This window comes from Taudactylus pleione, unplaced genomic scaffold, assembly GCF_031769625.1.
Source record: "Taudactylus pleione unplaced genomic scaffold, aTauple2 ptg000155l, whole genome shotgun sequence".
NCBI classification, from domain to species: Eukaryota; Metazoa; Chordata; class Amphibia; order Anura; family Myobatrachidae; genus Taudactylus; species Taudactylus pleione.
Genome location: NW_028284557.1, coordinates 11862143 through 11934231, shown reverse-complemented (window position 1 = coordinate 11934231; position 72089 = coordinate 11862143). Strand labels below are relative to the sequence as shown.

Genomic DNA, 72089 nt, shown 5'->3' with positions numbered 1-72089 from the left:
AAGAATTTTCTCATTTTTTTTTCCGTCATTTCATCTCTCTTAGGTTTTTTTTTGGCTCTGCCCCAAAGACCTTTTGATCTGGATTCTTATATATTATCTCTTGGTAAGTTCATTTGTTAAATTGTTTTGGAAATGTTCTTGTTTGTCTTTACGCAACTTTGGTTGGCCTTACACATGTAACCTTTGTTTTTCCAAATCCGAAATCTGTTTATTTTTTGTTTATTTACGCTGCGTTTTTGTAACTTGTCTTTGCGAACTAATTAGCGCATTTTTATTACTTTCAATTGTGACTTGTCTTTGCGAACTAATTAGCGCATTTTTATTACTTTCAATTGTGATTTGTCTTTGTGAACTAATTAGTGCATTTTTATTACTTTCAATTGTGACTTGTCTTTGCGAACTAATTAGCGCATTTTTATTACTTTCAATTGTGACTTGTCTTTGCGAACTAATTAGCGCATTTTTATTACTTTCAATTGTTACTTGTCTTTGCGAAATAATTAGCGCTTTGTGAAATGCTTATTCATCCTGTAAAATTGTTTGTGTTTTCTCTGGAGCATTTGTTGCTTACATTTGGCCTCAATTTGGCGTAGTGTGCGCAATGTCGTTTTGCTCTTTGCCCAAATGTGTGTTTCTCCCCTTTTATGTTTGGTCTTGCTTAAAATTTGGAATCAGAAATGGCCAGCATAAAATGATGTATATTTATGTTGTGATTAATTCCAGTTTGCACATATCATGACAATACCCCGGCATGTAAGCATCAATGGATGGTATCTTCAAGCTAAGTGAAATTTTTAATTTTTGGGGGGGTTAAAAAGCCTGACATTCAAATCTTGCCATTTCAGGTTGATCTGGGTCGGATTGTTCTGGCCATGCTCCCGGAAGCCGACCAACCTCAATCTCGTCCCAGGCGTAAGCATCGTAGGTGTGCAAGGCCCCAGATATTTCGAACACGTGTCACCCTTTTTGGAATGCCCGATGATGAGGTTTTAAGACGCTACCGTCTTCCTCCAAAAATCATCATAGACACTCTCTCATTAATAGAGAGTGATCTTGAGCGGCAAATTGACAGTCCTACAGCAATACCACCACTTACGCAATTTATGGCGGTGTTACATTTCTGTGCCTCAGGATCGTTTCAAACAATGGTGGGAATAGTGGCGGGCATATCACAATCCTCCTTTTCCCGTATCCTGAGGGCAGTGATGGAGGCCCTTTTCAAGCACCTCCATCATTTTATTCAAATGCCTTTGGATATGGGTGCCCTTAGTGTGGCCAAGGCCAATTTTTACCAAATAGCTGGCTTCCCACACATCATAGGGGTTGTGGATGGTACTCACATACCACTTCAGCCTCCAGCACTGCTGGAGGCAATATTTAGAAACCGGAAACACTATCACTCCCTCAATGTAATGGTGGTATGTGATGCCTCCCTCCAGATCCTGTCCCTGAATGCTAAGTTACCAGGAAGTGCACATGACTCCTTCGTCATCCGGCAATCAGGGATATGGCACAAATTAACCAACCTACAAGCTGGTGATGCGTGGCTTCTGGGTAAGTGGAGACCTTTAGTACATAACAATGTTAAGCTTCATACAGAGTGATCCTGATGTTGTCTATTCTTTTTCACAGGAGACAGTGGCTACCCTTGCACGCCCTGGCTGCTCACTCCTTATTTGGCTCCCACACCAGGGCCACAAAGTGAGTATAATTCCGCACTTACAGCCACCAGGCTGTAAAAAAGGCCGATTCAGATGCCTCCACCGCTCTGGTGGCGAGCTCATGTATTTGCCGGATATGGTTTTCGAAAATTGTGGTCCTGTGTGGGATATTTCACAACATCGCCATAAGGAGTGGTGTCCCAATGCAGCCAGAGGATGCCTTACCTGAGGATGGCCCCCCCGAGGTTGGTCGGAGGTCAGTATGTGGGGGGGCCATACGCGATGATGTGGTGGCCAGATTTTTTAGGTAATTACTGACAAAATAACAGTGTTTATACCTAATGTGGTAGGGTTTGTTTGAGAACATCTAATTATTTATTTTTATTTTCTCCATCTTCTGTTTTTTCACATAATCTTTGGCACTCCAACGATGACTACTTCCTGCTACCCTTAAAAAACCTGTATGTGGACATTTTGGGGATATATTATGGAACCCATATTGCAACGCCATATTTGTGGAATCATGTTGGCATGGTCATTCGTCAACCAGTTCTTGATTTGTTGTTTTTTTATTTGGTTTTGTTGGTATGTGTTGTATTTGTGATTATCACTGTGTGTTTTGTTTGTGAGTGACCACTTTGATTTTTCAGTTATGTTGTGAATAAATGTTTTGAGAGTGAAATTTTGGACCTTTTTTTGAACGTTACAAGCAAGTGTAACCAGGTTCACACACGTAACATTTGACTAAGGGGTAATCCAGTAGTGACGCCAGTTGAGCAAAAATGTAATATGTTTTCAGGGTCCAAACCAACACCCAAAGGAATCCTGTACAATCATTTTGCTTCGTAATATTGGCCTAAGCAGCTTGCACCCCAACTAGGAACCTGTAAAATGTAGTAATATCTAATTGTGACTACACCAAAAAAGGGAAATGAGATTGTTACTGTTAGGTGTTTCTTGTGGCTGTTTTACATCAAAATACAACACACAATCTTAGTGTCAAAAATTGGTAATCCTTACAGGAACAGTCTACTTATGTCAGGGTAAACAATCTCTGATTTTGAAAAAACGAATGAGCCAGAACGTTACTTAGAAAATAACACTTTATTTATAAATGGGCAAAAAACAAAAAAAACTAGTCCCTAAGGAGGACCGACATATGGTCAAGGACCACCAGCAGACCGATGATATTGTGGCGCATCCGGCCCACACAGGCGGTTAATTCGGCCCGACGCCTCTGTTCCTCTGTGGGTGAGAAAAGTGTCGAGATTAATACAACAATAATGAAACCACATTAAAAAACAAGGCAAAACCAAAACCCCCCCAAAAAACCAAAAAAACAGATTTACACCATTAAAACACATCAACCAAAAATGGTGTAGGCCAAAAATACAAGGCCAATGTACAAATTCCGACAGGTGTGATATGTGTATGTTGAAATCAGCAGTAACAGGTAAAGGCAATCTGCAAAATCCCCAAAAGTCTAGCAAAAAACCCCCAAAAAAGGAACGACACATGAAACAGTTTGTGTCGAAAAAAAAACCCAAAGAAAAACATACCGGAAGATAAAACGCCAGCTCCGGAAGGCCTTCCCTCGTCCTCCTCGGAGGTGCCTCCATTCCCCAACGATCGGGGCGGGGTAATTACCGATTCCGGGGAGGGGGTAATTCGAAGAGGGGTGGTTGGAGGAGAGGGGGAATTGGGACGGAGGGGAAGGAGCCCCGAAATTTCAGCCAGAGGGTCTTGGAAGGCTGGGGAGGAGTGGGGAATAGGGGAATTTGTGGTTGTGGAGTGTTGGCTGGGGGTTGGGGAGAGTGGCCGTGAGCGCCGTCTGGGCTGACGATGACGGTGTAGTCTTCGCTGGGCCCCTAAAAGATGTGAAACAAATTGTGGTTAGTTTCAACACAAATCAGCGAAAAACACCATTTTCTAATCCCCCCCCCCAAAAAAAGTTCCATGCAGATATGAGTACAATGAATAAATATGAACTACATGGAAAACATGGCCATGCAGATATGAGTACAATGAATAAATATGAACTACATGGAAAACATGGCCATGCAGATATGAGTACAATGAATAAATATGAAATACAGGGAAAATATGGCCATGCAGATATGAGTACAATGAATAAATATGAACTACATGGAAAACATGGCCATGCAGATATGAGTACAATGAATAAATATGAACTACATGGAAAACATGGCCATGCAGATATGAGTACAATGAATAAATATGAACTACATGGAAAACATGGCCATGCAGATATGAGTACAATGAATAAATATGAACTACAGGGAAAACATGGCCATGCAGATATGAGTACAATGAATAAATATGAACTACATGGAAAACATGGCCATGCAGATATGAGTACAATGAATAAATATGAAATACAGGGAAAACATGGCCATGCAGATATGAGTACAATGAATAAATATGAAATACAGGGAAAACATGCACACGCAGTTAGGGCCACAAAGACAAACATGAAAACCACAGTCCATAAAACTTACTTTCGGCGATCTGCATGCGAAAGCATGCCAGCAAGCGGGGCGTCCGCCGTTGCAGGTCCGACCACCTGCGCTCCAGCTGCCCGATCTGGCGGCGTGAGCCGAAGGAGCGCAGGCGGGCCCGTACCTCCGCATATACGGAACACTTTTCGCGGTTGGTGATGGGTGGAGGCTGGCTGGTGACCCGCCTATCCATGACCTCCGTTAGCACCAGCAGCTCGCGCCTGGTGAATGCGGAGGCTCTCATGATGGCAATGGTGTATTTGTTAAAAATCATTTTTAATAAAGTGGGCAAAAATTTTTTGATTGGCTAATGTATTTGGGTAATTAACAGGACCAATTCTATTGGTTAGTGTATGAGTCATGTGTTCGACAGGGCCAGAAATCTCTTGAGACTTATGATAGGCTTGATGCAGTGACATGCGTAAGCAAATTTAAATAAAGAAATGAACTCCAGGAAATATGCGGGTAGAAAAACAAATAGAACAATTATTTAATTGGGGCTAACATGTATTTTGACAATTAAAAGCGAATGTTTAAGCCGTACGTATTCTGCGGGTAAACACAAACACGGACATGAATAAAGTTTATTGCATTGTGTTAAAAAAAAACAAAAAAACAATTAAGCAAATTGATATATTGATTGCCATGATACGATTGAGGGAGGTAGGCAGAATAAACGAGCAGTTAATCGAAATCTGACAGTCCAACTTCCGGGTAGTACTTGTGCGTGCGTTCCCTTCAAGCCACTTCGGGGATGTACACTCGCTATTTGGCACGCTCGTTAGTTAGAGGAGGGGTCGCTTGAGTTTAGGGAGGATGTTTGGCTGCGTGCGAAAATACGAGCGAGTGCTTGAATTTAAATATTTTTTTACGTACGCCGAACGTACGAACGGCCACTTGCGTCCGGGTCTGAATGAGGGCCATTGTTGGCTCAGGTATAAGTGGCACATGTATGGTTTAAGCAACCTGACACCAATAGATGGAAAATTAGCCTTCAAAGTTTACCATACGTTAGTACAGAAGCAATAATCAAAATACACCTCAATATATTGCAAGTATCTAACATTGGTGTATATGTATCTATCTATCATCACTAGATGGCAAAGTTTCCTGCAATGTATACATTAAGTTGGTACAGACTTGATAAGCAAAGCAAGTATGTCACAATGGGCTCGATTTAGTTCCCAGAACTGAAATACATTGGGCACGATTCAATTCAACGCGAATTGAATAGCGCCGGGAAGGAGCTCCCGGAGCTATTCAATTCAACTCGCTGTTATTTTGGAGAATGCTCGTTCTCGCGCCTTAAACATGGTGCTTAGTTTCGAGACTGTACATTCTCCGACTTAACAGCCTGGCGCGATGCTGTTTCTGCTGCGCTAGGGGCAGAAAACGGCATTGCACCTGTAGTTTTGTCGGATTTCTGTTCGCACACCAGGAGGGGTGTGAGATGAAATCCTTAGTCTGGCTTAACAGCGCTCTATAACTTAATACCTCCGGGAGCTCCTTCCCGGCGCTATTCAATTTGCGTTGAATTGAATCGTGCCCAATGTATTTCAGTTCTGGGCCGTAGCTAGGGTAGTGCGGCCGGTGCCATCGCACAGGGCACCACAGGTCAGGGGGCGCTGTTTTGGCCTGTCAAATTTCTGTTTATTATCATTCTTGCTTGTAGCTTCCTCTTATTTCATCCCCAGCATCTCCTGGCCTCTCCTATCTCTTCTCTGGTCCTTCCCCATGAGGCCATGGCCCTTTTTTGGGTGCATTATGTCCCTTTGAAAAATGAGGGGGGCACCAATGCTCTTTCTGGCACAGGGCACCAAAAAGTCTAGTTACGGCTCTGTTTCAGTTACCTAACCACAAAGTTAGTCAGTGAGAATAAGGGCTAACAGTTGAATCTGTGGCCAGCATAAAGAAAGTCAGTACCTTGCAACAAGTATTATGTTACATGTATGGCAAGCACAAATGTCTGCACTGTAATTATTGGGAAGTGCAGGTGAAAACACATAAATAGTGTATCAGGAGAGTAATTAAATACCAAGTATTACCCGGTTAGTAAAGGCCGGTACACAGTAGACGATGTCTAGTGTGTACCGACCGCCTAAGCGATGGCACCTTGCACACTTGCCAATGCCGGCAATGACGGAACTATGGAAGGGACAATGCTACATTCGGCAGCATGGCCCTCGCTAATGATGTCACCCATCAGACCTGCATGCAGGTCCGACGGGCGATGACGCTTATGACGAAGTCAGTGAAATTGAGGGTACACACTAGACGATGTGCCCGATATATCGTCTGATCCCGCCGGATCAGACAACATATTATCTAGTGTGTAACCTGCATAAGACCTGTGTCTCAGAGGCAGTAAGTGGGTGTTTATAGCAACCGCCTCCGTAGGGTATAAACAAGAGACAAATAAAAGAGACAAGCTTGGGGAGGGAATGGGGAACAATGACACAAAGGTGGGGAGGGAAGAGGTGGTGGTGTCTCTTCACAGCACTAGCAGTGAGCACGATGTTGAGGTGACAGAAAAGGATATCATCTTATGGGCAGCGGGCAGTCTGAAGCTGCAGCACCGCTGATCTTCCCGTTACTGCCGCAGTACCACAGGCACTGGCTGAAATGGTGCAGCAGAGCTTGAGTTTGTCCCCTTAATGGGCAGCACCAGTTGGGTCTTAGGCTATTCTTCTAACACTAATGCGGCAGACAGGGGAAATAGGTCAGGCGGATACAGTTGTACACGGGTTGTAGAAAAACACAGGGATATACATCAAGCCAGCGGTAAGCACCTTAAAGTCATAGCACCACCTGCCAGGGTGGAAAAATACACATTGTAAGCTACATAAGACACTGTGGGTGTCTATTTACTAAGCCTTATATGGAGATCAAGTGAACAGAGATAAATTACCAACCAGCCAGCTCCTAACTGTTATTTTTCAAACAGCCTGTGACATAGCAGATAGGAAATGATTGTCTAGTACGTACTTTATCTCTGTTCACTTTATCTCCATCCAAGGGTTAATAAATAGACTCCTGTTTATATATGTATGTACATTGAGCTTCATTGTTCAGAAATAATATGTAGATGATAGAATAAGATATTACCTGAAACAGATATTAAATTGCTATTTTATTGTGTCCAATTGTGGATTAGGAATTGAGTTCTCACTATACACATTCCCCGTCACTCACAATCTGAAAGTCGACCAAACTTGGGGGCCAGAAAAAGAGCCGTAGACCATCGCACTTCCTCCTCAATGTTTGTCAGTTAGTGTTACAGCGATCTATGGGTCTACTTACTAAGCCTTGGATAGAGATAAAGTATGAGCCAACCAGCTCCTAACTGCCATTTTTCAAACACAGCCTGTGACATGGCAGTTAGAAGCTGATTAGCTGGTAGTTTATCGTCATTCACTTTATCTCCATCCAAGGCTTAGTAAATAGACCCCTTATTTATTAAGCAGTGGCTTGTAAAAGCCATCACTTCCCAGACCCAGAATTTACAGTAGCAAAACATTTGTGTGTTTTGCTATTAAAACCCCAAGCCACCCCCATCCCCCTTATTATTCGACACCAGCCAAGGCTTAGAGGCCTCTGGCAGGTTATGAATTGGGGGGACCCTACACTTTTTTTTTGCACATTTTCACTTTTTTTGCATTAAAGCCTGCAGAGATCCTATTGATCTGTGCAGCTACTTTTCTTCAAACTCGCCTGCCTCAGACAGGTACAGATGTGCCCAGCTAGTTTGTTGTTCAAGGTACGCCATTCAGGGCTCTGAGTCGTGCCATGGAACGTTACGTGATGGCTGGACTTGTGGCGTACTGTGGTATTCTTCAACTAAGGATACGCTACGGCATGTAATACAGCGCTTAACCGCTGAGTGGCTAGTGCTCCACTGTTGTAATTTGTACTGAATACCATACTGTTAAATTGGATGGATATCAAATTCACGCAGTGTACAGTATTTGCATGTTCGCACAACCAATATTTTTAATATCACATGCATACAGTATAAGCTCTTAGAACGGGATGCAAATCAGTATGCATACTGTACATAACTGTACAGTAGTGAAGTTGCCCGAGTTGTTATCACGGTATAACCGATACTGTAGATTAATGAGATGCACGCACAGCTTTCACGGAGATGGGATTAATTATTCTCTAATGGTGGGGTACTGTGTATATATGTACTAGTACTGTATAATATTTGGAAAGGAAGACAATTTTTTTTATTATTAAAAACAGCAGTGGGTGGGTGGAGTGCACAAGGATGAGACCGCTATGTGCGGTTCTTAATATAGCTGGCTTGTGGGCTAGTGGTTAGGTGATCGCTTTGCAAAAATGCTGGTTCCGGGTTCGAGCCCTGGAAAATAAAAAATTTTTTTTGGCACTGTTGGCTCTGGACACTATAGTGAAACTACTGTAGTAGTGTTGTTGTTTAAAATGCTGTTTAAAAGTAAGGCATTACAAACTGTGCATTTAAAAAGTGCTTTTTTTGCGTCAATGTCTGCGCTCTGGTAGCTGTCAGCTTCAAGGAGTTACAATGGGATTTCTGACGCATGCCCAGTGTATGGGTTACAATGTGATCTGTGGAGCATGCCGAGTGGAGGCAAGCCATGTAGCGCTATGCCATGGCGTATGGAAGATCATTGCACTGCGCATGCCCAGTTGTCTGTATTACTACTGTATGCGGTTGAATTTTCACACTTGCGCCACTCTCTGTGCTGTCCCAGATTCGGACACTACTGTATAGTCATTTCATGACTTCAGAAACTGCTAGTGAGCTCTGTTTGAGAGAATCTCTGTATTACAAATTGACTGTGCATTTAAAGCGCAAACTTGCATCAGTGTCGATGCTGTCCCAGACTTGTACACAATATTGATTTTATGAGTTCAGTAACTGGTAGTGGGCTCTGTTTGAGAGAGAGGTCTCTGTATTACAAACTGACTGTGCATTTAGAGCACAAACTTGCGTCAATGTCTGCACGGTTGGTGCTGTGGTGGCTGTCAGCCAGCTCCGAGGGGTTACAAATTGGATCTCTGGTGCATGCCCATTGGAGGGGTTGCAATGGGATTTCTGGCACATGCCCAGTGGAGCCGCTCCGTAGCTGTGGCGTAAGGAGGCTCATATAGTAGTAATGTGATGCCCAGTGTGTCGGGAGTCACACACAATGGAGCCACTCCATACACCAGTCGAGCTACAAGGAGGCTCACTACATGTACAGTACTGTAATTCACAGCTGTCACATCACATACACAACAGATGCAACTGCCTTGCTTACACTTCCTGTCCACCTGTTCGAGACCTTGATAATTATTTTTTAAAATGTTCACTACAGTAGTTCAGTATTGTTATCCAACCCTTACTAAATTCAATACATTATACTGTATATGTAGATGTGCCCAGCTACTATAGTTTGTTGCTCCATATGCCATGTAGCGCATTGCTAGTCACGTGCTACGCTGTGGCATATTGAGTCTCATAGCACTGCACATGCCCAGTTGTCTGTATTACTGTACATACTGTACTGACTGTACACACTTACACTGTGGTAATGTAAGTACAGTACTGTCGGCACTGTCCCGGACTTAGACATTATAGTGATTCCATGACTTTAGGAACTACTGTAGTATAGAGTTGAGGCGTGTGGGCTAGGGGGCTAATGCCTAGCCTCACTGCTTCTACCATCTGTTTGTCCCACGGGTTCGAGACCTTTAAAATATATATAAATATTTTTTTTAAATCTTCACTAATACATTATCCTCAAATTCTGACATTTCTATGCTACTTTATGCCACTGTGTGCTCAAGAAAGGGGTGTATGGTGCTCCAATACAGTACCCACATAGAGCACAAAGCTAGTCGCGCTACAGTATGGCATTTCGAGTTTATTTCTACTGCACATGCCCAGTGTGTCAGGAGTCACACACTGTATCCCAGACTACTGTATACTGTACTGTAGTGATTTCATGATTTTAGTGTATTTGACTATTTAAAAGTGGGGTCTCTATATTACAAACTGATTGTGCGTTTAAAGTGAAAACTTGGGATGTGGATGTCTGTATTACAGTACATACTGACTGTGCGTTTAAAATGCGTTTACTGCGTCTTTATCAGCACTAGCCCAAACTTGGACACTGCAGTCATTTCATGACTTCAGAAACTTGCAGTGAGTGGGCTCTATTTGAGAGAGAGAGGTGTCTCTGTATTACAAAGTGATTATGCATTTAGAGCGCAAAATTGCGTAGTCAATGCTGTTACATACTTGTACACTTTAGTGATTTCATGAGTTCAGTAACTGATAGTGGGCTCTGTTTGAGAGAGGGCTATGCATTACAAACTGACTGTGCGTTTAAAGTGCAAACTTGCATCAATGTCGATGCTGTCCCAGACTTGGACACTATAGTGATTTAATGAGTTCAGTAACTGGGATTGGGTTCTGTATGAGAGAGAGGTCTCTGCATTACAAACTGACTGTGCATTTAAAGTGCAAACTTGCATCAATGTCAGCATGGTTGGTGCTGTGGTGGCTGTCAGCCAGCTCTGAGGGGTTATAAATGGCATCTCTGGTGCATGCGGGTTGCAATGGGATTTCTGGTGCATGCCCAGTGGGTTGGGATTCACACACAGTGCATCAAGTACCTTCCCCCAAAGCAAACAATTGACTTTCATTACCATAATAAAGGACGCTCTGTTCGCCATTTACTGTAAGCAGTCAGCTCTGCCCTAGTGTCCTGAAAAGGCTACTAATGGTGACCATTGACAAGGACACCATCCCACATCTGCTAGGACAATTAGAGTGCTGCTATGAATGCATCTGTACTGCATATTAAAAACTGACTGTGCGGTTGAATTTGCATTCTTGTGCCACTCTCTGCGCTGTCCCAGACTTGGACAGCACAGAGATTTCATGACTTCAGAAACTGGTAGTGAGTGGGCTCTGTTTGAGAGAGAGGTCTCTGTATTACAAACTGATTGTGCGTTTAAAGCGCAAACTTGCATCAATGTCGATGCTGTCCCAGACTTGGACACTATAGTGATTTCATGAGTTCAGTAACTGGTAGTGGGCTCTGTATGAGAGAGAGGTCTCTGCATTACAAACTGAGCCGCTCAGTAGCTGTGGCGTAAGGACACTCATACAGCAGTAATGCGCATGTCCAGTGGGTCGGGAGTCTCACACAGTGCATCAGGTCTCTTCCCCCAAAGCAAGCAATAGCCTCTCATTACCATAATAAAAGACGCTCTGTTAATCCATTTTCTGCTGAATCATTCTTTATTTTCAAAAAGAAGATTTTTACAATGTTACATGTAAAATTCATTGGTCTGCTTGTTTGTTTATTTGTGTGTGTGTTTGTTTGTCTGGTTATGCATTTGGACACCCCTGCACCAATTGGGATGAACCCAAAGCAAGGTGGTTCAGTTGGATCCTGACCAGTTTTTAGGGGGGTTAGATCCCAGTCGGACCTCCCGTTGGTATAAGCTGGGCATAACTTTGACCTGGGGAGCCTGTTCTGAGCCTTCCGCTGGATAGATTTGGATGAAAACTTCACAAAGTGGTAACATTGGATCCCACAAGACATATTAGGGGGCTGAGGTCTCGGTCGGACCTCACGGCGGATGCGCCAGGCAGATTTTTGACCCAGGGAGCCTGTTCTGGGCCTTCAACTGGATGGATTTGGATGAAATCACATAATAAAATTTAATAATTTGAAGATTTAAACAAGGGCAACACAGGGTACTTCAGCTAAAATACAATAATGCAATAAGTAAGAATAGGCAAGCGACTACTCACTATCAAAACAGTAGAACAAAATAGTATACCACAATCATCAATCAGCATAAGTATATTGAACATATAAATGAAAAGAAAACAAAAGGTGAGAGTAGAAAAGGAATACATAGAAGAATGAGAGTAAAGGGAGGCTAATGAGGGAGTGGTATATCTGATGCAGGTAAGTGGCAGGTGGAAGGAGGCTTATGAACCTTAAGTCTCCCCCCAACCACTAGAGTTCTTTCCAGTTTGTCTCCGATCTGCTCTAGGGATTTTTGTAAAATGTTAGCATGGCCCTGGTTGAGTATTTACAGGTTTACGAAGGAGAATCTTTGATTAGCAATCATGGCCTTGACTAATAAACCCCTTCCATCACCAATAGGCACTTCATATACGTCAGAGAGACATAGACTTTTTGTAAACAAAATAGCCACCCTCCTAGCCTTGGCTTCAGTAAAGCTGTTAAAAAACCCTACCGAGAAATGGCAACAATGTAAAACTGGGTAAGCACCCTATTAATATGTAAAAATGCAAAAGGTACATTTAGACCCTTAACATTGTTAAAAAATATGGAGAGCTTAGACATAATCAGTACTCAAGAGAACACTTATCATTATCATGACCTCCAGCCAGCATTTCATATACTACTTTACAGATCTAATTAACTGCAATAAACATCGGCATTGGGAGGGAGAGGGAAAATTGGAGGGGGCGGTTGGAGAGAAGAACAGAAAAAAAAGAAGAGAAAATAGAACAAAGGTAACATAGACATGAATAGAACGCAAGCACAACAAGTGGTCTGGAAAATAACTAGAATGACATAACTCCATATGAAAAGCCATGGGAACCCCTAGTGGGTCCATGGACGATGTATGCAAGGAAGTAAGGAGTAAACGAGGGTACTAATGAACCTGACACCTAATAAACTTCTAAGCGAGTAAAGAATAAACATGAGACGAATGGTAAATGCTGAAACAGTCTAACCTTACAAATACATTGGCTAAACATAAACCAAGAAATAAACCTACGCATAAGGAAGGGACTATGGGGAGAAGAGAGAGAACTAACGGAACAACCAAACAGAAGGCAGTTGAAGAAAAAGGAAGTGAGGGCCCGATTCACTACCGATCGCAACTGCGATTGCAATAGCATTTACGAACCCAGTACAAATGCGATAGTATGCTAATCCATTGCGATCGCTATGCCATTGCAGCACAACATAATGATGCCCACTTTACCTTACACACATCCGTAATGTTTAGAAAGACTGTAAAACCATTGGTACAATTGAGTACCATCACAGCCTCACGCACACTTGCACAAGCTCTGACTTTGCTAACTTCATTGCACGCTATAAGTCCTCAAGCTGCGTACGGCATTGCAGTGGATAATTCATGCACACCCCTGTCCAAATGCACTGGCATGCCTGCGTTTCCACGACCATCCCCCGTCACCATCCACAAACAGCACTACCTGTCAATTACTCTGTAAAGGGCCTGTGTAGTCACTCCCGATCCCAGTGGCTGGTTCTTGCATGCGCACTGCGATGCATATGCATGCACAGTACACAACAATTGGCCGATTGTGTGCGTAATCGCAGTTGCGATTGGTAGTGAATCAGGCCCTGAGATTCAGCTGAGAAAGACACTAACGGGTAAATTTACTAAGAATCGAGTTTGGTTGAGTTCTTATTTTTCAACTCACTTTGCTTCACCAAAACTCGGGTGAGTTTTCCCTTTTAAAACTCGCAAATTTACTAAGAAAAGAGTTTAACTGAAATTGAGTTTTCCAATGGTGAAGCAGAGAGAGATTTCTTTCCCTATTTGCGAGTTTAGATGAGATTACTCACCCGAGATTGCAGTGTTTTCTCTCTGACAAACTCACCCCAGCAAGCAGCCTGCACATATCAGTGAGATATGTGAAGGCTGCTTGTGTGTTGTACCTCTAAAAAAATGGGTTAAATGTTTTAAAAAAAATTATGTAGGGTTCCCCCCAAAAGCCTAACCAGCCCTGGACTTGCCAGCCAGTCCTGGTTCCGAAAATTACGGGGAACAAAATGAGTAGGGTTCCACCGTAATTTATGAACCAGCACCAGGCTGCAGGACCAGTCCTGGTTTTAATGGAGGGAAAAAAAATTGCGTAGGGGCCCCCCATAAAGTTAAAACCAGCACTGGACCAAACCGACAGGGGTGTAATGCCACAGCCAGGAGACCCTTTCACCAGGGCTTTGTGGCCAAAGCAGTACAACCCTATACTCACTATACCCCTATACTCACCGCGTCCATCGCGCTGGTCTCCGTAGTATCCAGGGGGGTCTTTGCAAAAAAAACCGGACACCCGAACCATTTACTAAGGTTAGCTACAGTTAGCGGCCGCTGATTGGCTCCGGCTTCGGACAGTTCCCACGTGGGCTGGTCAGTGAGTCAGGAACCAGAGCCAATAAGCGTTCACTCTGTCTGCCTGCTCCTGACTCATTGATTAGTCGGGAGCTGGTTAGCACTGTATGTGGTCACACACATACAGCGCTAGGCCTTAGTAAATGGTTTGGGTGTCTGTTTTTTTTTTGCAAAGACCCCCCCTGGATGCTACGGAGACCAGTGCGATGGAGGAGGTGAGTATAGGATCTTTATTGCAGGTCTCGTTACAGATTTCTACATTGGACAAGGGGACGTGATCATCTGGCAGCAGGTATGTGTGAGTGGGTAGGTGTGTAATAAACATTTACTTGTCACGGTGTGTGTGTTGTGTCTTTATTTAACTATTTATTTTACAATGGAGGTACAGGTGCCGGACGCCTGCTGGCACTTGTGGTTCCACAACTGCAAAAAGGCAGGCATGCTGTCACCTGTAGACCCACTGTAAAATACAATAGTTTCCTTATATTTCTCACTTTATTACCCCCGTACCCAACGGTCCAGGGGTGTGGGGAAGAGCCCCGGGCTTTAGACCAAGCCTGGGGTTTTGGGGGGGCCTTCTTGGGGGGTTCCCCATCTCCTCTGATATCTCTGGCTTGGCCTGACCGGCTTGGGCTGATAATGCTTTGGCCACGGAGCCCCGGTGAAAGGGTCTCCAGGCTATGGCATTACAGCTCAGCCGTTTGGGTCTGGTGCTGGTTTTAATTATAGGGGGACCCCTACGCAATTTCCCCCCCTATAATTAAAACCAGGACTGGTCCAGCAGCCAGGTGCTGGTTCCTAAATTACAGTGAAACCCTACTCATTTTGTTCCCCATAATTTTAGGAACCAGGACTGGCTGGCAAGTCCAGGGCTGGTTAAGCTTTTGGGGAGGACCTATGTGATTTTATGTTCATAAAAAAAAATTCTTTATATTAGGTATTCAGGCAGAAACATACACAAATCACACTGATCTATGTATGTTTCTGCCAAACTCGCAGCTCAGGAGGTGGTCTTTATGCATCCAAATACTTGAATAAGTTTGAGGATAGATAAGCACCCTGTTTGATATGTAATTTTGTTAGGTAAGTTAAGGGTTAAAAGCTGGAGGGGGATGTGGTTAGTATTCATCACTTGAGGAGTATAAGCCTATGGTAGGATTTAAGGGAGGGCTTAGAGGTCCCATATAAATAGCCTGGTGAAGGGAGCCTTCTTCCTCTTTCCAGTTTATTTCAATAGTGTAAGATGGTTTGTGTAAATTTTTCTGTTGTTGGTTTGTGCATTTGTCTGTGTTTGCTTCCAACAGGTAGAGGTGCAGCCTGGCGGGAAGCAGTGCTCATGGGCGGCCTATTATTAGCGCAGGAGTGCCTGTGGTAGCATTCTCCCTTTGAGAGCGGCCAGTTTATCACCGCCTAAAGGGGGGACATGGTCATTGTTCCAAGGGAGGGACCAATGCTGTGCCAATTAGGGAAGGATGGTACTGCCCCAGGTCAGTCTGTGCAGGGCGGGGATCCGCCCCTTTTTTTTGTATTGATATCCACCGGGCTGTGACCTTGGAGCACTGCTTTCTTCTTGCCATCTATTCTAAAATTTCAATTTGATCAATAAATTCTGGCTGTGACCTCTTTGAATTCCATATACATGTATCAGTGTGTTTATTTTGAGGTTTAGGTTTCAGTTAAGTTAACAAAAGGGAATAATAAAACAAATGGGTGACTTATTGAAACATCAATTTATCAGTAAGTTTGCTACAAACTCACCCCAGATTGAAACCTCGATTCTTTGTAAATTTGCGAGTTGCAACTTTTTCATGTAAAGTACTTCCTAACTTGGCCGATGGTGAGTTTAGTCAAGTTTGCAAACTCACAAGAGTTTTAACAGTGAGAAGAGAAAACTCACTTTCAAACTCACACCTGTTTGGTCTTAGTAAATTTGCCAGTTTGAAAAACAGCCTAAACTTGCATGATTTTGCAAACTCACCCAAACTCGATTCTTAGTAAATTTACCCCTAAGAGGTATATTTACTAAAATGAGAGTGTTTAGAAGTAGAATTGTTGCCCATAGCAACCAATCAGATTCTAGCTATTATCTTCTAGAATATGTTAGTTAAATGTTAAGTAGAATCTGATTGGTTGCTATGGGCAACATCTCCATTTCTAAATACTCTCACTTTAGTTAATATACCCCTAAGTGTCCATAAATAAAGCAAACATATACAGTATAATGAAAAACAGGACATCTAATCAAAAAGAACACTAAAAGAGATAGTCAAGCAGCTCAAACCATTTGAAGTTGCCACATGTGAAGTGAGTGCTGACACTGCTAGCTTGAGTAAGGTGATTCCCCTGATTAGGATTTTGGAAAATCAGATGGAGAAATTGAAGGAGGAGATTAAACAAAGTGATTGCGCAAAGTATGCTGGACTGATAGATCAAGTCCTTTATTCGCATCGCCAGGATCCATGGGTGGCCAAGATCTTTTTTTTTTTCCCCATCAATAAATTTTTATTGAATATATTGCAAAATATTTAAGGGGGTACAGAAAAAAGAGAAGGGAGAACATACAAAAAATAACTTTTAAAGGGGAAAGGAGTGACAGTACATCCATAGACATTAGAAAAAAACTTTAAACCGTAAATACAGAAATAGATAATAAGCTAAGTATTTTGGTCCCCCTGTGGAAACTCATTCAAATCGAAAGGAGAGGGACTCCGGGGGTTTGGAGAAGGCAGGGATAGGGGTGTGCCCCTACCATCCATAACATACAGGTGCCAAGGGTGCCATTTCACAATGGGGGATGAGGTGGCCATAGAGTAATTGACCTCTCTCGTCTCCATTTCAAAATGGAATTGTGTTTTCATTATAACTTTGGCAAATGGGGGAGGAGAAGGGGATTTCCAGTGCTGAACTATAGTAGCTTTAGCAGATATCAGAATATGGGTGAGAACATAGCAGTCGGATTTAGGGACGGAGGCTGGGTACCAGTGGAGAAGAGCGAGGGAGGGGTCCAGAGTCAGAGTGAGACCTAGAACATCGTTAATAAGAGTAAATACGTCTTCCCAGAAGGGGCGTAAAAAGGGCAATCCCAGAAGATATGAAGGATGGAACCTTTAGAGTGGCAGAGGCGCCAGCAAAATTTTGAAACTGAGGGCCAAATTTTATGCAACCTAGAGGGAGTCAAATAAAGTGTATTTAGGAGTTTTACATACATTTCAATATGGTTAGTACATATAGATATTGAGAAAGAAGAGAGATGGATAGTCTCCCATTGTGAGAAGGTGAAAACACGTTGGAGATCTGTTTCCCACCGGAGTTAGGCAGGGGATTTGGCTGTCAGAGCTGTTGGAGACAATAGGGAATACCAGTAAGGTATAGCCCCGCTAGAGGAGGGTTTAGTGAGTTTACTCAGAATTTGGTTTGGCAGGATTTGTAAAACAGAGGGACCTGTATTCATCAGGGCATACCAATGTGTAAGTTGGTGGTGTGTGAAAACAGAGGAATTAGTCTGTATATATAACATAAGGGAATCAGTAAGAGCCTTCAGGGTCTCAGGATCATTTAATTGGTATTCAGGAAGACGCCATGGAAGGGTATGAGAGAAATGACGGCCTATATCCCAAATCCATAAAACAGGCGAATGGTCAGACCAAGATATTGGGAGGATTTTAACCTTTTTTAGTGAATTGGAGAATTCTGTTATCTAATAGGACAAGATCTATTCTAGAATAGCTATTGTGGACTGAAGAAAAGAAGGTATAGTCTCTCTCGTCCGGTAGATGGGTGCGCTAGGCATCATACAAATCGTACTTAACTAGTAGTTTCCTGAAGGCCAATGAGGGGCCTATGTCACGAGGGGAAGAGGAAAGCCCTTGAGAAGAGGATCTGTCTATTTTGTGGTCGAGGACTAAATTAAAGTCACCCAGCAAAATAAGTGCTCCCTGTTGAACCTTAGATATTTCCTAGCAAAATAAGTGCTCCTTGTCGAACCTTAGATATTTCCTCAAAAGTTTCTCGTAAGAAGGCGACCTGTCGGGAATTAGGGGCATAGAGAGAAACCAAAGTGACAAGAGTCTCCTCAATTTTCCCAATAAGAATGAGGAACCTACCGTTTCCATCTTCTATCTTCCTATGTAACACAAATGGGGTATTGGCATGAAATAATATGGCAACCCCATTACATTTAAGTGGACTATTAGCAGTGTAGCATACAGGGTATCAATGGTCCTTAAATATAGGGGGTGCTGAGGATGAGAAATGCGTCTCCTGGAGGGCCACAATATTAGCCTTATAGTGATGGAAAGTAGAAAAAGCCAAGCGTCTCTTCTGTGGAGAATTAAGGACCTTATTCAGAGGCGGCCGTACGGTCTACGACCGCATGGCCGCCTCGATGTTTGGCCAGTGCGCATGCGCACGAGGGAGCCGTCTCCCACGTGCGCATGTGTGAGACCCGCTACGACCGACAGCGCCGGTCGTAGCGGGTCTCTTACATGCGCACGTGGGAGCCGGCTCCCTCGTGCGCATGCGCACTGGCCAAACATCGAGGCGGCCATGCGGTCGTAGCGGGTCTCTTTCCAAAGGGGGCGAGCTGTCGATGTTGATTGACAGCTCGCCCCGTTTGGAAGGCGGGCCGGGGGGTGGCAGCCCAAACGGAGGCGTTCCCATGGGAACGCCTACCATTTGGGGGAGGCCCCACTGACATCGCTAGTGATGTCAGTGGAGAGCTTCTGGCTCTGACAGAGCCAGAAGCTCTCCGGGGCTTATGACAAGTGAGACACTAGCGTAGGGTCTCGTCGTAAGCCCCGATGGTCTCTGACCATCGCGACCATCACCCGAGCGGTCGTTAGAGCTGTGGGTGTAAACCCACAGCCTAACTACCGAAACAGAGGCGGGCGGTCAGGATGCAAACAGCCGCCCAGTTTGTGAGTGACCGCTTGCATCCTATGACCGCCTCTGAATGAGGGCCTAAGTCCCTTGACATTTAGTGAAAGGACTTTAACCATTGGGTGTATTAAAGCAGTGGAAAAATGAAAATGTCTTAAATGTACATGTCACATAATAATAAAAAAAAAAGAAAAAAAAATTACACATAGAAATAGAAAAAAAAAAAGGGAGAAATAAGAAACAGAAACAAAGGGGAGAAATAGAGAACCCAAAAGGCCCAGTATATCGGGCCACAGCAGTTGCCGTGAAAAAACAATACGGCAAAATGGTTAACATGTGGGGGTAGACTGTGTCATTCCCCATCCCTGAGACCTATTATAGAACGTATTATAAACATATAACAAAATATCACATTTACCATCCCTTCTCTAGCCTAAGTACAGAGAAATAATATCAATACATACTGTAGCGAGGAAAAAGGCAGGAGAAGGGGGAAAGGCTATAGTCATTGAACAGTAAACCACTTACTTTAAACAAAACAATAAACATAAATTGCAAGGATACAACAGACCTTACACCGGAAGCACTCGTAATTAAGAGGTTCAGCATGGAGCATCCACTAAAGAAATCCAGATCTAGAAATATGAAAGAAACAAAGTTCTTGAGGAAGGACCTTGATTGTGGCAAATAGCTGAGGAATGCTGAGATGGTCCGCAATGGCCCATTGCTTAACAGATCTAGATGCAGCCAATAGGAGACCAAGTGATTCTGGAAAAGTCCAAAAAGGCATAATAAAACGGCTTCATTCCACTCGACACCATTCCGATTGAAGAGGGGCTTGTGAGGATGTGGGAATTGCGACAGCGGCCCTGGATAGGGAGAGATCTGGCTCAGCAGGTCAACAGGGAGAAGCGGAGGCCAATGGTGATGTGTCCTTTATCCGGGAAAGCCAAGCGGTGCCCGCGGCAGTGATGTCACGCGGGTCCCCGCCGGGGCTCCGGACCCAAGGCCGCGGCTTCTGGGCGGCAGGCAGGCCGCAGATCTCCGGAGGTCACTGGGGTCTCAGGGGGTATCGAGGGCTGCATGGGAGGACGACAGGCACCAACGGGCAGGTTGGGAGTGAAGCAGCGTCTGCGGTGGCTTGGTCACACGGGTCCCCGTCGGAGCTCCAACTCGAGGCCGTGGCTTCTGGGCGGGAGGTAGGCCAGAAAGCGCTGGAGGTCACCGGGGTCTCAGGGGGCGCAGATAGCTAAGTAGGGGGGCAGCAGGCACCCTTAGGTTAACTTAACCTGTCTTAAACACACCATATTTACATTTTGTATTTATGAGGGGTACAGAGGGTTACTCTGATTTAAGAGACACAGTGACATGAGGTGGCAAAAACAAATTGCGCCCCATTTAACAATTATACTTTTGCATTTGCTAAAGGGGTTATGTCATCCTTTCAATATTTAACAAAAAGTGGTAATCTAACATTATCGCTGTTTGTCACTGTATCTAAAGATGGCGAGAGCAATACAGTCTCCACTGCCGGCAATGGGGACCCGGAAGCAGCCTTTCCTGCTTCAGTGAAGCCTTCCAGGAACTGCTGGGTCCCAGCTGGGTGAAACTGTCATGCATAGTGATAGGCTGCCAGCAGCTGAGTGAAGGATTCCGACAATGAGGGGGACATCACTGGACCTCGCTGGCGAGGTAAGTCATACTGAATACCAGTGGCATATTTGTTTGTATCACTGCGAGACTAAATTAAATATTCCACTGGTGTTTAGGTTCGATTCGATTTTTTTTGGTACAGTATAAGCATATGTTGCCTCCTGCTGTGTCCTTGTAAAGATGTTGTATATATCTAACATACAGTATGACATTCTAAATCACTGTGATTCTTTAAATAATTACTGACAATGGGGTTTATGTATTAAGCCTTGGAGAGAGATAAAGTGGATGGAGATATAGTACTACCCAATAAGACCCTTAATGTAATTTTTCAAACAATACAGACTGTAAAGTGACAGTTAGGAGCTGATTGGTTGGTATTTTATCTCTCTCCAAGGCTTAGTACATAGACTCCTCTGTGTCTTATAATGTTTTATACCTCCCGACATTCCAATTTTTGGAATCGTGATGATGTGACAAGGAAGCATGGCCATCTGGTGATGAGGTGTGGCTGCGTCATAATGAGGTAACAGCCAGGGTCAGACTGGCCCACTGGGATACAGGGGAAATGGGCTGTGTCATTGCAGCCCCGCTTCCCATTATACAATGCTAAGATTTCAGGCATTGTAAAGCATGGGGTGGGGCTACGATGATGCGATTCGCGCAAAACGCGTCATTGGATCCCTCTGGACCGCCCACTTTTTACAGGTAAGTGTTTGGGGTGCAGGGGTTGTGGCCATGAAGAGCTGGGAGGGAACTCAATTTTCAGGAGCCTCCCAGCCTAGGCAGGAGAGTAAGCAAATATGGTTTGTCATAGTTGCCAACATTTTATTAATTATATTATTTATATGATACAGTATATATAGTCAGAAATGCTATGGAAATTGGGCTTTCTAGTCAACCATTTTAATTTGTGAATTGTAAAGTGATAAAAACATATTGTTCATTAAAGATGAGCATGCTTTTGGTAAAACTCAGTATATATGATCTAAATTGAGTATTAGAGATGAGACAATTTGCAATTTCCCATGAATCAATTTTTGGAGCATAACAGGTGGTTTCAGAGATGTGTAATTCTGGCAATACAGATTTATGACACTTCTTTGCTTTGCATTAACACAGAATGCCATTCAGCAATGCATATAAAGATTCGGTAAAAAGAACCGAACGGAACCGAGTAGAACCGAGCCTGCACATCCCTAATATAAATACACATTTTGTAGAATTTATAGTTTATTAACCGAGATGGGATGATCAGTTAATCCTGCTATGTAGTGTGGTTGAGGTAGGAATGGAAATCAGGGCCGGCAACAGAAATCTTGGGACCCTGTACACTGATATCTCTGGGCCTGTTAATTAGTTTTTTAGTTAACTGGTGGGCGGAGTGGGCAGTTTAAAAAGTATTAATAGATGATGCAGCCTCGTTTTTTGTGCCCCTGATCCTCAGGGCTCCTCTGACCCACAGGGACTGGTACGGGTGTCCCCTTTGTCCTTCCCTGTCACCGGGCCTGCTGGGAACACAGAAAAATGCATAAAAAAGCTGAATATATTGCTGAATGATTTTGTCATCTTTACTCAGAAGTGTAATTGGAGAGTTAAAGCATTGACAACTACAGTGTAGTGTCTCACTGTAAGCATATTATCAGTTATAAAAATGTCGCACTTATAGTGCAACAGCCTCTGGTGCCTTTAACCAACTATTTAGCCATGGGTTGTTTTTTTTTTAGAAATGTGTCCCATAACCTCTATTGTATCTTGACTGACAGTATTTCCGATAACTGATTGCAGCTTGACAAAACACTGACATAATGAAGACATAGAAGTGACCTCTGTCAATCAGGAGAAGCCTGAATATCAGGAAGACAAGAATGTATCACACAGACAGGCTGCATTCCACTGCACCTCATTATCAGATAATGGTAGATACAGATAGTGTATACTGTATTCTGCTGAAAATATCAATACATATGTAACATGCTATAGGCTGAACAGATAAAACAGAATCACTATGTGACCCAGTCTGCACCAGCAACATTTCAGTTTATACTACGTGCTATCCCAATATATTGTTATAGTACTGTAGCTTGCTTGTATTGTATATTGTGCCTGTTACAACACATGAAACTAATCAGGGGCGCATTAAGAGAGGAGGGGGCCCATGTGCAGTCTCCGTCCGGGGCCCCTTACTCTTTCTCCGGTGGCCGGCAGCGCACTGAGTGCAGCGCCGCAGCAGTAGACTCTGGGCACTAGTCTGTGCCCAGAGTCTACTGCACATGCGCAGGTCACCGGGAAAATGGAGGGCAGCCATTTTCCCAGCGATTTCTCTACTGCGCATGAGCAAAACCCGGGTAAAATGGCCGCAGCTGCCATCATGCGATTTTTACTGTGCTGATAGCACCGATGTGAGACTTCAGAGAGATAAGTATTAAAAATATGGGTGCAGGGTGTGCAGTATGGGCCCCCCAGAACCCAGGGGCCTGTGTGCCCTGCACCCATTATAGATACGCCCCTGAAACTAATGTATCCTGCAAACCTTATTCCTTGTACAAATGCTGATAAACCTTATTCCATACACCACATAAATATATTTCTGCTTCCTCTGCACTGGATTTTAAGCTTTCCTGTAGGTGATATAGTAGAGGACAACACAAACTGTCTGTAATTTGTGCAATCATCTTCCCCAGGGTCATAACTAGAGGTGTGCGAGCGGTGCTGCCACACAGAGCAGCAGGGCTCTGTGGATGGTACTGTCGCTGCCCTGTGGTCCCTGCGTCTGGCGAGCAGGGTGTTTGGAACAGCACCCTGCAGCCAGTGTCACTGCTGCAGCGCGTCCAAAGCGTCCTTTGGATACTCCAAAAATGCACCCTGCAGCCTTTACAGCACCTGAGCCTCCTGAGGATGCTCCTGCAGTTTTTCCCAGTCGCTGAAGCCCGACTCCCTCCACATGACATTATGATGTCATGCTTTGGGGGCGTGGCAGGCACAGGGTGCCATAAAGCCCTGCTACGGCCTGATCTGCCCGGTAGATCCCAAATACCAAAAATACTGAAAAATAGCATTTCTCTCACTCCAATACACTTTTATTTTCTATTTATGAAATCCGATTAAAACAGGATTATTATCAGGCATCATGTTACTCCTAAAAAGGCAGAACTGGAATGAGCAAATAGAGACAGCATAGAATAAGAATGTGTTCAGGTAAGTGTGACACAATTAGATGTAATGGGGTAAATTTACTAAGAATCGAGATAGGTCGAGATGACCATCTCGGGTGATTTATTCGTTTTTTTCCTGCTTGCAAGTTTACTAAAGGCAAAAGTCGAGTGAGTTAGAGAGAGATTTCTCTCATCTCACTCGTAAAACTCGGGTGAGATAGCAATCTTGAATCAAATCACCATCGGGCCAAATCGGAAGTACTTTTCATCTAAAACATACAACTCTCAAATTTACCAAGAATCGGGATGACAAGCTCGGGTGAGATAGGAGCAAACTCTCTGTCAAAATCATCTTTCAATCTCTCAACCCCCTGAGCTGCGAGATGGTCAGAAACATACACTAATCATTGTGATTTGTGTATGTTTCTTTCTGTAAATGGTTAAAGACAGCTTAATGTTTTTAAAAAAAATACGTAGGGCCCCCCCAAAAAGACGAACCAGCCCCGGACTTGCCAGCACCAGGCAGCAGGGCCAGACCTGGTTTTAAATATAGGGGGAACCTCACGCCAATTTTTTTTCTCCCTATATTTAAAACCAGGTCTGGCCCTGCTACCTGGTGCTGGTTCTTAAATTACTGTGGAACCCTACACATTTTGTTCCCTGTAATTTTAAGAACCAGGAACGGCTGGCAATTCCGGGGCTGGTTAGTCTTTTGGGGGAGGACCACACGTAATTTTTAAATTTAAAAATAAAATTTCAATTAACCCATTTTTTACAGGTACAACACAAGCAGCTTAAACATATCTCACTGATATGTGCAGGCTGCTTGCTAGGGAGAGTTGGGCAGAAAGAAATCACTGTAATCTCCGGTGAGATAACTCACTCGAGCTTGCTTTAAAATCCGCCGAGAAAATCGACATACATCACCATCAGCAAACTCGCTTAGCCTCAAATCGCCTGTTGGTAAATTTGAGAGAAAAAAAGAGATTAAATCACCCGAGTTCAGGCGAATTACACCGAGATGAATCCCTATGCAAATCGGGGCAATCCCGATTCTTAGTAAATTTACCACAAAAGAAATGCATTTTAGGAGTCGTGTCTCTTACGGGTGCACAATAATGATGATGACTGTCAGCAACTGATTGTGTAATGACCCCTCCAGCTGACAGTGGTTCATTATGAACACGGCTTTATTATTATTATAAAGCAGTAGTCCATACTTGCCTGCTTTGCAGGTCCTCTCACAAGGAGAAACCTGGGGAGGAGACACAGCTGACCACTTTAGGGGGTGGGTTCGGACATGTCATCACTGTCATCAGGCCCCTCCCCAGTCACAGCAAAATGCGGCGAATCGCGGATCCGTGGGGAAGGGGTGAAGCTAAAATGATGTGATTGCATCATTTAGTCCCCTCTATGCGGACAGGTATTGACACATTCTGGGAGAGTAGGCAAGTTATCAGTAGTGTTTTCTTATTGCTTAATTAATATTTCTATTTGGACCATGGCAGGAAAGAAGAGTCCCATTTTTTGAAGGGGAAATCAAATGATGTTTGAATTTTGTTTAATTTACTTTGTATTTGAATGTGATTTAATTTTATATGGAGCATGCAACTGTTGCATACATTAATAACAGAATGGGATTGTATTACCGGCGGTTGAAATCCCGACAAGGAGAGACCGAGGGGCTGAAATCCAAACAGGCTGAGGTAATTAGTCAAACCCTCACCTCTCCCCCACTAACCCTAACCCGCCTTTAGGGGTGCCTAACCCTAACCTCACCCCATTAGTGCCTATACCTAACCACCCCTCCCCGCTCCCTAAACCTATCCCTCCAGGGGGGTGCCTAACCCTAACCTCCTTCCTGGTGGTGCCTAACCCCCCCTTCCCCAAGCCTAACCCTCCCTGGTAGGTGCCTAACCCTATGTCCCCCCGGGGTGCCCTAAACCTAACCCTCCCCCCCAGCGGCTAACAAAACAGGCTCCCGTACTTACCTCGATCGGGCCCGCAGCGTTCTGTATTCCGGCATCGGTATTATGACAGGCGTCGATATCTTGATGCCTGTCATAACTCTTTAGCCGGCGTTCCGGCATCAGGATTGTGACCGGCGGTCTTTTGCGGCCATTGGTCATATAACTACATCCCATTAATAACTGTCAAGAGAATATTCCCTTATATATGTATTATGTATATTCTGTATATTGTACATGACACTTTATTACCTCATTATATTATGTACAAGTAGGGTAATGTGACTTTACTATTTACTAGCAATATATAAACCACACTCCTCTCACACTTTTAAAATGCCTGAGGTACAACTTGCACAAAGGCTACTGTTCATGAGCTGAATGCATCGTAACATGCATCCCACTCACCATATGCAGGAGTTATACATTTTTTAACATGCATCTTTCCTCTACATACACTTTGAGCACATATGCTTCCAACTCTAAATGAGCCACAAAATGCGAGCCATAAAATTGTGTTCTTACCTGGTTATTGTGAGTTATATATATATCTTTAGAAACGTGCAACTAAGAAACCCGGTAAAACTGCAGCCACATGTTACAAATGCTTGAAGCACGTACTAGTAGTATGCAGCCATTTTAAACGATCAACATATGTGGATAAATTGGACACAAGCCAGAATATTTGGCATGCAAACTGAACAACCAGGAAATGATGGATAGATGGGGCATCAGTGGTCATTATGATGGTACCAACCAAGTCTCTTCCTCTGTGATGATGTTTTGAATTGCTTACTTTCTGCAGAAAATGGGACAAGACAAAAGTCATTCTCTAGCCCACAGTCCAGGAGTGAAGCGGATCAAATGTTCCAAACAGAATAGGGGTAGGAATCTGTCAACAGCCTGGAGACAACATTTGTGATAATGAGATAAGGTATGTTGCAGGTCAGTTATTGAGTAACCCCACTGAATTTGTTTGCACCCCCGAGAAATGAGAGATCCAATTAGAAATGGCATTTTGCGGTACTTGCGGCGAGGTTGCACGACTTTTCTACAAAATAGTGACCTGGGAGAAGTTAGGAAACCATCCTGGACACCAAAAAAATTGGGATAGCTGTACCATATAGAAAACTATTAGTGGCCACAAGGAGTACTGGAGGTTCTTAAAGATGTTAAATGGCTGATTTTGCATAGCAATAATATTATTTTGACAGTGATTAATAAATGGGAAAGTCACATTTATAATTAAAATGAACTCAAATACAAAATTTTAAATAAATTAAAATAAATACAAGCAGAGCATAGTGTATAGATTACTGTTATTAATAAATGTGTGTCTCAATACAATATAAATATATTTAAATTAGGGATGTGCCCCAGACCATTTTTGCAGCATTTGGATTGGTTCTAATTCGTCGTCCACCTTTGGATTTGAATTTGCCAAACTGCGGTGACTGGCTTTGGATTTTTTACAAAAATTTACAAAAAAAGCTAAAATCACATAAATTGGGCTTTTTTTTCTTCCTAGAGTATTATTAACCTCAATTACAATAATTCCCATTCATTTACAGTCAAGTTAGACCACCTCACAGCTTATAATATTGTTTTCACCATTATTGGCCGAAGGTTGCAGTGAGCTGACTGGTTACCAAGCGTTAGAGCAGCGGCGCAGCGGCACAGACACCACAGTTTAAAGCACATCTATGACACATTGCCACACAGCAGTGGCAGAAATGAAAGGTAGTGCAAGATGGAATTGTCCTTGGGCCCTCCCATCCACCCTTATGTTTGAAATTAAAAAGGATATGCACACTTTAACAAACCAAGCATTTCAGTGACAGGGACTGACACTTTGTGGCTGAAGTGCTTGGCTTGTTTGGGCCCCCACAAAAAAAGCTACCAATCGGCAAAAGTCATCAGCTCTATAGTGGCAAGATGTCACCATCTTTGCCATCCTCACCCTCATTAGTGTATACATCATCCGATTCCTCACACAATATTAATTCATCCCCGCTGGAATCCACCATTACAGAAGTATCTGTACTGTGACGTGATTGGTGGGAAAGGATTTCCTCGTGAAATTTCCAGTTCATTTCATACTTGCCAACTCTCCCTCATTGTCAGGGAGACTCCCTGAAATAGCAGCAATCTCCCTGTCTCCCTGAAGAGTCTACCAATCTCCCTCATTTCACCTTACCCCCATTATGATACTGTTATATAAAAGAAAAAACAGAGATATATACATTCAAATGGGATCATTAGTATAATTTCCCTGCATTGGGTATAAGGCACAGTGATCCCTATGGTTACATGTATTTTCTGAGAAGTATCAGTGTGTTTTCATCAACAAGTAGATCTTACTAACTGCTTTGGGGCTCATTTACATGTGGATGTAAATCAATTTTATGACACGCCTCTCAGATGTAGCAGTACACGCCCACTTTACCGCCGCGCTCATAGGTGCTGCTTTCACAATCTCCCTGAAATGCTTTTTCAAAAGTAGGCAAGTATGGTTCATTTTAATGAACATAATTTTTTCTACATTTTGTGGAAGTAGCCTCCTACAATGTACTGTACTGAAAACTCTCTACGAGTACACAATGGAGGGTGGACAGCTTAAGTAATGCAAAGCCAGTTTATACAAGGATCTCCAAATTGCCTTTTTTTTCTTCCAATATTCGAAGGGACTCTGGGCCTGATTCAGAGCCGGACGCTCTGAATCAGGGCGTTTTTTTTTTTTTTTTAGTGCGGCCTCCTGGCCGCTCGCATAGCTGTGGGTGTCAAGACCATTGCAAACATCGGGATTGCGATGAGACCCTTGTGGTAGGATCTCATGGCCACAAGCCCCAGTGGACTTCCTGCTCTAACAGAGCAGGAAGTCCACTTACTGACATCACGAGTGATGTCAGTAGGGCCGCCCACAAACGGCAAGCGTTCCTTCGGGAACGCCTCCGTTTGTGTAGCCAACCCCCCGCCCCGCCTACAAAACGGGGCAAGCTGTCGATCAACATCACCAGCCGCCCCTTTTGTAGTGAGTCCCGGAGCGAGAGAATTTCTCTCTCGCTCCGGGGCTCGCGCATGCGCAGTGGGGGACCATTGACCCGCTTGCGAGCGATGTGCGCTCGCGAGCGGATCTGAATCAGGCCCTCTGTGACATGTCTACTTGTACGGTGTCCTGAAAATAATCCTCAACCATTCTTTGGATGGTAATCGTATTAGATGGAATTACGGTAGAGGTATCACTGGTGTTGGGCAATTATTTTAGACCTGACCAGATGTCAAAATGTTGACTTGACTTATCTGCATCACCAGTGGGTCTTTTGGGAAAGGTGACTTTTTTTCTGGCTGCTGCTGGAGAAACATCATCGTAGTGCCATGTGTCACTTCAGGTGCCAACTTGCTCACCAGGAGCGCTTTGGATCTTTTAAGATCTGGGTCAGTTGTAAAGAAAGACACAGCATACGACTTAAACCTAGGATCAAGCATGGTTGCTAAAATATAATGAACAGGTTTCAAGATCTTGGCCCACGGGGGCGTGGCCTGACTGTCTGCCAGCACTGACGTGCTTTGCTGGAGCTCCTGCTGATTTTACCACAAAGGAGCCCCTTATGCCCTTCATTAGTGGCCAGTTCTACCTCCTTACCTCCTAAGAGGTTGAGTCTCCCATATCCAAATATTCCGAAATCCGGAATATTCCGAAATACGGAAAATTTTCAGCACGACTGAGAAAGTGAATCCTTTGCTTTTTGATGGTTCAATGTACAAAAACTTTGTTTAAGGCACAAAATTATTAAAAATAAAATGACATATGGGCTGTGTGTATAAGGTGTATATGAAACATACATTAATTTCATGTATGCACACAAACTTTGTTTGAACCACAAAATTATTGAAAATATTGTATAAAATTATTTTCAGGCTGTGTGTATAAGGTGTATATAAATCATAAATGCATTCTGTGTTTAGATTTGGGCCCTATTCCTAAGACATTTCAATATGGTATACAAAAATTCCAAAATACGAAATATTCCGATATCCAAAATACCCTTGGTCCCAAGCATTTTGGATATGGGAGGCTCAACCTGTGTTTACTTTTGAGATAGATTTCACATGATTTAAGAAAAATTAGGAAAAGACCTGTAATAAAATAATTAAATGCCAACAACAAAGCCTAGCAGAGCAAATTAATGAACCAAAAATCCAGGTACAAATTATAGTTAAATAATTGAAAAAATTGCCCCACTCTAATTTTGCCCTTGATTGTTGTGAATTTGTATATTTTTATGTGTAAATTATAGTGTATTTTTCTAAACTCTTTGAAGGGGCTGGGTACGGGATCCCAGCGGTCGGGATGCTGCTGGTCAGAATACCGACAGCGCTAGGTAAGTAAAGTAAGACTAACCCTTAACCCTAACCCTTCCTCCCTAGTGCCTAACCCTAACCTCCTCCTCGCCGGTGCCTAACCCTAACCCTCCCTCCCCGGTGCCTAACCCTAACCTCTCCCCTAAGTGCCTAACCCTAACCTCCCATCTTAGTGCCTAACCCTAACCTCCCCCTGACCAGTGCCTAAGCCTAACCCTCCCCCTAACTCCAGATACCTGCCTTTGCGATGCCGGCGTTCGGGATTCCGGCGCCGGTATTTCGACCATCGGCATCCCGTACGCTGGGATGCTGACTACATCCCCTTTGAAGGGTATGTAGTAAAAATTTCAACATTTGGAATGTCGACACCAGAATGTTGACATGGTCTGAATGTTGACATTCAGAATATCAACAAGGACATTATGTCGTCAGTCAAAATGTCGGCATTGACATAATGTCAGTATTGTGAATGTACTGTATACAGGCAGAATGTTGATAGCTATTGTTAGTCTTAGGGTTAGAATGCAGTTTGGGTAAGGATTTGGGTAAGGTTTGGGCAGAGTTAAGCTTTAAATGGATGTAAAATGCTACATAATGTCCTTCTTGACATTAAGACCATGTCTACATTTTGATGTTGACATTCTTAATGTAGACATTTGTACCACACCTCTTTGCATATACAGTATATTGATACGTATGTATAATTTCAAATGTTTTTCCAGTTGCTGTTTAGTAAATGTGGTAGGCATTAGTTTTCTTCCAGAGATCCAGTTTTTTTGTATTGATGTGAAATTTCAGGGGATGTAAATTAGTGATACAGGAATGTCTAACAAGTGTCACGCCCGTTAACCTGCAGGAATGTCCCTTTGTATACAGGTTGTTATGCGGGTTTCTTGTGTAGATAGATTCTATTTCTCCCCCTCCCTTTCACAGGGTATATAAGACATCTCAGAGAGGCCATGGATTTAGCTGATCCTCCTGCACAGTCTCTGCTATTCCAGTTCCTCATCTCATCAAGAAAATGACGAGCTTCTCCACTCGAAGTATCTCCCATTCAGACCGCTTTACTGCGGCTGGCACTTACAGGGCACACAGTGTGGCAGGAGGTGCTGGCATTATCAGTATGTCCTCTGGTAGTGTCAATATGGCCAGGATAGGGGTTCCTGTATTTGGTGGGGGATTAGCAGTACAGGACGAAGGTGTCTTTGGTAACAATAGCAAAGAGACTATGAATAACTTAAACGACCGCCTGGCTGTCTACTTGGAACGGGTAAGAACTAATCTGTTTATAGAATATAAACTTCCCAATAATGCTGTAAATATTCATACGGGGTAGTAGGATGATATTAAAATATAGTGCAGGCTTACATAAGGTAAGCCTACTTTATTGAGTGGTCCCCAGAAACAGTTAAGGTGCCCATACACGGTGCGATAGGCACCTTGCGCTGCGACGTACGACATATCGGGCGGTCCCCACACACGGAGCAGGTAAAGTTTTAATTTACTGTATTCATCCTGGTGTAGACACTGATGTTGATTGGCATCTGCCATATGTATTGACGCTGCTGCCAGCTTTATAGCCCTATCAAAGCTATTGCCACTGGTTAAATACATTAAAAGTTCCTGTTTCAAGCCCTACTCAGCTGAATTTCCATTTCTGCTGAAGGTGTGTGGGGAGTGATTTCAGGAACTTTTAATCTTCCTACGCGTGCCACTATGATGAACCTATGTTACTTACTGCAGCATTTCTCTCCCACATTTCATGAGACTAGTAATTAGCATTACTGTCTCACAGCCCTGAGTTCAGTAGTTCAATTCCTGACCAAGACATTATGGGCCTCATTCAGAGGCGGTCGGAGGATGCAAGCGGTCGCTCAGAAACAGGGCGGCCGCTTGCATCCTGACTGCCCGCCTCTGTTTCGGTCGTTAGGCTGTGGATTAACACCCACAGCTCTAACGACCGCTCCGGTGATGGTCGCGATGGTCAGAGACCATCGCGACCATCGGGGCTTACGACGAGACCCTAGGGTAGGGTCTCACTTGTCGTAAGCCCCGGAGAGCTTCTGGCTCTGTCAGTGCCGGAAGCTCTCCACTGACATCACTAGTGATGGTGTAGACACTGATGTTGATTGGCACTGATGTTGATGTGGACATTGTATAAGGGGCACTACTACTTGCGACATTGTGTCTAAGGGGCACAAATGTGGGCATTGTGTAAAAGGGGCACAAATGTGTGTAACATGAATAAGGGACACGACTATGTGGTGTAATGTGAATTGGTTGAATCAAGATTGTGCTACTGTGTGGCGTATAGTTTAGAGGCCCTTGGGCTTCGTTTAATTTTTTTTATGTGGCCTACACTGTGTAAAAGGTTGAAGACCCCTGGTCTAAGGAATGTATGTATTGGGCACTCCTGGGCAGGAACTGGGAGGTGGCTATTCAGATGCATGGAGCTACACTGTCTTATGGACATGTTATGGAAGTGTCGCATAACTGGTTGCAAACTCAGATGCTTAATTGCTTACATAGGAAGCCATACCATACATACTTACCCTCCCAGAATTCGCGGGAGGCTCCAGAATTTTCTGGTAACCCCCTGCACCCCTGGAAGGGTAGGCAGTTCTCCCGCATTCTGGCCCTTCCTAGTGAAGTAGGCAGAATGGGCAGAATATTAGCGGGGATTGGCAGATCCGTGCATTGGGGGCGGGTCCTAATGATGCGATTCTATGACACAATTTCGCCCATCGCAAACTCCGCCCCCCTACTTCTCCTCCCCGGGCTTCTCCAGGGGAGGTGAATTCTCAAGTAGGCAAGTATGAGCCATACTCTGACGGAGATTCTGCACCTAGCATAGGGCTGGTGTAAGTTTTGATGGTGCGTCCAATCAGGGGCGTTTTAAGAGAGGAGGGGGCTCGCGTGCAGACTCAGGCCCTGATTTAGAGCTGGACGCTCTGACAGAGCGCTCGCTCTGAATCAGGGCAGTCCCTGCTCCTTTTTGGAGCGGCCTCCTGATGGTCGCGATGGTCAAGACCATCGCGACCATCGGGCTTGCGACGAGACCCTTGCGGTAGGGTCTCGCTGCCGCAAGCCCTGGATGATGTCAGTGGGGCCGGCCCCAGACGGTAGGCGTTCCCATGGGAATGCCTCCGTCTGGGCAGCCACGCCCCCGGCACGCCCACGTGTTGTCAATCACCATCGACAGCACGCCCCCTTTGGTACGAGACCCATAACGACGGCTTGGCCGTCGTTATTCGTGTCTTACGCTTGCGCACGACAGAGCCGCCTCCGTTGTGCGCATGCGCACTTGAGCAACATCGATCCACTTGCGATCGCTCAGCGCTCGCGAACGGGTCTGAATTAGGCCCTCAGTGCGGGCCCCCTCCTCTCTCCGGTGGTCCCTCAGTGCACTGTAGATTGCGGCTTAGTGCCAGAATCTACTGCGCATGAACGGGTCTCTGGGAAAAATGGCGCCTGCGTTGTTTTCCTGGGGACACTAGAACTGCGCATGCGCAGATCACTGGGAAAATGGCCGACGACAAAGCAGCACTACGGAAAGCTAAGTATAAAACTATGGGTGCAGGGTGTTCGGTGTGGGCCCTCCTGGACCCAGGAGCCCTTGTGCCCCACACACCCTGCACCCATTATAGATATGCCCCTGCTTCCAATGGTAACTTCTAAAGATGCATTAAGTGGCATTATTACGTCTAAAAATGCACAAAGTGGGCATCTCAGTCCTTGCACATTCAAACACATGCTTGTATACCAGGAGAAGGTCTGATTCTAGCATTAGCATAAAGTCTCAGATGCGACTATGTCAAAAGATTCTACAGTAGCGTGTGACTGAATCGGCCCCTATTTGTGTCAAGAGATAGGGAATATAGGGCCTGATTCAGACCCACTCGCAAGCGGCTGTCCGCTCGCAAGTGGGTCGATGTTGTGCACTGCGCATGCGCACGACGGCGGGAGCTCCGTCGTGCGCATGCGCCAGACGCGACGAGTGAAGGACTTTCCCTCGCTCGTTGTGTCTGATCAAAGGGGGCGTGCTGTCGATGTTGATTGACAGCACGCCCCCTTTGGTGGGCGTGCCGGGGGCGTGCCTCCCTGACGGGGGCGTTCCCAAGGGAACGCCTACCGTCAGAAGCCGGCCCACTGACATCACTAGTGATGTCAGTGGGAGTGATTTTGGCTCTGATAGAGCCAAAATCACTCCGGGCCTTGCGGTTGAAAACCTCAACCGCAGGCTCCGGCTCGCAGTGGCGATGGTCGCGATGGTCAAGACCATCGCGGCCATCAAACTGCATGCTCGTATAGGCTGTGGGTGGTGACCCACAGCTATACGAGCGTCCAGGAGGACGCTCCATAATTATGAGGGCGGCCCTCATTCAGAGCGTGCGCTCTGCTCAGAGCGTACGGCTCTGAATGAGGGCCATAGATTGTAAGCATCACTGGGACAGGGAGAATAAGTGAAATATTCTTTGTGAAGCGCTGCATAATATCTTTGCGCTATATAGATATAGATTGTGAAAATCAACATAGTGAAATTCAACATCATGACTGCATACTGTCCACAGCTCCAGTACATCAGTAGCCATCACCATCTCTTAGGGTGAGGTTTGCCATAGATTAGCTAACCCCTTTGTATGCGATGGGAAAACTGTCCTTTTTCTATTTGCACTTGATATCCCCTTATCCTCTGTTTGGTTCTTGTATAAAAAATGTTTTAGACATTTTTTTTGTACCAGATTTGAATATATTTATACATATTAAACCAGTCATCTGGTGGGATTGTATCCAGCAGATTTACTAAAGCCCAAAACACTAAAAATCCCTTTGAGAATCCAGATTTTAGATTACAATAGAGCAAAAAAACACCATTAATGTTTTTACCATTAGGTATAGAAACCCCAGATTTACTAAGTGGATCTGCAGACAAACTCACCTAAAAATATAAGGTGTTTATGGCAGATGAGATAGCTCAAATAGCATGCTTTTTGAGCTATCTGGTCACTCAGAATCACTATGTATTAAAAAAGGAGGCAGGCAGATAACATTGTTAAGTCTCTTAAGGAGGAAATACTATTTGATTAATATATTAGGGGAAATTATGGTTTCATTTTATAAACCACGTGCCGGGAGTTGTCGCAACGTTTACGTCCACAGCAGGCTGATATGGTCGTAAACAATGCGTCCAGTCAGAAACACCCACTGGGCAACTGCTGGAAGCTAATCTTCCCGCAATCTTCCGTCCCCTCTGCATCCTTGTATCTTCTCCCAGTATCTGTCGTGCTGCTGATCGGGCAGCTGCAATGGCGTATCTATAATGGGTGCAGTGTGCGCGGGGCACACGGGCCCCGCACCGCACACCCTGCACCCATATTTTTTAAACTTACCTGCCTGTGGTCCCGCGTCGGGTGTCAGCGCTGCTCAGAACACCGGAAAATGGCCGCCACCGAAGACCCTGGGCATTAGGGCAGCACAGATGGTGTAATGGCTAGCATTACTGCCTCACAGTACTGAGGTCATGGGTTTGATTCCCACCACCGCCCTACCTGTGTGGAGTTTGTATATTCTCCCTGTGCTTGCGTGGGTTTCCTCCGGGTACTCCGGTTTCCTCCCACACTCCAAAAATATACTGGTAGGTTAATTGGCTCCCACCAAAAAATTAACCATAGTGTGTATGTGTGTGTATATGTGGTAGGGAATATAGAGTGTAAGCTCCACTGGGGCAGGGACAGATGTGAATGGACAAATATTCTCTGTAAAGAGCTGTGGAATATGTGTGCGCTTTATAAATAACTGGTAATAAATAAATAATAAATAATACATAATGAACACCCTCATTATAAGTGTATTGTGATTGTCCAACTTCTGATTGGCCAGATAAATGTGACAGTTTTACAGTGGGTTAACTGCAGTTTGGTTAAAACACCACAAAAACCCCATCAAAATGGCTGAATATACCCCTAAGTCTCCTTCATGTCTTCTTGACTATTACCTTCACAGAAACAGATTAGCATGACATGACGTGTCGGTAAAATGTTGGACATTGGCCCGTGTTGAGCCAATAAAAATATGTACCATAGCTTCAATTTCTCATAGGAATTGTAATCATTTCATATAATGACATTTCAGTTACATCTATATCTATACTAATAAGAATATCATGTCTGTTTATTCCAAGTTGGCGCAAAAAATACTGAACCGATTTTCATGAAAACTGCATTATTTTATAGTAATAACTAGGGGTGTGCACCGGCCACTTTTCGTGTTTTGTGTTTTGGTTTTGGATCTGGATCTTTCTTCGTGTTTTGGATCTGGATTGGTTTTGCCAAAACCACCCTTCCGTGTTTTGGGTTCTGGGTTTTGTGTTTTGGATCTGTATTTTTTTTTTAAAAAGCATAAAAACAGCTAAAATCACAGAATTTGTAGGTTTTTCTGCTCCTATGCTATTATTAACCTCAATAACCTTAATTTCCACTCATTTCCAGTCTATTCTGAACACCTCACACCTCACAATAGTGTTTTTATGTCCAAAACGTTGCACCGAGGTAGCTGGATGACTATGCTAAGCGACACGAGTGGGCGGCACAAACACGTGACCCATCTAGGAGTGAAACTGCAGTGGCAGACAGGATGGCAGTTTGAAAAACTAGGCCCCAAACTGTACATAATGCAAAGAAAAAAAAGAGGTGCAAGATGGAATTGTCCTTGGGCCCTCCCACCCACCCTTATGTTGTATAAACAGGACATGCACACTTTAACAAACCAATCATTTCAGCGCCAGGGTCTGCCACACAACTGTGGCTGAAATGATTGGTTCGTTTGGGCCCCCACAAAACAAGCTGGCAATTAATGTGTCCCTGCACAAACTGGCTCTATGGAGGCAAGATGTCATCCTCATCCTCCTCATCCACCGATTCCTCACCCTCTTCAGTGTGTACATCCTCATCCTCACAAAGTATTAACTCGTCCCCACTTGAATCCACCACCACAGGTCCCTCTGTACCTTCTGGAGGCTGGTCTCCCTGGAAGAGCTGATAATTCATTTTGATGAACATCATCTTCTCCACATTCTGTGGAAGCAACCTCCTACGCCTTTCGCTGACAAGGTCCCGGCTGCACTAAACACTCTTTCGGAGTACACACTGGAGGGGGGGCAACTCAGGTAAAATAGAGCCAGTTTGTACAGGGGCCTCCAAATTGCCTCTTTTTCCTGCCAGTACAGGTATGGACTGTCTGCCATGCCTACTTGGATGCTGTCACCGATGTAATCCTCCACCATTCTGTCAATGGTGACAGTATCATATGCAGTGACAGTAGACATGTCAGAAATTGTTGCCAGGTCCTTCAGTCCGGACCAGATGTCCAAACTTGGTCCTGCCTGCCCTGCATCACCGACAGCGGGTTGCTTAGGATACCTAAGTTTTTTCCTGGCAGCCCCAGTTGCAGGAGAAAATGAAGAAGGAGCCGTTGACGTGTCACGTTCCGCTTCAGCTGACAGTGTGTTCACCAGCAGGTCTTTGCACCTCTGCAGGCTTGTATCAGCCGGAAAGAGAGACACCACATAGGCTTTAAACCTAGGATCGAGCACGGTGGCCAAAACGTAGTGGTCTGATTTCAACAGATTGACCACCCTGGAATCCTGGCAAAGCGAATGAAGGGCTTCATCCACAAGTCCCACATGCCGAGCGGAATCGCTCCGTCTTAGCTCCTCCTTCACTTTCTCCAGCTGCTTCTGCAAAAGCCTGATGAGGGGAATGACCTGACTCAAGCTGGCAGTGTCTGAACTGACTTCACGTGTGGCAAGTTCGAAGGGCTGGAGAACCTTGCACAACACGGAAATCATTCTCCACTGCGCTTGAGTCAGGTGCATACCCCCTCCTTTGCCTATGTCATAGGTGGATGTATAGGCTTGTATGGCCTTTTGCTGCTCCTCCATCCTCTGAAGCATATAGAGGGTTGAGTTCCACCGCGTCACAACCTCTTGCTTCAGGTGATGGCGGGGCAGGTTCAAGAGTGTTTGCTGGCGCTCCAGTCTTCGGCACGCAGTCGCTGAATGGCGAAAGTGGCCAGAAATTTTTCGGGCCACCCAAAGCGTCTCCTGCACGCCCCTGTCGCTTTTCAGAAAATTCTGCACCACAAAGTTTATTGTGTGAGCAAAACATGGGACGTGCTGGAATTTGCCCAGATGTAATGCCCGCACAATATTGGTGGCGTTGTCAGATATCACAAATCCCCAGGAGAGTCTAAGTGGGGTAAGCCACTGGGCGATGATTTCCCTCAGTTTCTCTAAGAGGTTGTCGGCGGTGTGCCTCTTACTGAAACCGGTGATACACAGCGTAGCCTGCCTTGTAACGAGCTGGCATTTCTGAGATGCTGCTACTGGTGACGCTGCTGCTGTTGCTGCGTAAGGTGATACATCTACCCAGTGGGCTGTCACAGTCATATAGTCCTTAGTCTGCCCTGTTCCACTTGTCCACATGTCCGTGGTTAAGTGGACATTGTGTACAACGGCATTTTTCAGGACACTGAGGACACTTTTTCTGACGTTTCTGTACAGTCTTGGTATCGCCTGCTTAGTGAAGTGGAATCTAGACGGGATTTGGAACCGGGGACACACTACCTCCATCAATTGTCTAAATCCCACTGCACTAATGGCGGATACTGGACGCACGTCTAACACCAACATAGCAGTCAAGGCCTCAGTTATACGTTTTGCTTCAGGATGACTGCTGTCGTACTTCATCCTCCTCGCTAAGGACTGTTGGAGGGTCAATTGTTTAGTAAAAGTAGTGGTGTTCCTACTTCCTCTCTGGGATGATGAACGACTCCCAGCAGCAGCAACAGCAGCAGCGGCAGCAGTAGGCGTAGCAATGCAGGATCCTCCAGAGGAATCCCGGATAGGAGAGTCAGTCATGCCAGTGACATGGCCTGCAGGACTACTTCCGATCCTGACTAAGGAGGAAATTGACGAGGAGGGAGTTGACGGTGTGGTTTGCAGGCGCTTGGATACAACAGGACAACGGGATTTAGGTGTCCCTGGACTGCTTACGGTCTTAGCCAAAGTTTCTGAACTTGACAGTAACTTTTTATGAACGCGCTGCAGGTGCCGTATAAGGGAGGATGTTCCTAGGTGGTTGACGTCCCTACCCCTACTTATTTCACCTTTACATATGGTACATATGGCAAGACAGTTGTTGTCCGGATTTGGATAGAAATATTGCCAGACCAAAGAGGTGGAATGTTTGGTCTTCTGCCCAGGCATGACCGTGATGGGCTTTTTCATCCCACGGACAACAACTGTCTCCCCCGGAGCCTGATTTAAACAAACCACATCACCATCAGAATCCTCCTCGCCAACTTCCTCCTCAGCGCCAGCTACACCAGTATCCTCATCCTGTTGTACTTCAACAGTGACATCTTCAATTTGCATATCAGCAAGTGGACTGTGGGTGCTCCTTTCAGCACTTGCAGGGGGCGTGCAAATGGTGGAAAGAGCCACCTCTTCCCGTCCAGTGCTGGGAAGGTCAGGCATCGCAACCACCACCACACTTGGACTCTCCTTGGGGATTTGTGATATCTTCTTAGAAAGCACAGTTCTTCGCTGTGCTTTTGCCAGCTTAACTCTTTTGATTTTTTTAGTGGGAGGAGGGCTTCCATCGTCATGTGAAGCTGAACCACTAGTCATGAACATACTAGGGATCGACCTTAGCCGTTCCTTGCCACTCCGTGTCGTAAATGGCATATTGGCAAGTTTACGTTTCTCTTCAGCTGATTTAAATGTCTTTTTCAAGGTCATTTTCCTGAACTTTGCCATTTGGGATTGTATGTGCCCTCTACTATGACATTGGGCATCGGCCTTGGCAGACGACGTTGATGGCATGTTATCGTCTATGTCATGACTAGTGGCAGCAGCTTCAGCACTAGGAGGAAGTGGTTCTTGATCTTTCTCTATTTTATTTTTATCGGAGAAAGTTTGGTCCTCCATTTATGTTATATCGATTTGATATATACGTGCGGCTAAACACAGAAAATAATTTTTTTTTTGGTTTGGACTGGAGTGTACTTTGTGGGTTACAGCACCCTTTAACGGTCAAGCCAGCCGGCCCTTTACTTATGACACAGGCGCACGCTTGGCACTACTTTGTTGATGCACGTGCGGCTACTGCGCACACAATTCACAAACACAGAAAATAATTTTTTTTTTGGTTTGGACTGGAGTGTCCTTTCGGGGGTTACAGCACCCTTAACGCTCAAGCCAGCCGGCCCTTTACTTATGACACAGGTGCACGCTTGGCACTACTTTGTTGATGCACGTGCGGCTACTGCGCACACAATTCAGAAACACAGAAAATAATTTTTTTTTTGGTTTGGACTGGAGTGTACTTTCGGGGGTTACAGCACCCTTAACGGTCAAGCCAGCCGGCCCTTTACTTATGACACAGGTGCACGCTTGGCACTACTTTGTTGATGCACGTGCGGCTACTGCGCACACAATTCACAAACACAGAAAATAATTTTTTTTTTGGTTTGGACTGGAGTGTACTTTCGGGGGTTACAGCACCCTTAACGGTCAAGCCAGCCGGCCCTTTACTTATGACACAGGTGCACGCTTGGCACTACTTTGTTGATGCACGTGCGGCTACTGCGCACACAATTCACAAACACAGAAAATAATTTTTTTTTGGTTTGGACTGGAGTGTACTTTCGGGGGTTACAGCACCCTTTAACGGTCAAGCCAGCCGGCCCTTTACTTATGACACAGGCGCACGCTTGGCACTACTTTGTTGATGCACGTGCGGCTACTGCGCACACAATTCACAAACACAGAAAATTATTTTTTTTTGGTTTGGACTGGAGTGTACTTTCGGGGGTTACAGCACCCTTTAACGGTCAAGCCAGCCGGCCCTTTACTTATGACACAGGCGCACGCTTGGCACTACTTTGTTGATGCACGTGCGGCTACTGCGCACACAATTCACAAACACAGAAAATAATTTTTTTTTTGGTTTGGACTGGAGTGTACTTTGGGGGTTACAGCACCCATTAACGGTCAAGCCAGCCGGCCCTTTACTTATGACACAGGCGCACGCTTGGCACTACTTTGTTGATGCACGTGCGGCTACTGCGCACACAATTCACAAACACAGAAAATAATTTTTTTTTTGGTTTGGACTGGAGTGTACTTTCGGGGGTTACAGCACCCTTAACGGTCAAGCCAGCCGGCCCTTTACTTATGACACAGGTGCACGCTTGGCACTACTTTGTTGATGCACGTGCGGCTACTGCGCACACAATTCACAAACACAGAAAATAATTTTTTTTTTGGTTTGGACTGGAGTGTACTTTCGGGGGTTACAGCACCCTTAACGGTCAAGCCAGCCGGCCCTTTACTTATGACACAGGTGCACGCTTGGCACTACTTTGTTGATGCACGTGCGGCTACTGCGCACACAATTCACAAACACAGAAAATAATTTTTTTTTTGGTTTGGACTGGAGTGTACTTTCGGGGGTTACAGCACCCTTTAACGGTCAAGCCAGCCGGCCCTTTACTTATGACACAGGCGCACGCTTGGCACTACTTTGTTGATGCACGTGCGGCTACTGCGCACACAATTCACAAACACAGAAAATAATTTTTTTTTGGTTTGGACTGGAGTGTACTTTCGGGGGTTACAGCACCCTTTAACGGTCAAGCCAGCCGGCCCTTTACTTATGACACAGGCGCACGCTTGGCACTACTTTGTTGATGCACGTGCGGCTACTGCGCACACAATTCACAAACACAGAAAATTATTTTTTTTTGGTTTGGACTGGAGTGTACTTTCGGGGGTTACAGCACCCTTTAACGGTCAAGCCAGCCGGCCCTTTACTTATGACACAGGCGCACGCTTGGCACTACTTTGTTGATGCACGTGTGGCTACTGCGCACACAATTCACAAACACAGAAAATAATTTTTCTTTTGGTTTGGACTGGAGTGTACTTTGGGGGTTACAGCACCCTTTAACGGTCAAGCCAGCCGGCCCTTTACTTATGACACAGGCGCACGCTTGGCACTACTTTGTTGATGCACATGCGGCTACTGCGCACACAATTCACAAACACAGAAAATAATTTTTTTTTTGGTTTGGACTGGAGTGTACTTTTGGGGGTTACAGCACCCTTAACGGTCAAGCCAGCCGGCCCTTTATTTATGACACAGGTGCACGCTTGGCACTACTTTGTTGATGCACGTGCGGCTACTGCGCACACAATTCACAAACACAGAAAATAATTTTTTTTTTGGTTTGGACTGGAGTGTACTTTCGGGGGTTACAGCACCCTTAACGGTCAAGCCAGCCGGCCCTTTACTTATGACACAGGTGCACGCTTGGCACTACTTTGTTGATGCACGTGCGGCTACTGCGCACACAATTCACAAACACAGAAAATAATTTTTTTTTTGGTTTGGACTGGAGTGTACTTTCGGGGGTTACAGCACCCTTAACGGTCAAGCCAGCCGGCCCTTTACTTATGACACAGGCGCACGCTTGGCACTTCTTTGTTGATGCACGTGCGGCTACTGCGCACACAATTCACAAACACAGAAAATAATTTTTTTTTGGGTTTGGACTGGAGTGTACTTTCGGGGGTTACAGCACCCTTAACGGTCAAGCCAGCCGGCCCTTTACTTATGACACAGGCGCACGCTTGGCACTACTTTGTTGATGCACGTGCGGCTACTGCGCACACAATTCACAAACACAGAAAATAATTTTTTTTTGGTTTGGACTGGAGTGTACTTTCGGGGGTTACAGCACCCTTTAACGGTCAAGCCAGCCGGCCCTTTACTTATGACACAGGCGCACGCTTGGCACTACTTTGTTGATGCACGTGCGGCTACTGCGCACACAATTCACAAACACAGAAAATATATTATTTTTTTAGCACTTGGGGGGAGCACCCCTGATGGACAGAGCACCCCCTGGACAACACTACAGCACTCCTTTAGGACTGGGACACTGCACAGGACTTTGGAGTGGACACAGCCCCTATGGAGAACTGACTGCACAACACAGTCCAGCCAGCCCCTATGGACTTTGAAGTAGTGGACACAGCCCCTATTAACAACAGCAGCACAGCACAACACAGCCAGCCCCTATGGACTTTGAAGTAGTGGACAACAGCAGCACTACACTACACTACACTACACAGCCCTAACTCCCACCCTCCCTCTTCACTGTCCACAGCCGAGTGAGAAAATGGCGCCGACGTGGGTACCTTATATAGGATCCAAAACCCGCGAGACTCGGAAGGCGGGATGATGACGTTTTGCCTCGATTTCAGATCCGAGTCAGGCGGGAAAAGTCGAGACTGATTCGGATCGGACTCGGATCGGGGGGGCTCGGGGGGGTTCGGATTTCAGAAATCCGAACCCGCTCACCCCTAGTAATAACCTGCACCTTGTTTCATCTCGATCTGTCAAGTTAAAGCTGAGCTATAACAAAAACAAAATTTATTGACATCAGCAATGTAAGAGAGAGGTGTGGCACCATGCGTGCGGCCAGTAAAGGTTGGGGGGAGAGGTGCTTTGGGCCCATGTTCACTTGAATAGAATAGGCTACATAGCAGTCTGTGCACAGGGCACACAGTGACATTGGTGTGAGTGGTGGGTGAAGGCACTGTTGCCACCAATCTGTATAGCGCTGCTGGTCACATGGCCACTCCCACGACAGGGCCCCTATGCAAAGCTATACAACTAGAACACCTTAAAAAGTGTTGGCAGAACTGATTTCATGGTGGGCAAAGCTGTAGGCAACAGCTACTGTGCTTTTAAAGTTACAGTGACTTCAATAAGAATGTTCTGTACATCATTCTCAGCACTGCTTCTTTGTACATCATCTCACCTATTTTTCTAGGCTCCTAAATTTATATTCAGATAACAATTAGGGGTCTAGTTACTAAGCAGTGTTACGAGACAGAGTGAAAAGTGATAAGTCTGTGATAAGGTGCCAGCCAATCAGCTCCCAACTGCCATCTGACCGGCTGTGTTTGAAAAATGACAGTTGGGAGCTGATTGGCTGGCACCTTATCACAGACTTATCACTTTTCACTCTGTCTCATAACACTGCTTAGTAAATAGACCCCTTAGTCACCACTGTGCTCTTCTATATTATGTTATAATGATCATTAACTTCTATACTAATGAGAAGTTAACAGTTAATGGCGTGCATGCACAAACTAAGCTACATTTACAGATTTCAGTAAAGGAACGGGAACCCGCTTGTGCTAGCTGCTTACAATCTAACATTGTTTTCCCTCAGGTTCATTCACTGGAGCAAGCCAACAATGATCTGGAAGCAAAAATCCATGACTTCTATGAGAAAAAAGCATCCATTAGCGCTTCTGATCCAAGCGGATTTTACAAAATCATCAACCACTTGCGCTCTCAGGTAACTGCGCAGTGCAGTGATCAGTGATGCTGTACATTTGGCATCATACCATTTGAAGTCATGCTTACTTATTTAGACTTGGTATCAATTATTGTCCAAAAAAAAAAATTGGTTGTAAAAGTATTCTGGAATATAAACATATTATATATTCCGTTTAAACTGGTTAGATTTATATAAGACTAATGAAAGTACAAAAATCATTAGTGTTGCTGAAAAAAGACACCATGTTAGATTTTAAAATATGATAAATTGTCAGGTCTAGTTTATGGCATGGATACTGGGAGAGTAGACAGAAACTTGAAACTCTAAAGTGGTCCTCAAAGCCAAGATTTCGCAAGAGTCCAATATGGCTTTCATAGTATAGGGTCTTATTTTAAACTTGCATCTTCATTATGATGAATGCTAGGGTTCAAGCTTGTTTTCTATCCACTGCACCTGTGTTTTTAACTCTATCACGCTAATTTCCTTTGTTGTAAATCACAATAAGATTGTCTTATAGAATATACAAGCCATAGTGACCTATCCCCTGCCAGTGTGAAATTAATCTTATTTTTGTAATTCAGATTCAATGTATATAGGCTAATTTCTCAAGTAATTAATATCCATAAACGTTTATAGCTTTTTTTTTTAATTCTTTTTTTTTTTTTTTTAAATCATAGAAGTTAAATTTCAAACATATCATCACATACAGTTCTTCTGTATCAATATAGTCCTGTTGTTACACAAATGTAACCACTACAGTAAATGGCAAAGACAACTTTCCCTAAAATTAGTAATTACAAGTTTTTTTTCTTCTTTTTCTTTTATTTACAAAAAACATCTAAATAACTAAACTACTAAAATAAAAATAAATGTAAATATTAGAGGTTATTTATTGTTTGCATGATCTCTTTATTATATATGTTAAAGTTCATTCTAGCCTAGTCATCACATATTCCTCATTTTATCATGCAGATCCAAGAAGTCACCACTGATAATGCTAGGCTTGTTCTGCAGGTTGATAATGCCAAGCTGGCTGCAGATGACTTCAAAATTAAGTAAGTGTCTGACTTTTAACAAGTAAAATGAATACCCTTACATAGATTACAGCATATTTTAAAGTAGTATGCACTAATGAGGCTTTGCAGACCATAAGAAAAATACGCTTATTGGCTTATTAGGTACACATGTACAGGTCATGATGGGTATTTGTACTGGGTAATTTAGTGCCTCCCTCCTGCAGGCTTGAGTCGGAGTTGGCCATTCGGCTTGGTGTGGATGGTGACATTAATGGACTGCGTAAGGCTCTTGATGAGCTGACTATACAGAAATCTGACCTGGAGATGGAAATAGAAAGTGTAAAAGAGGAGCTAATCAATCTGAAGATGAATCATGAAGAGGTACACTATTCCCGTTACTTGTGGTCAGTTCACTGTTAGAGCAAACAATGATAAGGGATTGTTCATCTTCAGATTACTTTCATTGATTGGATTGTAGCTGCCTTGCAAAAACTTGTACTAAATACATAGCTTTGCCTTTTGTGTATTCTTTCTGTGGTTTTCACTAAGATATTTTACATAGAATTGGTATGTTCATTGCTCTTGGATATAACGCAGAGCTGATATAGTAGTAAAGCTTTATTTGGTGGACTGAGCAAATCTCTATCATATCCAAAGGCAATGAAAAATAAGCAAGTCTGTGACTGAAAGAAAAAAAAGGTGGGTGACTGTCAATATGAATATATCTTTTTTTGTGCTGGAAAATATTTGGTGGTCAGCAGCGATAGTCTTATAAAGGGATTTTAATAATACCATTAGTGAGTACAGTAATTCCCAAAATATGCTGTACATTAATTAGTTATGAAAAACTCAATGCATAGTGAGTGACATCACTATTCAATATTAATTACTTACTGTATTATAAGCAATATAATAATAACTAGTGCAGTAAAATTGAAAATACATGAATATATGTCACAATACTCACCAGTAATTTCTTACATTCTTAGAATCTTCTTTACTTTATGCTTTAAGGCTAAAAAAGAAAATGTATGAGTCATATAATGAACCATTGAATATTTTAGTTTATACCATAGTTCATGATGTAATATCACCTTCTTTCTTGTTTCAGGAACTTACTCTTTTTCAGAGAGATGTAGGAGGAAAGGTTCATGTGGAGCTGGATTCTGCACCTCCGGTTGACTTGTCTAAGGTCCTGGCAGAAGTAAGGGAACAGTATGAGGACGTGATGGATAAGAACCGTCAAGAGGCAGAAGCCTGGTACAGAACACAGGTATTTGGGATGGGAACTGAATCTCATTGTAGTCTTATTTCTCAGTGAAGCTAATTCCATTATTCCAAACAGTTAGTTATGTAACCAGGGGCGTAACGAGGTATTTGAAGGCCCCATAGCAAAATTTTGTAAGGGCCTCTATGCACCACCCTGACCCAATGGTAAAAAATGTATATAACACATGTAACTTTGACAAGAAAGATGGGTCCCCCTCAGCTCTGGGCCCCATACCAGCTGCACCCCTTGCACCTATGGTAGTTACACCCATGTATGTAACACATTCTATAGCAGCAGATTCTATGAATGCATTTCAATTCAGCAGTATTGCATTTTTTATATGCCACTGTACATAAAAGGGGCAGAGCAAGCAATAAAGTCACCCAGACACAGACAAAACCATTACTATGGTAAACATTACCTAGAAGACCTTATAATCTATAAAAAATTTAAACAAAACATACTTGAAATATGATGACTTTCTCACTACACATTCATATATTCCTGAAACTTGGAACTCTCAATGTTTTCCACAGAGTGAAAGTTTCAGTAAGGAGATTGCTGTCAACCAACAAAGTTTTGATACTTCCAGGACTGAGATCACAGCTCTGAAACGCACAGTGCAGAGCCTAGAATTGGAGCTACAGTCTCTGATAAACATGGTAAGTCTGAGGGTCTAATCAGTCTCTTGCCAGGGGCAGGTCTACTCTAAAACAGATAGAGATTCAATAAAACAAGTTTATCAGTTTAAATATTTAATAGAATCACCTATATCCACCAACTGAATTTACGTTATTTATTAAGCCCTTCAAAAGCACACGCTCAGTTTAATGAAGAACTGAATAATGAATGAAACTTACCAGGGTGACACTGCACAAATGTTCTATAACTGTATTTCAGCTTGCATATGTGTTTTACAAAGTTACAGTTTGCACTCCCTGGCTATTATGTACTAGTGATGGGAAAAAAATAATAATAAGTAATGTTCTTATTTATTTAATACATTCATTCTGGCACATAATTGTCTACGCTCCCTGAATGTTTGGAAGACTCCCAAGCTTTGTGGTTTTCTCTAGGGCTCATGGAAGAGCAAGCAAACCTCCCGGGTCCTGTCTCTCCGTGTAATGGAGCTGAGCCTTGATGAAGCATTGATATGATAACAGATGCGTTATTACACAGCCGTGGGTTACAGCACAAATCACATTGTTATGCTGCCCCCCACCACCAGTTTGTGCCTTGGTCCAAACAGAATTCCTGCATGATCCTGGAAGTGTCATGATTTCCATATTTGCCAATATCAACATTTAAGGTAGAATTAGCTCTGTTAGTCAGCCTGTGTGTGAGCCGCAGAATGCAGGAACCTGATAGGCTAGAAATCATTTCACAGTTCTATCTCTGTAGAGCTAAATCACTGAACTTAGATGCCATGTAAATAGTGTCTGACAGTCCTATTTACTAATATACATTAATAGCAGTAATCTACTATTGCAACTTATTGCTACAATGTATCAATAAAATCTTGCAGGGTAGTGCTTTGGTTTTTCTGCGCAGTGCCCTTGAGTGGTAAGACTTAAAGGGTGGGATGTATTAAGCATCGTATTCTGGATGAGATACATCCCACCACTTACCGCATGCATTCTGGCGTTAATAACACTAGTATGCACTTACAAATGCAATTAAAATTGCAAAGGACAGGTCTTCCGAAAAGAGCTGTCTTTTGCGAAGAGGGGACTACCACGTTTTTGACCCATGAGTCCTTATGCACCTTGTGTACGCCGACGTATGAGCCGCAGGAGACCCTGGGAGGATCCTGTTAGATCTCTCCCAGGGAAGAATGCAAAAAGATGCCCTTAGGCTTCTATTAGGCAATGCCATCTATAGATGGTGTTGCCTATTGGGTGCAAGCTCTGGAAAGTTTTGCTTTTCGGGGCTATGGGGAATGCAGTTTTCAGAGTTCTGGCTGTATTTTCACATCCCGTCCAAAGTCTGAAAACATATACATGTGCCTGACTAGTACACACTTACCGTGGAAATGAGAGACTAGACCTGAGCTTTCAGGTCCATCTCATAAACAATACAAAAGTAGAAAAATAGCTTGTTTATAAATATGTTGAATAGAAAGATGCGTTATTGAAATAGTTTGTTATCGCTATCCCGAGATCCTTGTTGAATAGTCGGCTAGAAGCTCTGCATGGGGAAACTTTTGCCTGCAAGGCCCAGTGAATACTTTCTCTATTACTTTGATAGATAGGGAGAAGCTGTTCTGCTGGCATAACCTCTTTTTTTTTTTCTCTCTATTTAAAAAAAATAAGCCTGTATGACACTTCAATCACATTTCATTGCAGCATGATCGGATCAAATCTGAACTATTCTATATCACTGCCAATTTGCTACAAAGGTCTTAGGGTGCGGGGGGGTGGGGAGTGTTAAATTGAGTATTTTCAGACTCTTAAGGTGCCCACACACATAGCGATATTTTACACGATCTGGCCGATTCCGACACATTGGAATGACAGATCGTGTAAAATATGGCCAAATCGTGAGGAAATTGTGAGTCCCCACTCACAATCACGATGCGATGCGCGTCCCCGCTGGTCGCACATCGCATCTTCAGATCTGCCGTGCAGTAGGGCAGATCTGACAATCTAGGACATGATGCACTGTAAAAAGTCTGACTGCAGGAGAGATCGTTTGAAGATTGGACACCAAATCGTGTGCAGAGCTGCCGGGGAGAGTTTCAAGGGAAATCGTACACAAATCGTACACATCGGCTGATCGTGGCGGATCGGTATGTGTGTGGGCACCTTTAAGGTTAATGGTGAGAAACAAGTAAACGTTTTCTGTTTATATTGCAGCGGAATGTCCTCCAGATTACTTGTGGTTATGACACATTTTCATTGGTTCTGATCTTGTTTTGTTATTCCAGAAACATGCTCTAGAGGGCACATTAGCGGAAACACAAGGTCGGTATGGAGCAAAACTTGGAGAAATGCAGAATTTAATTTCTCAGATAGAAAATGACCTTCACAAAGTGAAGACAGACTCCGAACACCATTCACTAGAGTACAGAATTTTGTTGGATGCAAAAACTAAACTGGAGATAGAAATCGCAACCTACCGGAGGCTATTGGATGGGGAAGACATGAGGTAAGGTCGGTCGTATAATCTGAATCAGTGTTAAATGTTGCTCAGCTGCACTGAAGTAAATGACACATTTCTATTTCCTTAAATACTCCAATATAAAAGAAAAGGGCAGCTTCATACTTAAATATTTGTCATTAAATATAATACCTGTTTATCTAGCACAATATATTAATTACGAGCTATCACTGCTATATTTGGACAGGTCCGGGTGATTCAGAAAATAATATTCCTTCTACAGCTTGTTAGTTTAACAATACAATTTTGTCCATGTACTGGCTGATTCTTGCATTTTATAGGTCAAATATAAATTTAGTTCATTCCAGCATTTACAATGCATGCCATATGTTATAGAGGCAGGGGGTACCTATAATGGGTGCAGGGTGTGCGGTGCACCCTGCTCCCATATTTTGTAATACTCACCTCTCTGAAGTCCTGCTTCAGCTGTCGCAGCCCTGCATAAAACACTTGGAAATTGGCCGCCGCGACCATCTATCTGGCATTCTGCGCATGCGCAGTGGGGAAGTCACTGAGAAAATGGTGGCCATGCCACTTTCCCAGTGACCTGCACATGTGCAGTAGACTAGTGGTCACTCTGCTGTGGTCAGACTGCTGCCGGCCGCCGGGGAGAGAGGGGGGGGCCCCGGACCAGGAATGCACACGGACCCTCTCCTATCTTAATGCACCTCTGTAGGGTTAAACTTTCCAATTGCAAATGACATTAATACTATGGACACCATGCAGCTCTTGTGAGATAACGCATTCTAGAATGACAACAACATTACATATGAAGTTGTCTACAAATCAAGACTATACCACAGGAGCACTGCTGTAGAAATAGACAAAAGAAAATGGAAAACAAAATGGCAGGAACTGTTAGAATAAGCTGAAATGTGTTGAACATACACTCGTTGATGGAGCGTATCTTATTTTTGCAGTGCGCATGCTTCGGTGCTGAGTATACACAAGTATGTGCGATACAGAGTTGTACGCATTTCAATAACGACTCTGTGTAACTGGGCTATTATGGGGAATTCTCCCGTAGGCAAAGTTCAATGAGTGAGTATAGACGGAACAGTGGGCTATGCAGAGTTGGATGTAAACATAAATGTGCCTGTTTCTAGATGTATGTTGTGCACCAAGCATAGTGTGTGTAAGTGTGACCTGATGATTACTAGTAGCAAACTAAAAGTACAGGGGCTGGACAGCTCAAGATACATTTAACTCAGTATTCAAGCAAATATATGCAAGTAATGCTACAGAATATACACCCAATTACTGTCCAACTCAGCATCAGGCCCATATTCAGTATCCCCAACCCGGGACCCTTGTGCCTCTAGTAATAAATCTTTACAATATCTGGCTAATACTAACCTACCCAAAGGCATGCTCAGAAGTTGGCACAGGGGGTGCCGCATCAGCTCTTCCCCCTCTGCCGGGTAATGGACTACTTCATCACCCCAGGACATAAACTACTCACCTGGGTGGCTAGGTGAGTCCAGATGAGTAGTGTATGTCGCGGGGGGAGGTATGGGCAGGGCTGCCATCTGAAATTGTGGGGCCTGGGACTGACAAAATAGGTAGGTTCCCTTTTTTTTAAGTCAAATCTCTCCAGCCCTGCGGGTCTCTCTAACCCCAGCCAGTCCCCTTCTGTCTCTCCAGCCCTGCGGGTCTCTATAACCCCAGCCAGTCACCTTCTGTCTCTCCAGCCCTGCTTTGCCTCGGCTCCACTCTCCAGCCCTAGCCAGCCCCCACATGACATGCAAGTCACTTACCTGTTATTATCTCCTACTTCTGTTCTGACTGCTCCGTCCTCACACACCACGGCTCCTCTCTCTTTCAGCGGCATGTCATGATGTCACGTGCACCTGCTCACAACAATAAACTTTATTGCACAGCCTGGTGGTAGGAGGCGGAGTGGGAGGACAGTAGGAGTCAGAGCGAGTGGTTGGAGCAGACCCCTCTGTCACTTTCATTGCGTGGGGATGTAGGACCCTGCCTCCCCTGTCATTTTTCATTCAAGGGAGTAGTAGAGGGTGTCAGGCAATAGGAGTGGTTGGACCCACCCTTTCTCTCTGAGTGTCCTGGCCTGGGACTCCAATCTAGGCAGTTCTTCCTTGATGGCGGCCCTGGGTAAGGGTTGTCCATGACCCGGCGGAGGGATAAATGCCGATGCAGCACCCCCTGTGCTGGCTTCTGCGCAAACCTATGAACCGAACCTATATATTGTTGTTATACAGAGTGCTATAATCCTAGGAAATGTGGTGTGCTGGCACAGCCTAATTGATCTTTTTAAAAAAAAAAACCCTGCCCCAAATTAATTATGGTAATTAATGTATATTGCATTTTTGTCTCATCAGTTTCTCAACACATAAGCAAATGGAAACACAGAAAAGTAAGTAAACCTGTCCATGTAAATTTAAAAACCAGAGATAATGAAATATGATTACAGAACTTGAATGCATCTGCCTGGACAACCTACAAATATTTGCTTTTTATAGACTGTGAATTGTATTTAAGATCAAATACCCTATTAATTTCAAATGTTTTGTATGTTTAATCTATACTGTGCTGCATACATTTTGTGATGCTACATAAATAAAAGTTATTATTATCATTATTATTATTAATAACCCTAAGCATATGGAAACTGCAAGAGCATTCTCACGTCTAGAACAGATGAAAACATTAGGTTAGTGCCAACTGTAAAATTTAAATACAGCTTGTGCACCTACCAATAAGACCCCCCACCCTCAGAATGCTCCTACCCCAGGGGCGTATTTATAATGGGTGCAGGGTGTCCTGGAGGGCCCACACCGCACACCCTGCACCCATATTTAGGTTATACTTACCTTTCCACAGTCTTCAGAGTGCTGCTCTGCAGCGCCGGGCCCATTTTCCCGGTGAGTCACTCGCGCATGCGCAGAAAAGATGCCCCCCCCCCCCCCCCCGGTTTCCGAGCTTGGCTGCATTTTGCTTTTAGTACATCCCTCCCTGAGTGCTCAGATCCACACACACAGCAGACTTGCTAGTGTCACGAATTGCGGCTTTAGCCCCACTTACTACACCTGGAGCTGCCACATTGCAGTATTCCACACCTCCCCTGTACTTCAGCAACAACCCCGCTCTTCACTGCATGGGATATAAACAAACTGACTGGCTGCTGGGTGCAGCCATCTTGGTTCACCCCATTTGACTTCCTACTCCTATCCCTCCTAAGCCAGGTAGAGAAGAAGGGGTGTGGAGTCCAGGCAGCTGGAAACCACCTATGTGTTTGTCTATGCTCCTCCTCTCTCAGGCTCTGATCCAACCCTCCTCCTTCTGCTCTTTACCAATGTAGAGCATACAGCAGGCAAAGGAGGGGGATGTCCGTCTCAGTGCTGCTGCCATGTTGGCCACTAGACGATCACCTGAATTTGCTAATGATAGTGCCTCTTGTAGTTGTGACTCTTCATTTCACCATTTTTATTCTAATCCTTTTTCTCTCTAACAGATGTAAAGATTGTTAGCAAAGAACAAACTAAAAGTTCAACGACAACAATCCAGAAAGTGAAGGCAATGGTTGAAGAAGTGGTAGATGGTAAAGTGGTAACTTCAACTGTGAAAGAGGTGACTCAGACATCCAAAACCACAAAGTAGAGGCGTCAATGTGTGTTAGAGAATGAAATCTAAAACAGTTTTAATGAAACAAATAGTCTACACAATAAAGTCTATGATGCTATAAATGAGTCATCTTTGTTATTTTTTTTAACCACTTTACTGCCGTGGTCATATGTAATGTGACCGGAGCCAGAAGTGCTTCATCTAGCAAGGTCGCATTACATGCGGCCACACCAGTCACTCTGTCCCCCCAGTGTCTGCAGAGGAGATCTGCTCTGTATGAATGCAGAACGAATCTCCTCCTTCTGTTCTGCCCCGTGCAGTGATTCAGTGGTCTGTGGCCACCGAAATCACTGCCAGAATGCTGTGCAAATGGCACTGTGGGGCGCATGCACCTACAATTAAAGTGCGAGGAGGGGAACATCGTGCCCCTCCGAACACCGTATTCTTATCTCAGCGTGCGCAGAGATCAGCTGCAGCAGGGGGGACTGATGAACAGTCCCCCCTGCACCACGCTCCGCAGTGCCAATAAACTAAATTAACTGGTAAAAAAATGTTGTTAACATATCGTGTACTAAACCACTTAACTGGCAAAAAAATGTTGTCAAAACCGCACAGAAATTGTCAGTTTTTTTAAAAAATCTAATTAAGTTTAAAAACTATTTTTAAAAATATATTTAAATATTTTATTTAAGAAATATATATCTAGGGGTGTTTTGCACCCCCTCCAGTCCCCGTGTCCATAAGCCCCCATTGAAATTCCACTTTCCACCCATCAAGCAAAATAACCCCCCCAGTGTAAAAAAATCATCAGCAATATAAACCCCCACACCCCTAGTGGTCATAAGTCAACTGACAGAGACACCCAACCTTACCCCCAGGGACAATGGGTCCCCAGTTTAGCACCCCCCCTCCCCTCCCCATGTATCACTATTTATTGTTATACATTTTATATATATATTATTTATAATCCCCCCTAGTGCCAATAGATGTCCCATCCGTGCCTAGCTCCACGGATGTGAGGGGCCGGAGCTAGGCACGGATGGGACATCTATTGGCACTAGGGGGGATTATAAATAATATATATATAAAATGTATAACAATAAATAGTGATACATGGGGAGGGGAGGGGGGGTGCTAAACTGGGGACCCATTGTCCCTGGGGGTAAGGTTGGGTGTCTCTGCCAGTGGAGTTATGACCACTAGGGGTGTGGGGGTTTATATTGCTGATGATTTTTTTACACTGGGGGGGCTATTTTGCTTGATGGGTGGAAAGTGGAATTTCAATGGGGGCTTATGGACATGGGGACTGGAGGGGGTGCAAAACATCCCTAGATATATATTTTTTAAATAAAATATTTAAATATATTTTTAAAAATAGTTTTTAAACTTCATTAGATTTAAAAAAAAACCTGTCAATTTTTGTGCAGTTTTGACAACATTTTTTTGCCAGTTAAGTGGTTTAGTACACGATATGTTAAATAGGGCCAGTTTTACTTATGCTATTTTCATCATTGCCCGCTACAGTCCTTTTGTACCTCTTAGTAGCATATATTGTCCCTGTATAAATACTGTATACAATCTATGGGTATATTTCATTCTTGGGATGACAAATACACTTCCTATAGATATTTTCACTGTCTCAGATACAAGCAACAGTCTCTCTAGCAATCACAATATACCACTGTGTATGCGTTCGGCATCTCGGCGGTCGGGATGCCGACGCTTACATTACCATCACCAGAACACCAACGCCGGTCAAGATGCCGAAGGTAAGTAACGGGGTTGGGGGCAGAGTTAGGGTTAGGATTAGGCACTAGGGGGAGGGTTAGGGTTAAGCACTAAGGAGGGAGGGTTAGGTTTAGGGTACAGGGATGGGGAGGATAGGTTCAGGCTCTAGAGGGGGAGGTTATGGTTAGGCACCAAAGAGGGAAGGTTAGGGTAGGGAGAGGGGGAGGGTTAGCATACCGACCAACAAGTGTCGGTATGTTAACCTTGTCGGGATCCCGGCGTCGGGATTCTGACCGCCAGGATCCCGACTGGCGGTATATCATACCGATTCCTACCACCCAGTTACAAAAAAAGAATAATTTACAGTTTAGCAAGCAAATTAATTTTATTCACTAAGTGAATCCACCACTATTTCCTGTATGGTGCAAATAATAGTATTTATTTATTTATTTATTTGGAGCTCTAGTCGGTCAGGGTAAGTCTGCTTTATTCAAAGTCGCCCTGAAACAGACTTGTAAAATGTGATTGCAAATCCATTTACATGTCCTTGTATGATTCAGACTCAGGGCCTGATTCACTACGGAATACTGCTTACACACCTAGTTCAACTGCGATGGCAAGCTAATCCACTGCGATAGCAATGCAAACTCAGCACAACATAAGGACGTCCACTTTACCTTACGCACATCCGTAATGTTTAACAGAATAGCAAAACCATCGGTACAATCGAGTACCGTCGCAGCCTCATGCACCCTTGCACAAGCCCTGACCTTACTCAGAATTTGCTAACTTCAGCGCACGCTATGAGTCCTCAGGCTGCGTACAGTATTGCAGTGGATAATTTATGCACGCCCCTGCAACGGCATGCGAACACTCTGGCATGCCTGCATTCTGCCGACCACCCTCCTGTTACTACTGCGGCTACCTCCCCTTGGCTACGGCTCCATCCCCTTGGCTGCGGCTCCCTCCCTTTGTCATACCTGTATGAGATAAGACTAAGGTGAGACTGGAGGCATGGTTTCTGAGTGCATTCGTAAAGTATAAAATAACTACATAATGCAATCACATTACATCAGTGACGTCACAAGTGGGGTGCAGGCACCGAAGGGTGACAGCAAAGTGCCGACTCCTCCTCAGTAACAGGAGCTGGGCACTGCACTGTGACATTACGTGCAGCACTTGGCTCCTGACACAGTGAGGGAGCTGGAACTGCAAACAGAGTTGTCCCCGGGAGCAGTTCACACCTTCGGGACCCCTGGAATGACAAAATGGGGGTTTGGCCAACGAGGCCCTGCCCCCTTCAGGTCTCGCTGCCCCGGGTGTCAACGCAGGTAAGGACGCCACTGCATTACATGTAACGGCCTGACAGCAGGTAGTAAGTACTGTACATGAGAAGAATGAAACCTGTAACATGCAAATATTAGCATAAACAAATAAGATTTTTTTTTTAATGACAACATAATTTCAAATAAACACTATGTGCAGGTGAAGCATTATTTACTTGTATATAAGGAGTGTGTATTGCAGTGTAAAAACAGTTTTAGAGGTTTTGTATAAATAGGTGTGTTTTCACTGTTTGCACTCATCACTATTCACTTTAGACTTACACCAGGGTCAGATAACATGCAACTCTCTCTGACCCCTCCAAAGGGCTGCATTTGCGATTTGTTGACTTTTTGGTCATACTCTGCAATTGCACACTCTAAAGCTGGGTACACAATGACAGATATATTGGGCGATCAATTGATTGGCCAATATATCTGGTGCCCGTCAGCCAGCGATATGTCAGCCAGCGTCAGCCAGCGATATGTCTGTGAACGACATTGTTCACAGACATATTCCGTCGGCTGTGCTGGACAGATATATCTGCAGAGTGCAGACATAGCTGTCCATCAGCAAGTGTGTACGGGCGATCAGCCAATCGCCCGTACACATGCAGTGGCAGCTACGGGGAGGGGTGCGCGGTGCGAACCCCAGCCAGCGGGACCCACCACTGCCTGGAAGATGATAGTCATTCAGTGTATATGAACTACCATCATCTACAGATATATCTTTGCAGTGTATACCCACCTTTACTTTCACTGCAACTACATGCCCATTGTGATGGCAGTACATTTGTTTCTTACGGGAAGCTGACACCACCATAACAAAAAACCATAACATGCAGCATGTTATGCCTAAATAAGAGATTCCATCTACTTTTTCAACATCAATATTGTGGAACTGATGGGAGACTCTCCAATCACAAAAAGGCAAGGTGGACCATGGATGTGCATAAAGCCCCTATCAGCACCTATCTTCAAATTGACCAGAAATTAAGATATACTTAACAACTCTAAAATAAAGACCAGGAGATATAAATAATTAATTTAAATTTGCCATATTTACAACAGCTTCATACATTTGGAATAATGTTTTTATTGAACATCTGTATATATGTGAATAGTGATAATTTTAGCATGCCCAATTGACTAAATAGAACCGAAGAACAATACATACTGGTGGAGAACCAAAGCACGAGCAAGCAGTTATAACCCAAGATGCTAAAGGTGCAAAATTAGGAAAATGGTGCTGGGATGTAATGTGTGAAGGATATCTATTATAGATAAATGATAATTGTAAATATAATATAAAATAAATATATCCTTATTTATAATGATATAAGATGCACCACAGATGCTTTTCAATATACAATGTAGTACAGACAATGTAGCTGTGCGCATCCTAAAAGCAATATAATGTAGTGTTATCCAAATCAACTTAAACATTTAAAAAAATTGCAACATAATGTAACTTTTCTTGTAGGTACAGTTGCTTGAGCCCTTGAATTGTATTCAATACATATAGACACTGAATACGTCCAACACAGTTGCAAACCTGTTGCCTTCTCCAGTTTTGCTTTCCTTCCATACTGGAAAACATCTGTGGTGCATCCTATATCATTATAAATAAAAATATATTTGTTTTATATTATATTTACAATTATCATGTATCTATAATAGATATCCTTCACACAGTACATCCCAGCGCCATTTTCCCAATTTAGCACCTTTACCATTTTTAGAAGAGGGAGGGCCCTCCCTTTTACCTGGGAAAGGGCAGCAGGGATCAAAATAGAGGAAGCACAGTCATATTCCCCATTACTTATATAACCCAAGGAGCGCTTCAATCAAGATATCTATAATCCAGAGAGGTGTTATCACTCACCCCTGTGAAACAAGGTCAACAAGGAGTGCCTGCTCTTCCAGAAATCTGATTAGCCGAGGCAGGAGTGACAAAAGGGACAATGGGGGCCTTGCTGACATAGGCCATTATTGTAAGCTAAGCACTGACTGCGTGGGTGAATTCCAAATTCCGGGTAAGTGGCAGGGGACTGAGGCATGCCTCGTCTACTTAATGGGCCATCAGGGCCAACACCCCGGGACTTATTGACTTCAAGCCACACCTCCACTTCTTTGCAGCCAAATGCGATTACAAGAGGGCAGCCCTGCTTTCGCTGGAACTTCTCATCATAAAGATGCCGTATGGCACCCCTGGTCCGCAGGTACATGTCATGAATCAAATGGAGGTAATGCAGATTATGGGCAGGAAATCTGACTGCCCATATTAGGTCGTGTATCCTGTGGCTGGTGACATTATGGAATGTAGAGCTGGAGGTTTCATAATGAAAGGATGTCAAATAGGAAAGGTGCCGATCTAACCATGTGACATGAAGATGTTGCCTAACTGTGCACCTGAAATGCCTCCTTACACTTAGGAGGCATATCTTAGTTATAAGAATTGTTAACTGGGACATAGTGTGACCAAGGAGTTTGAAATAAGTTTACATCTGACTGTCACACTACTAACCAAATGTTATCCAGTCTGTTCATTCAATTGTCACCCTGCCAAAAGTGACCATATCAAAGGTAATTAGTTTAGCTAGTTGGTAAAGCTGGGTAGACACCTTTGCGATCACTGTTTCAATACGACTTTACTCCCGATTGGAAGTCCCGACCACAGTGCCAATATGCGTGTAAACATCTATACAATCATACTTGCAACCATTGATCCCCGACTACCAAAGTATAAAAATAAAAAATTATTGTACCATCCACAGGGGTGGCACTGCTTCTGGTGTAGAATCGCAAGAATGGTCGAAGGTGCGAAAACACTGCGCTTTTGTTCCAATCTCGTCTGGTCAAATCGGATAAATATTAAACTGCACATATGATGCAATCCTTTGATTTGACCAGTTTCCTTCCGATAAAACAGGATCGAAGGTGAGTACACACTCTGGCGATCTCACATGAACGGGTCAAAGTCAAAAGAACTGCCCAATAATTGTGTAGGTATGTACCCAGCTTAAAAATAGACATACTTTCTGCCACTCACAAAGGAACTGTAACAATTATGTATCAAAGACAATAAGAATCTTCAAAGCATATCTCTTCATATTTCAGGATTGGTGAAATTTAGTAACCAATTTAGGTCTAAATACCAGAAATATACCGTACAAGATGTGCGGATTAGGATAAACTGATGCCTATGAGAACCTATGTTAATCAGGTATCTTCTGTAGGAAAGAATACAAATGTCATAAAACTGCATCATTTAGCCCTGTCCCCTCCCTACGGATCCACAAATTTCTTGTAAAATCTCCCCATCCTACCCACTTCACTAGGAAGTGGGCGGAATGCAGGAGGATCTGCCTACTCTTTAGAGGGTGCGGGGGGCTACCCAAACAATCGTGAGCCTCCCGTGACTCCCAGGAGAGTAGGCAAGTGTGGGTTGTGTACTAATGTTACATTTTGGTATATTAAAGTTATTTGTGGGTGGTGTAAAGGTATGTGTGTGTGGGGAGAGGGGTAATGTTTTGTGGTAGTTCACATTGTGTGTATATTTCACAAGAAGAAAGGATCAGATTCCAAACACCAGAAGTGTTTATTTAGGCATACAGCAGCTATGTGCCCTTTGTCAAACTTGATCTAAGCTTGACAAACTACATTATTATTACATCCTCCTTAAATATGTATTAAATATGCTGTATGACAGAATAAACACTTTTTGTGTTTGGAATCTGATCCTGGAGTGCCGTTCTCTTCTTGTGAACTATATTATTACTTTGGCATCCTGCTTTTGTTTTGAAGTGTCCATCTCCTGTCTATAATATATATATATATTGTCTTGCACCCTGACAAAATACTTCATGTACTGAAACGTTGGTAACGTACCCTGTCTACAGGGTACCGAGTGCTGACGACTACTTGCTTCAGTATATGTCCGCCGGCAGTGTGTCCGAATGCCTAGGTGGGCACTTGCATTGATATATGCATAATGATGTTGGAGTGCTGTCTGTGCTATATATATATATATATATATATATATATATATAGTAGAATATGCAGAGCAATGGTCCTGATTTTGCTAGTCAGTGTAAGGACTGGCCGGAAAGGGGAGACTTTGACGCAGTTGGCCGGCCTGACAAATTATTGCAATACTTTGGAACCAACATTCCCTGAATTTAAATTAAATACTAAGATAACTTGTCAAGTGACTAGAAATTGCTTATACAATTACTATATTTATCTAGTACATGCAGGTGTATGTTGTAAGCATAACAACAATACGCATACCAACATATTTAACATTTTAACTTCTGACTGACACTTCCCACAAGTACACATGACAATAGTGTAACCTGCAGTAGAACATTTATTCATGACACATAACTAATCTATCACTATGAAGATAAAGCCTGTGGGGATTACTTTTGCATTTGAATGTTGTAATTTTCCTCCTTAACAGATTATATTCTTGCTTAGCATTAATTACCCTTGACAGCTTTCTGTGTGGTAATATAGCTGCTGGTTATACAGTATTTCCATCACTAACATATGCTGAAGTTCATTTCATATTTAAATGACTTAGTTTAAAACTGTCATCCTTTCAGAACAGTGAAAATCCCCATTATAGGCACATTTGACTATAGACTCTTTCTTTTAGTTGCACTTTAATAGCTGAAGCAGAAATAATATACTGTACAAATGTAATCCTATATTATAGAGTGCTGGCACATATAAGTAAAATTTTGAAACTTTCCTTTTTTTATAAGAACAGTGTATTCATGCACATATAAAAATTAGGGGTGTGAACCGGCCACTTTTCGTGTTTTGTGTTTTGGTTTTGGATCTGGATCTTTCTTCGTGTTTTGGATCTGGATTGGTTTTGCCAAAACCACCCTTCCGTGTTTTGGGTTCTGGGTTTTGTGGATCTGTATTTTTTTGAAAAAAAGCATAAAAACAGCTAAAATCACAGAATGTGTTGGTTTTTCTGCTCCTATGCTATTATTAACTTCAATAACCTTAAGTTCCACTCATTTCCAGTCTATTCTGAACACCTCACACCTCAAAATAGTGTTTTTATATCCAAAAGGTTGCACTGAGGTAGCTGGATGACTATGCTAAGCGACACATCATCTTCTCCACAATTTGTGGAAGCAACCTCCTACGCCTTTCGCTGACAAGGTTCCCGGCTGCACTAAACACTCTTTCGAAGTACACACTGGAGGAGGGGCAACTCAGCTAAAGTAGAGCCAGTTTGTACAGGGGCCTCCAAATTGCCTCTTTTTCCTGCCAGTACAGGTACGGACTGTCTGACATGCCTACTTGGATGCTGTCACCGATGTAATCCTTTAACAGACAGACGCACGCTTGTCGCTGCTGCTTTGAGGATGCAGGTGCGGCTACAGCCCACACAATTCACAAAGACAGAAAAAAAAGAATAATTTTTTATTTTTTGTGGAGCGCACTTTGAGGGTTACACCACCCTTTAACAGACAGACGCACGCTTGTCGCTGCTGCTTTGAGGATGCAGGTGCGGCTACAGCCCACACAATTCACAAAGAGAAAAAAAAAGAATTTTTTATTTTTTTTGGAGTGCACTTTGGGGGTTACAGCACCTTTTAACGGACAAGCCAGCCGGCCCTTTACTTATGACACAGGCGCACGCTTGGCGCTGCTCCTTTGTTGATGCACATGCAGCCACAGTGCACACAATTCACAAACACAGAAAATAATTCCTCCACCATTCTGTCAGTGGTGACAGTATCATATGCAGTGACAGTAGACATGTCAGAAATTGTTGGCACGTCCTTCAGTCCGGACCAGATGTCCAAACCGGCCCTTGACTTATGACACAGGTGCACGCTTGGCGTTGTTGCTGTGTTGATGCACATGCGGCTACTGCGCATACATTTCGCACACAAACACAGTAAAAAAAGAATTGTTTATTTTTTGTGGAGTGCACTTTGGGGGTTACACCACCCTTTAACAGACTTATGGGACACAGGCGCGCGCTTGGCGCTGCTCCTTTGTTGATGCACGTGCAGCCACAGTGCACACAATTCACAAACAGAAAATATTTTTTTATTTTGTTTGGAGTGCACTTTGGGGGTTACACCACCCTTTAACAGACGAGCCAGCCGGCCCTTTACTTATGACAGACAGACGCACGCTTGGCGCTACTTTGTTGATGCACGTGCGGCTACTGCGCACACAATTCACAAACACAAAAAATTATTTTTTATTTTGTTTGGAGTGCACTTTGGGGGTTACACCACCCTTTAACAGACGAGCCAGCTGGCCCTTTACTTATGACACAGGCGCACGCTTGGCAGCCCCTATGGACTTTGGTGGAGTGGACACAGCCCCTATGGACAACAGCAGCACAGCACAACACAGCCAGCCCATATGGACTTTGGAGGAGTGGACACAGCCCCTATGGACAACTGCAGCACAGCACAACACAGCCAGCCCATATGGACTTTGGAGGAGTGGACACAGCCCCTATAGACAACAGCAGCACAGCACAACACAGCCAGCCCCTATGGACTTTGGAGGAGTGGACACAGCCCCTATGGACAACAGCAGCACAGCGCAGCACAGGACAGCACAACACTACACTGCACTACACTACATAACCCAGCCAGCCCTAACTCCCACCCTCCCTCTTCACTGTCCACAACCGAGTGAGAAAATGGCGCCGACGCGGGTACCTTATATAGAGTCCAAAACATGCGAGACCCGGAAGGCGGGATGATGACGTTTTGCCTCGATTTCAGATCCGAGTCAGGCGGGAAAAGTCTAGCCTGACTAGGATCGGCCTCGGATCAGGGGGGCTCGGATTTCAGAAATCCGAATCCACTCACCCCTAATAAAAATTTAACATGGTAATGCCAGGTTGGGGCATGGAACACAATGATGGGTTGTCACACCACATGTGTACATGTGCCTAGTGCTCCAAAAGTGTTAAACCATCATCAAAAAAAGTCTTGGTATCGGAAGGCAAACCAGTGGCAGGTGTGTACTGTATCAACACATGTTCTAATGGCAGGAACATACCTCAAACTTCCAAACAAGCTGAAGAAAGGTGTCTGCTGGCAGGAGTAATGAACAGTGCCCTGAAATCAAGAATGTTCAAGCTTAAAAGGCTACATTTCATTCTGCAGCAAATGTGTTTCAGATTATGAGACTACATACGTAGAGGACAAAAATGGGACCATATGTGATAATGAGGCACTTCACTCACATACAAAGCCAAAATTTCCAGGTGTGTGTCGTGTTAAGTAAATAACATCCTAACATGCTCATGCTAATAACAAAAGCTGAAAAACAATGCTGGCAAAGAAAAAGTATTGTTATGTTTAGACTGGTATAAATTACGCTGTGTTAGAGTTCAGTAGGTTGGGGATGTAGGATGTGATCTTAACTAAGATTTACAAAATTAGACAATGGCTTGGATTAGGATAGGTCAAATGTTAGATCTAGTGACTCTGAGGCTGAAATGTTTTATTTAATATGTATTATGTAAAATGATTAGGAAATGGAATATAATTTTTTTTTCAAACCAGATTATTTTATCATAACAAAGCTCATGTGGGAAAAGAGGGCAAAATGGATCTTGTCTTCATGGGACAATTGGGGACTGTGACAGGTGCTATGGACTACATCAAAATGACATCTACACCCCTTTCAGACATACGCCCCGGAAAATTTCCTGCTCAGACCCGGGAATTTCTCCTGTGCAAATTTCTCGGGTATTTGGTTGAGACCCCCTTTTCACACTATAACTTCTACCTGGGAAATTCCCGGGTAGCACCATTCAGACATAAGCCGGGTTTTTTAGTTTTTAATATTACCTGCCTCTCCTCTGCCCTTCCTAGCCTATCCCCTCTCCAGCTGCCACTGATGATGTCATCATCATCATGCAGGTAGCCGACCAATCACAATGCAGCCATTATAAAAATAGTAAATTATTTATTTTATTACCTATCCGCCCTGGTGGTCCAGTGTGAGTGCGGGTGGCCCGCTGTGGCAGAGACCATCCGGCGGTCTCCAGCGCCGGTGGGTGTCCCCGGCATCCGGCTGGGGTTCTCTGTGCCTGAGGACCCAGCCATGGTCACTGACTCGGTTGTCAGCGCCACAGCCACCTGCGCAGGGGGTGGTGAGCAGCAGTGCTGAATGTCCTAGAGGATGCTCTGCGCTGCCAATGTAAAAGCTGCTTGGCGCAGCCCGGGAGAGAAATTCCCGGGTAGCACCATTCAGACATAAGCCCCGGGAAATTCCCTGGTCGACTGAAGGGTTGGCTATCTGGGGACGTGTTCCCGGGTAGATACCTTTCAGGCATATGCGGCAACCCGGGAATTTGGCTGAGGCAAGCCAAATTCCCGGGATTCTCGGTATGTCTGAAAGGGGTATCATCAGTGGTATGTTCCCTATCCTAATGTGCTCAAGGCGAATGCCATTTTGCTCTGTTATAAGATTTAACTTGTCTGAGTGAAAGAAGATGCATTTGGGAGTGAAGGACTCTATGCATCACAGTATGGTGTGTGGCTACTCCCTCTTCAGCACCACACAAACAAAATCCAAAATGTGTTAAAAAAAGATGCACCATTGTGAATAGAATAAACATTCTAAACTGTTTCCTGGTGTAAAAGTGCCTATTTAATCATTGTTCTTTTCCACCATATTTACCAGTCATCCTGCTAAATGTCTCCCCTCAGCGACCCCCTAGCACAATTCTGAAGCATTTAGTTGTGTCAAATTTTAAACCACAGAACACTTTTATAAATGTAAATTTGTATATGATTGAAAGTAAAAGGTTAAATGGTATATCTTGTTCACCTATTTAATGTGTTACCTGTATATTTGCCACTTGTGTTACTATTACTAAGTCGGTCACCTGTTATTTGTTCATATGCTACACAACCTCCTTCTCCATTTAGGCTTAGCTTCATTTATATTCAGCTGGAAATATTCTAACAAATGTTTTTGGATTATTAACACTTTAATATTTTTGTATAGTAAACTGCTTGGGGAAAATGTATATGACCTTTATTTAAACACAGAATGGTGCAATGTAGTGTTATGCACTTTATCCACTAGGTGGCAGTGCTGTATTATATTTAAAATATTTGAAGTGACTTCTAATATACAGTATAAACTAACAGCATGAAGTTAGGCGGATGCTACTTTTACTGTAATTAAAAACAATTCATCATATAGTACTGTTATAGGATTTATTTAATAGCATTTAGTTGCAAATGTTTCCACTAAATCACAACATTAGACACTTGGAGGTATTTACTGGGCATCTGTTAATGTGCCAATAATAATAAATGCAAAACCAGTGGGAAGGGTGAAAGCAGATGTAAAAACCATTGTGATTGGTCCTTACACTGCGCAGTCTTTACATGGAAGTGCATCAGTTTATGGGCCAAGGTGGCAGCACCAGTCGGGGTGGAAAAGGGAGGAGTGGGGCAGTCCTTACTAAGTGCAGATTAGGTACACCATACCTTTGCATGGACATAATAAATTAGTAGTTTAGGCAGCAGTTTAAGTGAATGAATGAAGCATAATGGACTTTGATGTGTCATTTTTACTATGCACATTTCGCAGCGCATCCAGCAACACACGAAGCTAAGCACAGATTGATTTCATGATTATTTTTGAAGATTGTGAATGCAGCGCAAACCATGAAATACATTTCTCAGAGAAACAGAAAATCAGTTTTTGTGGTTTATAAATGACTCCTGCTTTTTAATTAAATTGAAATAACTTAGTTGAATTATTATACACCAGAATTTCTCAAAGTGTTTTGGGTTGTGGACACTAATAGAAACCAATGATGGGAGCAGGATGTGCGTTTCTTACTGACTCCTCATTCAAGAGGGTACTGAGCAACCCGCCCTGCACAAGATCAGACTGGGCGGATGCTATTGGTTCTTCAACTCGGTCCTCTAGACCCCAAACAGTGCATGTTTTCCAGGTCTCCTCACAGAATCACAAGTGAAATAATTAGCTCCACCAGTGGAACTTTTAAAATATGTCAGTGAGTACTGAGTACACCTGTGTACCTGCTGGGTGACCTGGAAAATGTGATCTGTGTGGAATCCTGGGGACCAAGGTTTCTATTTACTAAGCAGTGTTAAGAGAAAGAGTGAAAAGTGATAAAGGTATCAGCCAATCAGCTCCTAACTACCATCTCACAGGCTGTGTTTTAAAAATGACAGTTAGGAGCGGATTGGCTGGCACCTTATCACAGACTTATCACTTTTCACTCTGTCTCCTAACACTGCTTAGTAAATAGACCCCCAAGTTTGAGAACCTCTGCTATTGACATATTTTTGGTGCAGATAGGGTGAATATGCAGAAGATCGCAAATACTTTGGCACTGTGTCAGAGCGTTTGCTATTTGCCGTATAGTTTCTTCTGCACAATGACAAACATTCGCACACCAGCCCCCTCAATTCTTAAAATGCCTCTGGTGGACACCCTAACTTTACTAAACAACTAAATATTTTTTTACAACCTTTTATGAACTAAAAGTATATTGTAGAGCATAATATAAACTTTGTAGTGATTGTAGTGACTGACAAACAGAGGAAGACATAAGGAGGATACTCTTCAGTAGTCTGCCCTAATAATACCAGCCATCATTTATTAGGGCAAAATGCCACTGGTGGCACAAACAATGCCCTTTATTCACACAAGCCCCACCTCAGTCTATTGTCCACTGGTGCCCAGTTTCAGAATAACTACAGCCATTTTCCTACATAGGCTCATACACTTGCATATACTGTAAGCCCACACCTTTCACGGTCTACAAATCAGCACTGTCTCTGTGACGTCATTATTGGAGGTGCCCCCCAGTCACGCTATTACTGGGTTAGCCAGTGTTTTTCATACATATATCTCATTCTATTGAAACAAATGTAAAAATTTAATATTAGCATATTTTATACCTCAGAAGCTTTTACAAATGTAATTGTGTATGTGAGTGAATGTTAAGGACACAATGGTTTATCCTTTCTGCCCACTTAATTTATTACTGGTGGTTTATTAACCACCTGTGTTTATTCCCAAAGATTTTTCAAGGTGTCCTGTAAACTTGTTCACATATTCTATTACTTTTCAATTTAGGCATAATTTACTTATATTCAATTTGAAAAACAAATGTGTTCATATTGCCTACATGCATTTTTAAAGTAAAATGCTTGGAGGAAATTCAACTTTTTTTTCTTTATCCACTAGGTGGCAGTGCTGTATAATATTTAACATTTTAAAAGCTAACATAAACCATGGATTCTCAACCTTTTTTTGGCAAGTACCATATAGCGACTATGGGAATAGGTCAAGTACTACACTATGTAGACAAAAGTTATTGTAAACTGACAGCAAATAGATCAACAACATCTTATTGACGTCACTACTTTTTAGGTCTACCACGTGCAGTGATTTCTGCAGACACCAGTGTCGGACTGTGGCACAAAGGGCCCACAGGGGGAATGCAGTGATAAGTGCCCATACTTAGGAGTGTGGCCAGCCTCCATAGAGAGAGTACATGGTCTGGGGGCCTCTTTAAAAAAATTTATATAGTAAATACTGCTAGTGCATGCATGATAATATACCAGATTAATACCAGCAATGCATTGTAAAAAATACGCCATAGTCCTTTGCAGTATAATGGAACATATGTATAATGTATAATTTAAGTGCACAGTCTGGAATCTGATACCTAGAGGAGGAGGTGGGCCCTCGGGCAGTGGGGCCCACCGGGGGTTTCCCCTGTACCCCTGTGGGCCAGTCCATCTCTGGCAGACACCCTTCTTGGCAAACTGTCCACAAGTTCCTGGACAACAGCAGGCGGTATGTTTTGCCATTCCACCTTAAGTACAGTGACCAATTGTGACAATTAATAAAATTGAGTCGGCCTAGAACACACTCATCGCTCTAATTCGTCCCAGAGGTTCTCAATCACTGTTGTCTAAATATTGTACTTTGCACAAGGTATGAATTTATAAACATGTAAACATTTGTGACACTGCTGCCCCCATTCTATGGTAATGAGAAGACCACTACACAGTAATTTATTACTTTAAGGTGGACCTGTCACTTAAACACAGTGGAGGCAGCCATTTGTGGGCAAAACTAATATTCAAGAGAATACAGCCTATCAAATCACGACTACCATTACCTAATGAATGCAAGCCAGGCCACATGAATATTGGGCAAGCAGTGCACTGATTCCTAGCAAACTTATTGGTTGCAAAGTGGTTCAGCCTACAAAATGGCTGAGTCTTTGTGTGGTTTACTTTATTATTATCCCCACTGTCCTAAAGTAGTCTGGAATTGAAACACTAATAATAACCAATGATGGGCTGCATAGAGAATAAAATGTGAAAATATAAAACAATATATATAACTTTATATCAAAACTCTTAAAATTATTTAATAACATGGTGTTGGTAGGCAGTGATAAATATACTGTATGTTGTTTGCATAGTTTGCATCCCTGAAGTTGTGTTTTTTGGCTAAAACTGTCCTGCAAGATTGAGTCATGTTTGAGGCGTGCTAGGATCAGCAAGGATTGGGACTGGTAACCCTTCAAACATAAATATGTGATTAATGAGAATGTAAGCTCTCCCTTTAGAACATAAGCTCTCACAAGCAGGGCCCTCTTCCCTCATGTGCTTCTCCTTTCTCTTACTTACACTATCACAAACTCCCTACAGCACCTAACACTTCATTGCTGTCGCCCTGCTGCTTTTTGAGTATTATGACCGCGGATGCAGCAATGTTTATAGACAATGTCCTTGTCCTGCATTGATTTATACTGCAACTCACTGCTTTCTTGTTTTGCTCATTTGTAGGGTGTTGCGGAACCCTTGTAGCACAATAAAAATAAAGCATGATAATACAAATAATAATAATAATAATAATAATAATAATATAATAATAATAATAATAATAATAATAATAATAATAATAATAATAATAATATCATGGCACATGTGTAATATCAGCAACATACTCTTATTCCTAACACTACCACTAGATTGCAGTATAAGCATTACAAATAAAACTAGTACCCATCTGCACTGTTGATTAACATATGTGGACAGTAGATGTCACCAAAAGATTGTTATAAATCATATTGTACTCTATCTAGTAGAGTTATAGAAATTTTTTTTTTTAATTGAAGCACATAACAGTACATTATAAGCAAAACCAATACAAGAAAGACATCATATGGAAAAGCTATATGGTTACATTAGCAAAAGACCAAAATGGAACAGCTTCCATATACTGATTCTGAATGATCACCCCTCTAGTTTTTGTTTCAATAGCTACAGTATCATAGTGGATAAGCCAAACATTGCACTTTACCAAAATGCCACAGATATATACCGTATCAAATCCTCCTTGTATTCATCAATTGAACATCTTTCTGTGAAATAATAATTGGAAGAGTTCGAAATCACATAAAGGAGTCTAGGGAATGAAATATATTTTATTATACTGGCCCTAACAAGGTATGAAAGCAATAGGTGACTCCAGTCACATTGTTCTTCCACTGCTCACTTGATAGATAGACCTACATACAATTTATAAAGGTCTGCTGGATTTTTAGTTAACACCCAAGTAACCCAAACTATCTGTTGCCTATTGGAAAATGTATGATGCACCCCAAGGAGGGCAGACGTCATGGGAATTAGGGAGCATGGCAGTGGACATACTAGTATTAATTCGGAATCTCGAGGTCGGTCTGGACATGTAACCCGAATAATTGCAATATATGGGAAAGGGAGACCTCAGGAGTTCCTATACAGCAAAAAGTCTAGAAAACAGATTTTATTGAAAGTGCACTTCACTGTAACATAACTGGAGCAGCCATCTTGTGATCTGAACACCTACTAGAATCCAGTGACCTAGGGGTCTATTTACTAAGCTGTGTTAGGAGATAAAGTGAATGGTGATAAGGTACCAGCCAATCAGCTCCTAACTGCCATTTTTCAAACACAGCCTGTGACATGGCAGTTAGGAGCTGATTGGCTGGTACCTTATCACCGTACATTTTATCTCCTAACACCGCTTAGTAAATAGACCATCTAATATTCAAGGTCTCAGAGAGCGTCGGCCGCAAGAAAAAAAAAAGTCTTATATGTAATTTTTAAAGGTTTATTATTAATAAAAACATGCAGTGCCCCCTGAAGTTGTGCCCATTATGCAATGCCCCCTGTATTAGAGCCCCTTATGCAATGCAACTGTAGTTGTGCCCATTATGCAATGCCCCCTGTATAAGAGCCCCCTCATGCAATGCCCCCTGTATTAGAACCCTTTATCCAATGCCCCCTGTATAAGAGCCCCTTATGCAGTGCCCCAGTAGTGCCTATTATGCAGTGCCTCCAGTAGTGCCCATTATGCAGTGCCCCTGTATAAGAGTCCCTTATGCAATGCCCCCTGTATTAGAGCCCCTTATGCAGTGCCCCAGTAGTGCCCATTATGCAGTGCCCCGGTAGTGCCTATTATGCAGTGCCTCCAGTAGTGCCCATTATGCAATGCCCCCTGTATAAGAGCCACTTATGCAATGCCCCCTGTATTAGAGCCCCTTATGCAGTGCCCCAGTAGTGCCCATTATGCAGTGCCCCGGTAGTGCCTATTATGCAGTGCCTCCAGTAGTGCCCATTATGCAGTGCCCCCAGTAATACCCATAGTAGTGCCCCTTATGCAGTGCTCACATTAGTGCTCATTTTGCAGTGCTCCAGTAGTGCCCCTTATGCAGTGTCCCCCATAATGCCTCTAGTAGTGCCCCTTATGTAGTGCCCATTATGCAGTGCCCCCAGTAGTGCCTATTATGCAGTGCCCTTATGTGGTGCCCTCAGTAGTGTCCATTATGCAGTGCCTCCAGTAGTGCCCTGTATGTTGTGCCACCAGTAATGCCCCTATTAGTGCCCCTTATGCTGTGCCTCCTCCCAGTGTAGAACAGGCTCCACTACAGTACTTACTTCTCTCTTACTTACCTCTCTTCAAGCTGGTCGCTGGCCCCCCCCCCCCCCATAGATGCTGCCGCTGACTAGATCCAACTAGATCCAACAGGCGCAGGCTCCACTCATTGCAGTTGATGTGGGTGATGTCGCATACCCGAGAACTGCATCACTGCGAATGCTGGCCTCTGAGGCGATGAGAGGCTTCTTTAGTCTCCAATAGCTTCAAAGACCAGCGTTCCCAG

The 72089-nt window shown here is 43.6% G+C and overlaps 1 protein-coding gene across 1 annotated transcript; it reads left to right on the top strand.

Moving 5' to 3' along the window:
- Positions 1-31301: 31301 nt before the first annotated feature.
- Positions 31302-53932, top strand: LOC148521818 (keratin, type I cytoskeletal 47 kDa-like). Its single transcript, XM_088474683.1, has 9 exons — positions 31302-31632; positions 44670-44798; positions 45753-45835; positions 46021-46177; positions 46908-47069; positions 47603-47728; positions 49993-50213; positions 52568-52602; positions 53701-53932. Exons 1-9 carry the CDS (start codon positions 31384-31386, stop codon positions 53844-53846), a joined length of 1308 nt encoding a protein of 435 aa, XP_088330809.1. The 5' UTR covers positions 31302-31383; the 3' UTR covers positions 53847-53932.
- Positions 53933-72089: the final 18157 nt, after the last annotated feature.

Coding starts and splice junctions, on each gene's coding strand:
- LOC148521818 (XM_088474683.1), top strand. CDS start 31,384: ATGACGAGCTTCTCCACTCGAAGTATCTCCCATTCAGACCGCTTTACT. Junction 45,836..46,020: donor GCAGATGACTTCAAAATTAA/GTAAGTGTCTGA, acceptor TCCCTCCTGCAG/GCTTGAGTCGGAGTTGGCCA. Junction 50,214..52,567: donor TTGGATGGGGAAGACATGAG/GTAAGGTCGGTC, acceptor TTGTCTCATCAG/TTTCTCAACACATAAGCAAA.